The 72,089-nt window shown below is 34.0% G+C and overlaps 2 protein-coding genes and 2 long non-coding RNA genes across 5 annotated transcripts; 1 reads left to right on the top strand and 3 right to left on the bottom strand.

The window, feature by feature from the left end:
- Positions 1-17,797: 17,797 nt before the first annotated feature.
- Positions 17,798-21,624, bottom strand: LOC134279323 (RNA-binding protein RO60-like). The gene is made up of 2 exons (XM_062761693.1): positions 21,357-21,624; positions 17,798-19,424 (listed from the first exon to the last, which is right to left on the bottom strand). The coding sequence occupies exons 1-2, from the start codon at positions 21,602-21,604 to the stop codon at positions 17,864-17,866; spliced, it is 1,809 nt and encodes a 602-aa protein (XP_062617677.1). The 5' UTR covers positions 21,605-21,624; the 3' UTR covers positions 17,798-17,863.
- A 15,257-nt stretch (positions 21,625-36,881) lies between these two features.
- On the top strand, positions 36,882-38,287 carry LOC134279313 (uncharacterized). The gene is made up of 3 exons (XR_009994607.1): positions 36,882-36,928; positions 37,900-38,075; positions 38,194-38,287. It is a non-coding gene; the product is annotated as an uncharacterized LOC134279313 (long non-coding RNA).
- Positions 38,288-38,319: 32 nt separating this feature from the next.
- LOC134279312 (uncharacterized) lies at positions 38,320-44,776 on the bottom strand. 2 transcript variants are annotated; one of them, XR_009994606.1, is made up of 6 exons: positions 44,627-44,776; positions 44,394-44,507; positions 43,125-43,250; positions 41,439-41,547; positions 39,689-39,789; positions 38,320-38,426 (listed from the first exon to the last, which is right to left on the bottom strand). It is a non-coding gene; the product is annotated as an uncharacterized LOC134279312 (long non-coding RNA). The 2 variants fall into 2 exon arrangements; XR_009994605.1 differs by lacking the exon at positions 43,125-43,250.
- A 4,737-nt stretch (positions 44,777-49,513) lies between these two features.
- Positions 49,514-61,868, bottom strand: LOC134279322 (serine/threonine-protein phosphatase 4 regulatory subunit 2-B-like). The gene is made up of 7 exons (XM_062761692.1): positions 61,567-61,868; positions 61,404-61,482; positions 60,220-60,390; positions 52,938-53,031; positions 52,246-52,283; positions 51,432-52,024; positions 49,514-51,194 (listed from the first exon to the last, which is right to left on the bottom strand). The coding sequence occupies exons 1-7, from the start codon at positions 61,625-61,627 to the stop codon at positions 50,515-50,517; spliced, it is 1,716 nt and encodes a 571-aa protein (XP_062617676.1). The 5' UTR covers positions 61,628-61,868; the 3' UTR covers positions 49,514-50,514.
- Positions 61,869-72,089: the final 10,221 nt, after the last annotated feature.

Genomic DNA, 72,089 nt, shown 5'->3' with positions numbered 1-72,089 from the left:
TAAGAAGGCGCTCTGCATCTAAGGGCAATAACATCATCCCAAAGGAGGAGGCAAAGCCATAGCAAACACTTGCAATCATCATTGAGGGACACATCAGAATGACTAGCTGATTAGTCAGACACGTCTTACTCTTAATTGGATAGACCAGAAGTAGGAACTTTACGACAGCAATGAGAAGGATGTTCAATATAGCGTTCATTTCTACAGAAATCATGATAGCTATATTAATAATAAATGTTGGTTTTAAACATTGTAGATACATGAATACTTCAAACTCATAAAAGAGGATAACACTGCTTTGGATCAGTGCAAACAAATCTGCAATCGCAAGGCTTAACAAAGCAAGGAAATAAGGCTTTCGGAGTTTTATATTCACAATAATTGTGATAACTGTTGCTATGTTTCCGATTATCCCTAGTACAGCAATAACAACTGCAATGACTTCGACATATAATGGCATTTTCTTACCCAATGTAAAGATTAAGTTTAAATGCTTAACAAGAGAGCAATCAAAAACACGTGGTCCTCCAAAAGTGTCATTGTTACCAACAGTCAACATATTTAGCTCATCAGTGTTCGAATCCTGCCAGCTCGTATTTATCATCAACTGGAGGCCTTCCTCTGCCACAGTGGTATTGGAGTGTTGATTTCTCTCCATAGATTCATTTGTTTCTTCATTTTCCTCTACAGTGGGATTTTCCTCGGTGGTAATATTGGTGTGATGATTTTCCTCAGTGGTAATATTGGTGTTATGATTTTCCTCAGTGGTAATATTGGTGTGATGATTTTCCTCAGTGGTAATTTTGGTGTCATGATTTTCCTCGACAGTGTTGTTGTTCTCTTGATTTTCCTTAACCGTGGTATCGGTGTCCTGGTTTTTATGTACAGTGTTATTGGTGTAGTTATTCTCCTCGATAGTTAAGAAAGGAGGTAAAAAATTATCTTCTGTTGCCATCATGTTTGATAGATTTATTTTATTGGTGACAATAATTGTAAACATTAAGATCATCCAAACAAAAAGGTCCATGTGTCTTATTCTTCTGATTCTAATTAAGGCCATTCCTAAAAAAAGACAAAACTATGAACGAGATTTATCTTTCATGATAAAATTTTTCGTAGTATTAATATAAAAATATGAAATGGTATCTTGGCAATCACTTGTAAATTGATTTTCGTTGCATTTTTTGGTTCGACTTGATATTGTAATGACACACCATTGTAAGATTGGCTACAAAGAAAAAAAAAACAGGATTATCGTCTTTTCCTCGGAAAGTTCATTTCAATGAAAGGATCATACCAGTGTTGAGACAAATTAAAGATCTTGAATAGCCGAAGATAAATAGTTTATAGTTTTAATAAAAGCATGAAAAAAGCTAGATAAAACTTTTTAAAAGACTTTATTCTTTGATATACCAGCGTCTGTAAACGGTGTTGTAAAGTTACAAGTAAGAATTGTCTCACTTCATACAAATTGTTAAGCAATTTAAATAATGAATCGTCTTCGGAATTTTCCTTAGTTCAATCATGACAAGAAGCTAACAGCGTGTATCACTGATCAGTAAGGGGTATTTATTGGTCAATGTAACCTGGACCCATCTTTGATGTATTTCTTCCAATCTGCATTATTCAAATTAACCTTTAAAATTGATTATTGCTAGTAATCCTCAATATTCAACAAGTTATTTAAATTATGCAATCCAATTCTTTTTAAAAATATTATACGAAAACAAGATATACGATTATCTTCCAGAAATAAGTTACAAAATAGAATTTTCGAAATAAGCACATTTTTGCATTTATGGCCATGCCATTCATAAAAATTAATGAAAAATGCTACAAGTAACAAGTTAATTTATGATGAAATTATTTTTGATGGATTAGTAACACTCAACGAATTATTATATTCGCATAAATGAATCCTTTTACTGGCCTGATGGATATACTTTGAAGATTACAGTGTAGATGTTATAGAAGGATTATAGTGTAAATGATATATTGATTTTTAAAAACGGTATAATTTACTATTTAATAGGTCTCTTACGGATAAATCTTTTGAAAAACTTTCCAGAATGGATCTGAAAAACAAGTCAACTGTGTAAATATATTTTTCTAACAACAATTACATGGTAATAAAATTATACTTTTTTCTTGGAATGAGGAAGAATCTTTAGCCAATGAAAAATACAATAACAAACAATGAAAGAGTGAAAAGGTAACACAATGGAAGAGACAGGAGGTGATTAGGCATTTAAAGATAAATTAAAATCTTATATTGAAATAAAATATTGCACTAATTTTTATGTACCAGATATACATTTAGAGAAATTATATCTCTTCAAAAGAAAATTACTTTAGGGGAGAAAGGGAACATGTCACATGACTAAAAAGACATATTACGTCATAATCGGTGATGATATACATGTTAAACGTTCTTAAAATCAACAGTTATTGTGTAATTTTTTTCTCAATTGTAAAATTGTTTTTAAAACATTTAATTTTAGAAATTATTATTAATAAAATTTTTAAAGATCATGCCATCATTTAGATATTGTGAAGTTGCCCAATCCACACATTTGTTTCTCTTTACCTGCAGTCTGACGTCAGTGACGTCACAGACGTAGTGTTTGAATTCTCAGTGCAGCGGGATCAAGTACACACACCCGTCATGATCAGTTTTATTTCATAATAAACAGGTCACAGTCAATGTATCGTGATAAATTCTGAAGCAGATTTTTTTAAATTATATTTTTTCGTGCTTAGTAGCAGATATTCTCTCTATTTAGATAATTTTGAATGTTTATGTTTTCGTGTGACGTCACAATTGATTTCCCGCACTCGGAAAATACAAACGTGAAGCGTTTTTATCATGCTCACGTCTAACTAAACGATGTCCTGTGCGATATTGAGGTAAGCTTCACCCTGTGAAATTTATGCAGTAAATAATTACGATGAAGGAATGACATTCAATCGTAAATTTAGAAATATTTATTGACAGAATATTTTCCAAATGAGGTTTTTAAATTGTCGTTGAAGCTGCCTTGGAAAATGCAGAAACTATCCCACCCAAATACTATATAAAGTTAAAACAATTGCTTTCAGATAATTTAAACACTATGAATATTATGAAATATTTGAGTATATAGTGTTATCTATCATATTTATCGTTTGGGCGTTAAAATTTGCATAATGGACTCCGTTATGGGCCCGTAAACATGAAGTATCTAAACTCCATACAAACTCTAAAGAGGGCGGTATTTGTGGGACGATATCTTTTAAATAAGTCAAGAAATCCCATGACAGGACCGTTTTAAATTGTTAAGTACATATCAAATTAGTTGTATAAAAAATACGAAAAAAAAATTCATTGACAGGAATTTTTTGGATGACCGCTTCACGTTAGATATTTTTACTTAATTCTTTAAATTTGTTTTAGAATAAGAAGGATTTAAAGAATTCAATTTCATTATGCATACAAGTATTTTAATACCTAATCACATTCTCCATTTTTATTGAAGTGGTTGTCTTTGATTTTACTTATCTTGAAGAGCGGTTAAAAAGTATTGAAAACGCATGCTTTGATGCTATCGATATTGGCATTCTTAATCAATTTGGTTATTAGAACTTGTTCGATTTGCTTTGACAAGTTCTTTGGAAGTTGGAGAAATTAATGATGGTATTATAAGCAGAACGGGTCCAGAGGAAACAAAAATATTTTTTTAAAACGTTTACAGAAATTTCAGTTTAGATAATAGACGTTGAATTTATAAATCTCAAGAGACAAGACAATTGTGATATTTCCATACTTCTGAAATAAATTTCATATCAAAATGCAAGATATTGATTATATCGATATCTCCTCGATAAGTTACTAAGTGTATATATCTATAGATTTTGTCATCTGTTATACTTAATAAATCGCCAAACAAATATCATTTTGAATACTGTTCGTTATCTCCATATCCTTCTTTGAACAATACAAAAAAAAGAACATACCTGTGGAATGAGCTGAAAAAGATGTCTTACGTACAAAGTCGTCGCTTCTCACTCAGTTTTGTTTTCTTTCTTGTTCTGTTTTTCTCTTTTATACAGGTGCGTGATTGTATCGGGGCGGTTTCTTTGAGTCTGTCTCAAACGTCAGTTCAAACCGTTTGCATTGAATTATTTCAAATAGTATTTTTTAATGAGAAATTCTTACATGTCCAAATTGAATCATTTATTGAAAACTATTTAGGGAACCCCAATCAAGACGCGCGCTTCATATAAATTAATTCTTATACTTGGTTTCATCATATCGATTTAATTTTTTTTATTTTCCAGTAAAAGATTTTTTTTTTACTTGTAAGATATTAGTATACACTCATGACTTTTGAAGACAACAAAAATATATGGCAACAAAACTTGTCTTTTCCATTACATTCTGTCAAACATCATTTTGTGGACTGCTCACTTGTATTACATACATGTATTATGTATTATATGCCTGATGCAATGAAAAAATACTAATATTTTGCCCATAAGTTGATTAATGAAAATAAAGTTAAATCATTCATTGATTTTTTTTCTTCAAGCCTTTCTAGATTTTTTTTTTACATGTTTTAATTAACATTGTTTTTTTTTATCGTACGAGTTTGATTTTTATTGGAAAAGCAACTGTCAATTATATCAAAAAGCCTGGACTTTGATTTATCGTAGGGATTAGTTGTGTATAAGAATCGTAAGTTTTTAAGCTGTTCATTTTGGTAAAATCTTGTGATTTCAAATATTTTCCAAAAATTCCTTGGAATTTTTAAGTATCCACATATATTGCTTCATATCCACATCTGATTTTCACCACTTCTTGAATATATATTGTTGCACAGTACTCTAGAAGTTTCTTTTTCATTACTTTTAATAAAGTAGTAAAGAAAAGTAATGAATGAGGTTTGGTTGAAAATTTACCGGGACCTGCTATGTATCCTTGATTGTAAGGATTTCTTTGAAGTTTCGGTTTCCAATATTAGTAATTTCAGTTTAGTGTGAAGTTTTGCATTACGTCACAACCTGTGATGTCAGCTGCACTCAATATAAATAGTATACGGCTCCTAACCGCAAGATCTACGACCGACTGGAAGTTTCTTTTAATCCCTGATTGGTTGCTCCTGCAACAGACTATCTCCATGTCAATGTTAATAATATGAGTTGAGAATCACACAGAGGGGGGATGAATTGTTTACGCTGGATGCCTCTGTCGAAAAAGATCTTGCGTGTCGTGATGAAAAACTTAACTGAAATTACTCAAATATATGGTAGTTCAAATTCATTTATGTTCTTTGGAATATCAAAACTCATCCACACTGACATATGATTTCGAAGAATTTCTTCCTTAGAAAGGGAAGTATGAGTATAAATAGGATTACCACTTGTAAAATTAGATTCAGGTTCTTCTAAAGTACAAATTATATAATGAGCCTTACAAACGAAGACAATTTCTTGTTACTTGCTTTGTCAACAAGGACCAGTACAAACTGATCATAAAATTTATCTCATTCTTTTTTTCACTTCTGGATTATTGAATACAGAAGGATAGATGGTTTTCATATTGCCCCTCAATCTTTTAACACGAGATTTTAACATGGATCTGATACATTTTATCACATTTTGACATAGTGTCAATCTCAAATCAAAGACCTTTAGAGATCGCCATTTTTTTCTTTTATTTTTATATATTTTATTAACTATACACAATAATAGCCGACTACTACAAAATAAATTGTGGGACAAACATTATTTCTCTTGTAATATTCCTTCTACGTTATCTAAATGCCGCATACTACATCAAGTGTTTAGTTGTCTTTTGCAAGCTCTAATTCCATTTAAACGGCACAAGTGGGATGCATAGCAAGCCTGGACTTCCATAAACATCAAATATAGGATCAGGTGCCTTTAACAATCCCCTGTCAACTGGTCACATCAGATGGGAGAGCTCATTGTCATGATCGTGAAAACGGAAAAAAATGAATACATTTCAGTGTACAACAATGGCCTAGCAATTAGCATGACTAGTATGAAAAACGTCAGACAGTATTTGACCTAATGATAAATTTTACATGAACTTGCTGACATATTTTAGTCATTTTCTTGCGTCGTTTTAGAAATTGTCCATTCATTGTGCATGCTCTTTTATATCAAACCGACGGGGAGTTTAAAACCTATATGCAGGTGATAAATGTCTATTAGTACATAGGTAAACATAAGTAAAGGAACATGACAATTAAAAATTAAGTTGAAGTCAATATGTTGATCTTAAATCTAAAATCTTTGTTGTTAAGGCACCATTAATGTTTTTTTCAATAGAATAATTAAATATGAAACGCATGTATCATACTCTGTTGTATCTTTTTAAAAATGATATGTATCTACTTCATAATAAATGTAATATCTTTTAAAATGAAAACCTTTGTCTGCCTTTGTCCGGCTTTTATAATTGCACCCAGCGGATCGTGCAACAATTGCCCAGTCAATGAATCAATAGCTAAGTAAACTGTTCAAATGTCCACAAGTCATTTCGAACACGAGTTTTATATTATAGTCCAATCTCCAATGTTATATTAAAAGGACATAAAAAATCAAAAAAAAATCAAAGGCGGGATTAAGTGCCTAGAAGGAGTAATCATCCCCTGCTGACCTGTCACGCAGGTTTTTATCATGAGCCCTGACCATTGATCGGGTATTGAAATCAACACACCCTTTTTCTATTTATTTTCATCAACTTAAGTATATATTAAAATCAATGCAAAAGTTAAAGTTTTATATGATAAGAAGTAAATGATTATCAGGTTCAAACAACCGAATAACTGCAATTGCAAAAACCTTATATTGCAGTTAAACGGATCATGATCTTCTTTGATAAGTTTCGTGATGTGTTAGTTTGATTGTTTGTTGTTAAATGTCCCTTTTGAGAATTTCTCCAATGGGGAAAACCTTCTCCAAAGGGAATATTTTCTCTCTTGTCAAATAGAAGTATACAAAAGCTTGAAGCATTATGCCTGCGGAATCAGCAGTAGGAATCCGTAACTTCTGGAATATCGAAAAATTTAACTTCAGTACTGCTTCTTCCGTTTAAAAACATCAAAACTAGCATTTATTATCATATAACGCATTCTAAAATTTTTTATACATCCTCCAAGCATGTCAGGCAGAAAATCAAGCATCCTTTATGATGCGAGCCTTGTACAATACGGTTCATTCACCTGCTGAATTTATATAAGTGATGCATGCTAGACCAGAAAAACAACATTTGAGAATGTGTTTATCTTCGTAGCGATATAAAATATTGACCGTATTTTACGGTATCTAGACGTTCCTTTTTCTTTTTTTTTTAATATTCTTTTAACTGTTTGTTTTGTTCTTCGTATCCTGAGTTGTTCATTTTTCAAACAGCGGCAAAGATCATTATCTCATCCAGTAACAGGCTTTGTATGTAATTCATGCACATAAAGCTCGACTGAATTTTAGATGTACATATACGTATAAGTAGCGGTAGGGTGAATAATTTGTTTTATAACTTCATAAGTAATACGAGCACAAAAAGCCTTAACTTTTAGATGTACAAACGTTTAATTATAAGAAGTGGCAGGGCGAATGATTTGTTTATAACAAAATCATTGATTATACATGTATATTTTTTAACGTCCCTCGCATCAAAGCGGGGGATTACTAATGACCATTAATTTGGCACAAGGATTTCTTGCTAGACCATAAGCTTTATTTACACTTTTTATTTTTTCAAAAAGTAACGGTAAATGACATCTGTTCATTGTGTTAAAAGTCACCCGCATGGCGCAGTGGTTATGCTCTTAGTATAGAATCACGAAATAAGGAGTTGATCCTTAAGTGGCGGGTTCGAATTCCATAGTGGGACTTGGAGACGGTCCTTCAGATGAGAAAGGCCGTATATAAAACGAGGTCCCATGTCGCAGTAGGCGCTGGCACGAAGATTCCTCCCTGCACAATGGCCCTAAATGCCAAGTCGAAAATTTGCAGCTCTCCCCCGGCAAGTGGTGACGTCTCCATAAAAGTAAAAATTTCCGAGGGAGACAAAAAACAATAAAACCAACCACCTTAGGCGATTTTGAAGGTTTGTATTAATTTTGCCATTTTACAGATATAAGTGTCTCCATCTTCTTTGACTAATATTTTTACGATTTGACCGTCGGGGCGAGCGCAATTGTACAATCAAAAACACTTGAAAAATTGTTCAGCCACTTTAAACATCAAGCCGCACGAGACATCTCGACTAGATGTGACGTCACACGACGTCATGGAGCTCGTCGGAACTTACAGAGACAGCCGAGCGTCTGGTTGAAACTATAGACCTAGTGCAATTTTGGTCGACAACAACTTTTCGTTTTTTTTTTTTTTTTGTTAATTTTCCTTTTATGCTTAACATTTATTCGCGCAAAGGACATTGGGTAGTAAAGGCATTCTGGGAATGTTTTACAGAAAAAATTGTCTGATGTATGTACAGATTTTATTCCGAATTTCCTCTGTTCTTACACGTAAGTCCATTGAGCTCGCTTTGCGATGCTCGCTATTATTATTGTAGTAAATGCTAAATTGCGTGTCTTTATCAGGGTAAATAAACATGATTAACGTCGGCATCGAAATTCTAGTATCTGACGTATACTTGGCATAACAATTGTCAAAGAAAATGGAGACACTCAGACAGAATATCAGACAGGCCGACCTTGAGAACAGCGACTGGGTATTTATAATATGAACCTACAAAGTTCCCGAAGAAAGAAGTATTTAGGGGATATACACAAGGAGTAATCAAAATAATTTTTTTTCCACATTCATGAACCAAGAAGTAAACTAGGCACACTCTTAAAAGCACTGATCATGGACTCTTATTTTACCTATGTACTGTACATACCTCAGATCAAACATTGTCATTGTTATTGATCGAGATTGATGATATATTACGTATCAATAGTGAAAGAATGAGCTTTTTTCGGATACAGCATATTAATTGTGTAGCGTGAAACCTAATAATATATATTTACAAATAGCAGAGGCGACTGAATCCCCTCAGTTAACTTTCTGAGGACCTGGCAGGTTCAATATATACCAATATGTGATTAAGCAATATATACAAATAAATGTTAGACTACTTGTCTGTATAATCAATTATGTACAAAAAAATCAAAATGTTGCTGGCTCATAAGTGATCAGCTCTAACAGCTTGGCTCTTGCAGCTCCTACAGCTATTTTCTTTTATACTGGCTCTTACAGCGCAGTTCATACAGTTCGGCTCTTTCTGGCTCCCACTGTCACTTTTACATGTTTTAATAGCAAACAATATCTAAAGCCAGGAAGGACTTGTTCAGTCACTTTTGAAAGCTTTAAATATTTACTTATTTTCATTAACTAAAAATTACCTATAGTTACAGATGGTCTGCTGGTCTTGCCGCTTCAGCATCAACTTCGCAATTGAATTAATTTGCCGCTTCACCTATATTTATAGTCTCTGTGCTCAAATAACGTCACCTAGCGGAACACGACTATAAAACAAGACTTGCACCGGAATATCTTTTCCCGAATTGTCTCATTACCCACGCCTCAAAATACATGCGACCTCGCATGCTTGTTATTGTTTTTGTGTTTTTTTTTTCTATTATTATTTTTTTTTTCTATTTTTTATATTATAAAACAATTTAGCTATCTGCTTCATTGATCGTTTCAAAGTAATGATTAATCACATGTACATACATTCAACACCAAAAAAAAAATATATAAGCATAAACTACAGTAAATTAACAATGCAAACGTCAGCTCTTCTTTCACAGAGTCTTAAGTCTCTTAACCTCCTCAATCTTCTTCAACCATTACGATGTACTCTATGTCTTTTTCATGTTCCTTCCACTTGGCAATGGTCCACTCTACTCTGCGAACTTTCCTTTCGGTCTGGGTAACAGCCTCAGTCACCTGGGGTCTGCTTATGTAAGGACGTGCTTGGAGTCCAGAAGATGCGACAAGAGGATCCTTGCGCTTAGGAGCAAATATCGGCATGGGAGTGGTAGGTTTTCGAAAGATTCTCCCAATGTTTAAATCCTCATTATCGTTTTTTGTATTTGGCTCCTCTTCCTTCTCGTTGTCTGTCTCGGAAACATCGCCTAAAATGCTCCGTAAATACCCTGGATATGCTGCTTTCCACTCTTCATCAGACTTTCCTTCATCAGTGTCCTGTGAGGTACTATTCTTGTCTACTGAAGGTGGCTTCTTACTTGCTGTTTCCTTGTCACTTTCTTGATTCTTGTAACGTGAAGATGTGATCTGTTGATCATCTTTATTCTGGACTTCCAGCTAAATGTGCCTCTTCTTGTGTCTGGTAAGATTTCCCATCTTATTAGTGGTAAAGCTGTAATCTTCCCTATCACAAGAAAATTTTCTCTCAAGATGTTTCAACCCACATTCCGTGATGTGCTTAGTCATCTCTGTCATATCATAGGTCTTAAATGGACACATTGGGCATTTTGCTTATTTTCGAGGCGTAAGCTTGGTTTGAGGCATTGTCTAAAATGAAACAGAAATATTTTATTATTTTTTTTTATTTTATGAATGGTGCTATAAGATAATAATGAGTACGTCAAAAGGTAATAGTCTAAGAGTAACAGACTAAAATATACACAACAATTCTTTCTAACAAATACATATATCAACAACGTAATCGGAGAGATATCTAGGTCTTCGCCTCTCTCTGCAGTTTTCGGGTTCAATGCTACTATTGCTCTCTAGCGTCATAGTTTACTCCTCCTGAATATCATCATTACATATCTCTTGAGTTTTAGAAGTAGTTACTCGTTCTCCCCTCAACACTTGGGTATTCTTTGGCCTCATACGATTGACATGTATGCCATGAGATTTTCCCTTTGCACCACAGTTAACTTTGTATGTGACATCAGAAAATCTTTCCTGTATTATGAATGGACCTCGCTAAAACTGTGTAAGTTTAGGAGATTTCTCAACAGTGTATTGTGGAAAATACACGTAAACTTCATATTCTTTTTCAAATGTCTGCCAACTTAACTTCGTATCATGTAGACTTTTTTGTCTGAGCATGGAGCCTATTTAATTGTTTCTCACGAAAGAATGTGCTAACTCCATTTTCTCTTTGAGTTCCCAAACCCACATCTGAACAGGAATCTCCTTCAGACTGTATGGCATTTCAAAAAGAATATCCAGAGGTATACCAACCTCTCTTCCCAACATTAAATAACTGGGGCTATACCCAGTGGTCTCATTTTCCACTGATCTGTAAGCCATCAAGGCATAAGATAACAGATCATCCCAGTTTGACTGATTCTCATCCACGAGAGTTCTCAACATCGTGAGTAATGTTTTATTAAACCCTTCAGCAAGTCCATCACATTCTGGGTAAGAAGGACTCGTACGCGTTTTCTTTATATTCAATGTTTCACATATTTCAGTGAAAATGTTTCCTTCAAACTGCTTCCCTTGGTCTGAATTCACAGACCCTGGCACTCCAAATCGTGATATCACCTGCTCAACCAACAGTTTGGCAATAGTGACCGTTTCCATATTTGGCATTGCAAATGCCTCAACCCAATTTTTGTGAAATAGTCAATTTTTGTGAAATAGTCACAGATTACAACTGTGTATCTGTTGCCTTCCTCCGTTCGAGGCAATTCACCCACGATATCAATACCAATCCTTTCCATTGGCATACCAGCTCCCAATATTTTCATTGGAGCTCTTTTCGTTTTCGTAGGACCTTTAGATCTGGTTCATATTTTACATCCTTTCAAGTAATGTCTCACGTCTCTTTGCATACCAGGCCAATAAAATCGATGTCTAACTTTACTTAGTGTCTTCCTCACTCCTAAGTGTCCTGCCGTTTTGTGTTTATGGCAGTATTCCAGAACTTTTCGTCTTTCCTGAAATGAAATGATCGGCTGCAATTTGGTTCCTTTGTCATCTGTCCATTTCATATAAAGCAAGTCTCCTTTCATCTCCAGCATATTTCTTTGTGCCCAAAGAGACTTTGACATGACTCCGCTATAACTTAGATCAGTTTGTGATGGTTTGTCGTTGCTCATAAGCCAATGTTTCACTAGACCGATCTCCTTGTCCTTACTCTACAGATCAGCAAGAGAAAATTCTTCATCTTCATTGTCACTAGTTGCACCATCTTTGCTTCCACTGCAGATACCAAGGACTTATCAGGCCCCGTTTTTATTTTAGCCTTAAGATGAGCCTTCCAGTCTGGATCGTATTTGCATTTCCTGCAGGGACGTCGACTGAGGGCATCAGCATTCTTGTGTTGAGCTCCTGAGCGATGTTCGACAGTCATCTCATACATGCCCAAAATTTCGATCCAACGCGCTAGTTGGCCTTCTGATTGTTTGAAATGGAGGAGCCAATATAGTGAGCCATGGTTCAGTACGAACCACAAATTTCCGCCCATACAGATAATGTCTAAAATATTTTACAAAAGAGAGGTCAGCTAATAGCTCTTTCTTGGTGACACAGTATTTTCACTCTGCCTTGCTGAGTGTTCGACTAGCATACCCTATGACTCTCTCTGACCCTAAACCAACAAAAGGAAAATGGAGAGAAGAGCCAGCAACAGAAGAGGTGAAAGTGGGTGACGATATCGAGAGAATTAGGTTAATCCGAAACAGTTTGACTGCACATGTGAGCTCAGCTTTCACCCCTCAGACAGAGTTCGATGACACCTGGTCTATATATGCCAAAGACTAGAAACCTACACTGGAAAAGAAGTACTTGGATTACCTTAATAACATTCACAAACTCACCTTAAAAGATGAAGATGCTATCTCTGATATTATAGCAAAGGTTAACAAGGAACAACATGAAATGTTAAAGAAATTAGTGTCAGATCTGCAAGAAGTTAAGTCAGATGTGACGAAATTAAAGCAAAATTGAAACCGACAAGCAATGACGCCCGAAATTCGTCTTATTACTTAAAAAAAGCACGTGGGACCTTAATGATTATACGAGAGTCCTTTGAAACCAATTGCTAAATATCGGAAACTTTCACTGAACTGTGCTAAGATAACCTTCAGGTTCATAAAACTTCATCCATAATAACAGGGTATGAAAACACTGACCTTGAGAAGGTAAGCTTAGGATGACTTTATAAAAAATTTTAAAATGGAAGAACTTTTGGAGAACCTCAAATCAAATATGCTAGAATTCGAAACAGTGTTCAAACCTAACGAAGGTGCTACAAAGTAGGAGTTTTGCTTGTAAAATGCTGCACGGTATACTATGAAGCACATGCTTAAATGTAACTTAAAATAGAATCCATAATCAAATTTTAATGATTATTTAAAGAAATTTGATCTTCTGAAGTTAGATTTGTTAACGTATTTCAAGGTTTAGAACAATGGGTGTCTTGATAGGAATATAAGAAACCATGAATGAAAATCATTTTCAAAAACTTTTTTGACTGCTGTCAATTTTATTTTTAAATTGACAATTTCTACAACTTTTTAGCAATGATAACGTATAAGAATGAAGGTAGCAGCAATAGTAGTCCTGTTTGGTGTTTTAAATCTCTCACCATCTCTTATTGGTTATCTTAAATTCCGTAGGTTTTCTGTGCAATGTTACTTTTGTACACTACAATAACATAATCTTTGTTCATGTTTAATATTTTGTACAGTTGATGTTGTTTTTAGGATAATAAACAAAATATAGCTTGGTATAAGACTTATAAGATCATGTTAAAGTTACAAGAACAACAGGTCTGAATCATTTAAGAAAGCCTGATTTTGTAACATGAGAAGTGCAGGAAAGTTTCGTGTGTGATTTAAATGATTGTATATCAATTTTCTGTGTTATGTATTGATGTATTTGCCACTTCGTTGCCAACTGTTTGCAAGTGTCGGCCGTATAGCTAATAATCTAATACATAATTATTGAATTAATTAATAAATTTTTCAGACACTTATTTCAGACTTTACTTTTCAGATTGTGGCAATGCATTTTGTTTATTATTTTCGTGTTAAATGTAACACTGCATATAAATTAAATGTATTAAGTAAGCAACGTTTAGCTTAAGATTGATAAAGTTCTCATTGTAAAATATAAATGTATATTAACAATCTTGCATAAGAGAAATGCGAGGTCACATTTGTGAACTTTCTTTCTGGAAATCTTCATTCAAAGTAATTGTACATTTATTTCAACATTAAGTAAGTCATACATGTAGTGTGTATAACATAATCAATCTAAAATCAACAACAACCAATAAGAATCTATAAAGAAGGCATAAAACACGTAATTCAAGTGGTGGATTAAGGTAGAACCTATGTCGGAGAAGTCTTTGTCACAAGATTTTCAAACTTTTCATAATGATAAATTAGCACCCGCTTATCAATCAGTCAAAAGCTTGTGACATGTTTCCTTGTTATTAAATGTAGTCCAGGCAGTTAAACATGGAATGATAATTACATATTACGACTTCACAATTTCAGTCATTTTCAGGGGTACTTGTCATGCAAAGAAGACAAAAAATCAAAAAATTACTTCTTTAAACATCGTTGTTTTTATTGTTTATTAATTGAACAGTATCAAACAATATTTCCCGAGAATAAATTCTTTTTTTATTAAATTGACATAAAAGATAAGTCCATTTTTAAAAACTATAGGCAAATGAACTCTATTTATTTTCAGTCAATTTTCCACCCTACATTTGTAAATATTTTTCAGAAGTCTTTGTCACAATGTTTTCAATTTTTAATATGATAAAGAACATACCCAAATGATTACAAAAAGTGATTAAAATATATACCTTTCCCCTCTTACAAAAGAGAGATAGGTAATTTATATTCTTTACCTTTTTGCACTTACACGGGATTTAATTATTAAATGACTGTTTGGGGTTACTTTCAGATTAAAATGTTTATCAAAAATTGTACTTTTAATTTGAAACGATCATATGTAATAGAAAAATTGTAAATTTGTAATCAATTGTAACCAAACTCCAAGAATATGAATAAGTAACAAACAGTTATGAAAAGGAATGCACATCATTTCATGATAAATATCACAAAATGTTCACACGATCACAGGATCTACAACATGTACATATTTGACTTAGACACATTTCATCAACATATTACAACTATTTAGTTAGCAACTGAAGAATGTTTTAGGATTTTTGCATGCCTTCAAAATAGTTACATGTACATACCATTTACATTATTACAGTAACTTGTATACATTGTTATTATATTACACAAGATGGTCTTGAATTTGTTGACTTAATTAAGGTCAAGATCTATTAATTGAAAGGTGCCTACAGGTTTCTCTAATTCAAAAAAACATATTTCATTAAGCATTATAACAAAAGAAAATTGAATTAAGATTATTTCGGCATAATTTTAAATTGAATTCTGTGAATATATTTTCCACCATTTCTATTGAAGCTGTAAAGTACGGGAAAAAGTGACATTGAATCAATTATGACGTCATAATGGATCTAGCACTGGCTAAACACTTCACTAGTTATGATGTCATACGACGTAGGTTCTACGTTAAGGGTTTTAGGGGATCTAAGCATCTCCTAACTAGCGGTTACACCTGCCATAAGCGCTATATAGTTATCGGTAGACTAAAAACATCTGTCGTCAAAAATACAAAACTTAAAAAATTAAGTAGACCAAAATGTGTCCAAAATATAGGTTATTGATTTGATTACAAAGTCATACAATTAACAACTTGGAATTTATAAAATACTGACCCAATGTTGCATAAACTTATCTGTCAGAAACTTCCTTTGTTTAAAAAATGATCTTATTCTGAGCATGCACTTTAAGTTGGAAGACATTAACATTATATGTAGGTGCCTGATGGTAGAGTATCACTTCATTATTCCAAATAATCTGCAGACGGATAAGCTGAAGTCTTGTCGTACATCATAAAGTTTATTAGTTACTGTAATAAATTAAATTTAACTCTAGTTAACATTTGTTAGTACTTTGATTTGAAAGGAAACTTTATTCAAAAACTTTGATAGAGAATTTATATTCATCGCTCTACTGGTAAAAGCTATAGAAGAGCATATGCGATAATAAGGTTTCAGATTGCCTGTCTTTCTACAAATGCACACAAATAGACAAGTAAAAGTGCAGAACTCTATCAATTTATTTTTTCATTACGATGAAAAATTTTGCAATGCTTGCTAAAAAAAAGAAATTTCTGTAAAATACATTTGGAACGCTTCTTCTTATACAATTTTGGTCTAATTTTAATATGAAATGAAAAACAAATAAATTACTCTATTTATAATTCTTTTAAACAGTTTTTTTTATATCGAAGAACAATGTTGCCATGGTTACTTACAATAGAGTTTTCTGTGAAACACCTGTCCTTGTACAGTTATGGTCTGATTCCAATTTAACTCGGCTTACAAGTATAATAAAGGTGCGCAGTTAATCCCCATAAAACTTCCAACACGTTGTTTTGAGAACCCGTCTCCGCTACTACGGTAAAACACGGTTACAGCAAAAAATCTTATAATAACTTGTACACTAATATCTTGTGGTTATTTTTTTTAGGAAATCATGAAAAAAAATGTTTATAAACGTAATATTGTATAATTGTTTAAAAGTCGACAGGTAGACAAATATGAATATTTAAAATATGAATATGTTTTTCGATACCATGGCTAGTCATAAAACAATATTTGCTGCCAAATGTAGTATCACGATAGTATCTGACAGGATGCCAATACTATCATCGTGTATTTTGAAGTTATATAGTACTTTTGTAGACAATCATGCTACCTGTATTATGTCTGGTTGACAGGTCGACAAGTCGATAGGTTGATATCACCTTTTTGGCGTATTTCGATGTCATGAAGGTACATTTTTTCTAAAAATAGATTTATTTCCGATAACATCAAAAAATATTTAGGTAAAATTCCACTGAAGCCCTCAGTTCATACCTTATCTGGGGTGCCAGGAGCTTCCTTGATCGGTTTTATTTTTCAATTTTTAATTTACAGGATTGTATACAATACATACAGTAGATTAAAATAAAGAACATTTGTTGATAAACGTATTATTATATGTGAATAGCAGGTCGACAGGTTGAGATTACTATCTCTAGATCTGGGTACCGGTATTTTGAAATCATAAACGTACACGTATATTTGTTGATAAATGTGCTTATATCTGCAGTCTATAGGTCGACAGATTTACACATGCTTTTTTCTCATTGGGAATATAAAATTGTATGATTTTATTTCGTAGAACATATCAAGTACGTTGTGCCTTTTAACTCGTGTATAATATCAGACGCCTCTTCTGATATCTGCAAATACTACAAAAAGGTACTCTATATATTACATGTGAAAGAAATCAACGTAGTACGATTTAACATAATTATTGTACAATTATCTAAGAGCAATATTCAATTCGGCCCTTTACTTGATTTATGTTAATCACAAATCGCCACAGTATACTAGCCTGGTCCCCTGTCTGATCCTTGCCAAGGCAAGTGACGCGGGGTATACGAAGCAAAACAGGGACATGGAACCAAGCTACACAGTATACCAGACTGATCGGAAGTACCTCACGGGGGTCCGCCGAATTCATTTTAAATTTACTTTTTTCAGCATTAAAATGTGAAAGATTTTTTTTTCAAAATAGTACTTAGTAATGCTAACTTTTTTGGCTTTCATATTTATTCATTGGCCATATTTGCAGACCTAACAGTTTTTAGATTTAAGCGTACTTCATTTTATAGCTTAATAACACACAAACTAAAATGAAATTGGTCTGAAGACTTGTAAATGGACACGATCCAGATAGTTTATAGACTTTCGGTGTCACTCATCTGCTCCAATAAAATCATTTATAACTCGTGGCACATGCAAGTCGAAACCATTGATGGTCAAGGTTCTGCAATCTTTGGGGTCTCCAATAGTGACTTTAGAGGACACCATATTACAGACTACAAGTTTAGGTTTGTTTTGTCTAGATGTTCCCACTGCGTCGCAATAAATTTTAAACGCATCTGATGGATGGACATTTTCTGATGAGGACCATTCAGAATTTGTTAGAACGATAAAAGCGTCGTAATGATATTTCCTGTTTTCCAGGGCGTACTTGAATGCTAGAGATCCATCAGTCGCTGAAGATTCTTGTAATATTTCGTAAATATCATCATGACATTGGGAAGAATCGACGGGCAAAGCCAAGCCACTCTTTGTAAATACAATAACCTCACAGCTTGGTTCGATTTGTTTCATTATTTTTATCATGGTCATCGCAGCATCTAAAGTCTGAAGTGATTGCATTCCTCTAACATAAATTGGTAACGTATCCTCCAGAGATCTTCCTACTTCCACTGACAACAAGATATTCTTCTTTGTGGGGGTATATCTACGACAAGCGACGATAAAGCCTTTCTCCAGAGCCTCGACAACTCCTTGTGAAACTGTCCAGGTGAGAGCTGTCCTGCTCTTTCTATTTATTGAAAGTGTTCTTTCTCTGCTTTTTCCAGTTTTGTATTGGTTGAGTGCAATCTGAAATGTGATTGGGTGTACATTCGCCTTGCTTATCAACTCCGTATCTTTAAGTTTGTCCAGGACCAAATTTTCCTCAAACGAGTCGTGTTCTTCAAAGCATCCTAACTTTGACATTTTCCCTAAATTACGGATCATAGCGGTCATTGGCATATGGCGGATAAGGGCCTTCCAAACTTCTTTATCATTCAAAAAGCGATTGGAAATGTGTTCTCTGGTTAATTTGTGCTTCAAAATTAGTTGACGAACTTGTCCTGCATTTTGTGATTTCCTTGCTTCTTCAACCCGATCGATAAAAGATTTCACCTTCGCCAACGCTGATGATCCATAATCTTCTTTCTTTTGTTCAGCAATGGTAAAAGCATCATCGTCAGCAAATTTTTTACCCTTTGTACCAAGCATAATAAGATACTTCAAAGCAGGGTTGTTTTTTTTAACATTCAAGCGAGGGTAATTTTTATTTACTTTGATATGGGCACGACGAAGGACACTTCTATGAGTCCAGCCGCTTCGTTTTCCATATTTGGTCAAATGAGAAGCCAGACGACACAGAGTGCGTTCTTCTGCTCCATGTCGTATGTACCAGTCGTTTATGGCTTGTCGATGTGCTCTCCCCCACCCAGAAGTTTTATCTATCTGGTTATTGATTTCCTGGCAATTCTTGATAAATCTAAATAAATGTGTTGGGATTCTGCAAACAGATGGAAGAGAATCGTAAGCTTCACGTTTCGTGTCTAGATCGGAAGACCTGCAGCATATGGCCAGAGCAAATATTGGGTATTCTTGCTTGTAAGCGAGATTTCTTTCACAAAATTGTTTGATTATTTTTACTGCCTGCTTGCCTGATCCCTTTTTGATTAATCTGTAAATAACAATAATAACAGAATCAATCATAGCAATTGTAACAAGAGGCCCACTGGCTTTATAGGTCACCTGAGTATCCAGTAACAACTTTCCAACAATTGAATTTGATTCGTGTTTTAAACCAGAGGCCATGAAATTCACAATTTTGAAAGAGGCACCATTGCTTATCATTATTATACACTAAGCATGCTTACTTTTGGTTACTTAATACCCAGTAGAAGACAAGAAGTAGATCAGAGTAAAGAAAATGCACTTTCACTTTATTAACAGTTGTGCGCAATATTAAATGTCTTACTTGGCCATCACAATCTCCACATATCAATGTACTTGAAAAGCGTGAAGAACCATAAAAATACGTCTTCAGAGACAGGCACACAATATTCATAATCGTGAAGACCTCATCTTGAAAGTAAAGGAATTATGGCGGTCCTTGCCTCAGCACTACATTCAGAACCTGTACGCTTCAATTCCAAGGCGAATTCGACAAGTTATTAAATCTAAGAGTCATGCAACTAAATACTAGAGATGAAAGGGTAAGTGATTAATATTTATATAGATTTTTTTTTTATTTTTGAATTTTGTGTTCACGTTACGTTACGTCAGCCATTTTATGACATACTTATGGCCAGGTACTGTAGATCAGAGAAACGAAGAGGAAATGCATTCCCACTTTGTTACCAGTTGTGTACCCCATCGCACAGGAACCACTGACCCTGGGGCCACATATTTCAAAATTCTGGAAATTTTATCATGAATTTTATTTCATCATACATAGTTCATGTTGTTGATTATTACCAAAGTGCAGATTTCAAATCATTATTTTCAGACTATGCACCCCCTCCAAATATCCCTGACCCAGGGGTCCAGAAATTAACCATTTTGGAAGAGGCAGCTTTCTTCCTCTTAAATATGTACTAAGATCATTGGCATGATTCCCAGGAGCAAAAGAAAATATTTTCAAAAAATTCATGCATCTTTATTATATACACATTAGATCCTCGCCCTAACATAAAAAGCACTCACCCAGGGGTCCTGAAATTCACAAATCTCAAAGAGGCATCTTTCTCGCCCTTTTGGAAGAGGCAGCTTTCTCCGTTATAAATATGTACTTAGATAATTGACATGAAACCCAGGAGCAAAACAAAATATTTTCAAAGAATTCATGTATCTTTATTATAATAGTATACACATTAGAGCCCTGTCTTAACACATAAAGCCTGAGCCTGAGTAAACTCGGTGACCTAAAAACTAATATTTTAAAAAAAACCAGAATCTCTCTCTCTCTCTCTCTCTCTCTCTCTCTCTCTGTCTTGATTTATAATTTTCAGAAAAGTACATCGTTGTACATTTGCTACCTTTTTATTGCTATTTATATCAACACTTCCACCTTCCTTACAATAGAAGATCACAAAAGACTCGTGTAGATCTGGCTTTTTAAAAATAGACTAAACATTGTAATACGTTTATCTCTTAGGCAATGAAAAATATGTCCAGCCAAACAGTTTAATAGAAACCACTAGAAGCAAAAAATCTGAGATGTACTTTGAAAAAAATTCTATGATGAAATGTAGTGAAATAAATTTATTGGTTATTCAAAGGATTAACATTATTTGCCTATATATAAATAAATTTAGTTTTCTACTACTGCTGACACCCCCCCCCCCCTCACCTTTTTTTTTAATATAAAATAAGTTTCACGGTTACAAGTAAACTTTTTACTGTTGTAAAAGAATGGAATTATTAAGAAATTCACCGTGTACATGTTAATATGTTTGTATGTTTGGCTTATATATATAGTTTGCCTTGTATGCTTGTGAAAGCCGATAAAAAACTACTACCCGTTATAAGATAATAAAAAAATCAAAAACTAGTACTACTTCATTTATATTAATAGTATTAAATATAAACACTTATGTTCAGCAACACTTACTCTGTGACACACTCTGCGTCTTGTAACTTTATCCTGTGATATTCAGCTGTATACAGTTTCCCTCTATGTCCAAATTGGAGAAAATGGACCAAGTCTGTTTCCAGTCCTGTTTGAAATACGAATTTCCCTGCTTTGTTAAGGACCTGCTCCTGGTGTGGGATGGCAGTGCCATGGTCGTGATATTCTCGCTGCTGTATTGGCATAACTTCACTCTCTTCAACCTCCATTTCTTCTTCCTTGTTCGCCATTTTGATAATAATAGATTGACCCGGCTTAGCTACTTTCGTTTTATGTGACTATAGCTTATTGAAGTCCTTAAGAGATATATATTAAATATATTTAGTCTGAGGGCCTTTGATGTTACGTTGCTGAGTTTAATTTGTAATAACGATCAAATGAATTCTCAGGTACAGACTGCATTGATGCACTTTAATTATGCATTTAGTTTCTGGACAGATGATCGAGCCGTATTTTGTGGTATACATATATCTTGAAAATAACAATGCAAGTTGAGTACTCATTTTTTATTTATATTCAGTGTAATTTTCCTTATGAAATCCATTAGAAATCCATGACGTTCAAATTTCTATAACACACGCGAAACCTTAATGTCACCGCGCGTTAGAATAGAATACACCGTACGTAGGCACTATATGCATTTTCAATACCAAAATGTGAAATGTTTTATTTCAATTTAATGGAAAACTATAACCCTAAAAAATTAACTTAAAAATCAACGTAATGTTCGTTACGAATTAATTTGTCACTTTTTTCCTCGCAATGTTTGTTAACGTTATTTAACTTTGCAACGTCATTGGACGTCAAAAACGGCTCTTACATCTATTGATCACAGCAGTTTTGAAGGGCGCTAAATTCACATTTAAGATTAACGAAATAAGCAATTATGAAGAAGGAAAATTAGAGAATGTAAATCTAAGTATTGAATTCATATTTATGGATGGTTATGGTCCTATATCAACACACCTGGCCGTGCCGACAAATTATCATACCGCACTAACGCGCGGTATCCAATTTGTCGGCAAGGCCAGGTTTGTTATAGGACCGAAGACAGTCAAAAATATGAATGGAATGCTTATATAAGTAAAATGAATAAACTTTTATAACCAAATAGATTTTCATTTTTTTTTAAAGGGTCAAAATAACTGGATTTAATGAAACAAACCACTGTATTTTACACAGTAATTTAATAGAGATGGTTGCAGAAAGGTGGAATTTTGAGCATTAGAAACGTATGAAAATAACGAACAGTATTCAAGATCAAGAATCCATAAAACAAAAAAAAATTGAAACAGAGCAAACACGGACCTCCGAAACATCTGCATGAGGTGGGATCAGGTACCGTGGAGGAGTGAGCATCCCCTGTCGACCGATCGCAATCCTGTGTACTCCTTGCAGGCGCGTAGCCAGCATTGAAATGAAGTGTACGCAGGAAATGGTCGGGGGTCTGGGGGCCGCCCTGAGGCCCCCAGTGGGTCCAGGGCGAAGCCCTGGTGGGGGGGCCAGGGGGCGAAGCCCCCGGAAGCTCCTGGATTTTACGAAATTTTTCAGTCATTTTCCTTTTAAAGAAATCACGCTACATCTCTTTTCTCAAGCAAACACTTAGCTAAGTTATACTTCCATGGATACTTCAGGAAGAGAAGGATAATTTGATCAAATTAATTTACGAATATATTGGTATTGGAAAAAAAGTTTCCAAGTGTGACAAGATAAAACAGAGAAGTAATTTAATATGTTATCATTGGAGTAAAAGTATTTCAAAAAATTAACGAGGGTGTGGGTCTTTTGAAAACCTTTATATTCTGATAGCTTAAACAATGTGAGAGTACTTAAATTCTATAAATTGGTAACATCAGTAAAAGAAGATATTCAAATGATCTATATTTTTTACTTTGTTCAGTAATTTGAATTTTGCCATCTTTTTTTTTAAATTTTTTTTTTTTGTTTATCGATATTAATTCATTACTTCAACGGAAATTCTTGTATAGTCGTCCGAGACCCTTGTAACTTTTTCTTTAGATCAATGTCACTTAGATCGCTTTCCTTCATCAAATACATGTATTTGTCCGAATAATCAGGATTACGCAGATTAACAGTTGAAAATGTTGGTTCAACAATATTTTCTTACTCAAGAAGTGTGGAATTCATTCCATAAAAGACTGGATTTTAACGATATTCTGAACAAAAAAAAATTGAATAGAAACAGTAAGACGTAAAATAATTTGCAAGACAAATACTGCCCCTTTTTCTCCGAATAAATATCTCTCTTTTTTAAAATCTTTTTTCTGTCTTTTCTTTTCTTTTTCTTTCTTTCTTTCTTTCTTTTTTTTTTTTTTTTTTGAAAATGATGTGTACGCACTTGCGTACTTGCGTATAGGCAGCTACGCGCCTGCCTTGTCTAGGTGGAATGTTATATCGTTAAAATAATAAATGTCCTACAGACCCGGTAAGGGCTTGTCCTGAGACATAGATTATACTAACTACTTGTCATGGTCGGGAACTGAAGAAAAAATCCTTCGTCAATTCGGTGTATAAAGAACGGATCAACAAATAGTATGAGAAACGTCGGTCAGCATTTGACTCAATGATAACTAAAACTATTTACAACCAAAAAAGGTAAAAATATATGTATTTACTAATCAATGCATCCAAATCTTTTTTGTATCATATGTCTTTAATCACATATGATTAATAATAATCAAAAAATTTAATTAATTAATTGGATTACATTAACAAATTCGGAATCCTTTGGCAAAAGTGAGACGGAGATCAAAAGTGAGCTCATCTAAGTTTTATGACCCCCATGACAGGTCTCCAAAAAAACATATAGCATAAATTAGAAACTTGAACATCTTTTTTTAGGCGGAAGCCGCCTTTTACTTTTGCATGCTTTGTTGACCTTTCGACCTCTCAAGATGTTTGCCCCGCTTCATGGTACTCCAAACGGATGTATCTTAAACTAAGGGCATACGAAGCCGCCTTTTACTTTTGCATGCTTTGTTGACCTTTCGACCTCTCAAGATGTTTGCCCCGCTTCATGGTACTCCAAACGGATGTATCTTAAACTAAGGGCATACAACCCGCTTAATCATATTCGACCCCTTCCCAATCTTTATCGTTATTATCATATCAAAAAGCGTGTGTTATGGCAAATTTATTTTAACTATTCATTTTGATTTATGTAAAAAAGTCCAATAAAAATAATAGCCTAATAATAGAACGAATAGTTACTTTGTTACTGCTGATACGTTTCACGTTTGAGAGAAGAACGAACGACAACTCTGTATGTCTAAAACAAAAACAAATCGGGTTCCACATTTGATTAGCACGGGGTACTGAAGCGATCTTTAGAAATACTACGAGGGACAAAATAGTTCAAGTAGGTAATTATGTTTAGAATTAATGACAGGAACATAGCTACTGAGGAACTTATCTTTTCCATAATCTTGTATAAAATAGAAGAAAAGAGGTATGCAACTCTTTTTATCAATTGTGTACTACATTCGCGTACAATAATCTAACATATAGACGATTCAGCGTGAAATTATTGTCAACAAACCCACGTGGAGCACAAATGATTTACAATGATTGACTGGAAGTGACAGGCCTTCTCTTCAAAATAAACAAGGTAACTCACGCTGTGTGATTAGCCTATCCTTTATTGTCACCCTTATCTTTGATTGTTTTAACCTGAAAATGTCGTCTCCCTATGCAGGCATGCTTTAGACATGTTAGATATCGTAATATGATAGCTGTTATGGTCGGGTCTTATCGAACGAACTGGTACTCTAATTACCATGATTACATGCCAGGGAGAAATTATTTGAGGAATTATCATGCCGAGTTTGTGTATACATTTATATATCCTTTCTATTTAATGTTAATACATGTATGTTGAAGGATGGGCCAAAACTGTAAAATCTGGACAGAAATTAAAACGCAAGCATAAGAACTACACTGTATTGTGTTTTGTATAGATGTGTCCTTGCTGCGGAGGCAGCTAACAGAAAGGGGATATAATTAAGATTGCATTGTGGAATTGCCCTGTGCCACCTCTAAATGGCAGAAGAAAACTCAACTCAGCACAACCAGAAACACTTTTCTGAAGGTGAGTACATCAATTTTATTATATTTCTAGATAAGTGGAAAAAAATTTCATAACTAATGATACATATTTTTATAGCATAACAAATCTTCTTGTCTTGATGGCAAAACTGAACCGAATACTATTTTTGAAAGTATATTTTGACTTTTCTAATTTTTTGTTGACTTATTTTCTTTTCATTTTTTCTAAATACATGCAAATACATGATTACTTATAATATAGGCTTTTGAAAGAGAAAACAAATACAAAAAAAATATTAGAGAAGTCAAATCGGTCAATATTTATCATGTTTAATAATCGCTTACTCGATATCTGACTTTTTCATTACATGTACAGATAATTATGAATTCCATTGGAAATAATTTTTGGTACTAAAATTAGTTATCAAATAAAACACAAATGCACAATACACCCAAAATTACAAAAGGTTGTTTTAATTGGATCTATTTGAAAAACTGCTGTGTACACATGTAGGTTATACATGTGTATAACTAGCGAAAGAGAGGGGACAGATGTTGTCGGTCAGGATCATATTTCATTTGTTGGTTGTTTCCAGTATATTTACACTAAACTTACTACACAAGTTCACTTTCCGCAGTTTTGAATCTTTTGTTATATCTATATACCCACTTCACTCTGGAAGTGGGTATATAAGTGGCATTAATTTCTTTGCATGTCAGATTTCACTGAATGAATGAATGTAGATCAAGGCGATAACGGGTGTTTTACAGCTAGGTGTAGATGAAGACATAATTACCATTTGCATGTTTTAGTTATAATTGATAAGTTTCTGATAAAAATGTGTACCTTGAAAAAAGAAATAATATACATCCGAGTAAACGAGTAACTTTTTTTAGTATTCGATACTTTGACCTTGGATCGAGTACCCGGTAAAGTTCACTTCCCTAGAAAATATATTAAAATAACCGGTATATCATAAAAGGTTATTTGAAGTCCTTGATTTCATTTATTGAAAGTCAGATACATAATGTGAAATAATTTTTGTTAAATAAACATTGTGAGATATTCTTAATTTTTTTCAATTATACACTTTGTAGAAAATTCTGCCAAGAGACAGTTGTGAAGGGAATCATGTAGATAATCTCCAGAAAAAGAAATTACCACTGATATTGGGATGTTTGTACCAATATTTTAATACAATCATCAAAGACAAATTTACCACAGGAATAAAAGTAAAACTGTCTGGCATTCAAGGGCCTGCCATGGTAGAAGCTTTCCTGAAAAAATATTCCATTTATTGTGGACATCATGACACAGGGTTCACCTGTCACCAGCATTAAAGACTTGTGTGATTTGTTCTACCTGGGCCATACATGTATTGAATGAAAACAATTCATAGAACCACAAGCACATTGTAAATCTTTGTAAGGTCTTCTGTGTATGTTGTATTCCTTATATAATTTGCTGTTTTATAACAAGACTTTTATTCATTGGTACTAAAACTTAATATATGTACACATACAAAACGCAAAAGCAGTTGTGATATTTATTGTTTTTTATTACTCATTAGTTCTCATTTTTGTGTGAAATTTTATAATTTTCCATTTCTTGTTCCCCAAAACCATATCTTACAAATTTCATGTATTGCAACTTGCATTTCAATTTTAACTTGTTATACTTGACAAAAACAAGAGGTACTGTGAGCAATGAACTGACTAAATGATACCCCCGCCTCCCATATGATTATAATGGAAAAGTCCATGTTTTGCTGTGGCCGGGAAACCCAAAATATGTGACATATAAAAAAATAAAAGAGGAGGTGCACAATGGCAATATGTAATAAAGATTCTGTGAAGGTTTCATTAAATTTCACTCAGTGGTATAACACCCATTCTCAATATAAGGGCACAAATGCCTCTCTTGATTTTTTAAAAAAATGAAGTTCAAGAAAACAATTTTTCTCTCAATTACCTTTGAAAGAAAGTATCTGAAGATTTTGTTTCCAGATTTTTTTTCATCAAATTATAATACATGGAATAATGACAAGACGATAAAGCAGAGGGTGATTTTATTCAGAAATGTAGCTTGAAATGTACGTTACTCTTTCTTCAATGTCCAAAAAGTAGGGATGTCAAAATAAATATTTTCCTTAGTCGAACATTCGATTGCATTATTCGAACGATAGTCGACTATTCGGAACATTTTTATACGCCCGTCTTAAGACGGGACGTATTATGTTATAGGCTTCGTGTCCGTCCGTCTGTCCGTCTGTCTGTTAGCTTTTTCGTTTCCGGCTCATAACTTTAATACTACTAGGCCTAGGATTATCAAACTTTGTCATCTGATGCATCTTGGGTAGAAGGTGTGTCGCGCACAAAAAGTAGGTCGTTCTGACCTTTAATTAAGAAGTTATAGCCAAATATGGAAAATTCCTTTCCGGCCCATAACTAGAAAACCATAATACCTACAATCATCAAACTTGGCCAGTTTATGCATCTTAGGTAGAAGGTGTGTCGCGACCTATTTCAAGGTCACTGTGACCTTTAATTTAAGTGAATTTTTTAAAAAAAAATGTGTCTTTTTACTATTCATTTACACATCCCAAATTATGTAAAAGTATTGCACTGTTCTTATTAAAAAAGTGTTAAATCAAGAAAATACTTATTTTTTTTTAAGCATATACTTGACAGCAATCTAAAACAAATATAATGCATGTAAGAGAAATCCCATGTCTCCCATGAGTGTAATTATCAGGCACTGGTCAAGAAGAATTTTGATAACAGAAAATTGCATGTCAAATTAGAGAGAAATTAATGGGTTTTGAGTGCAGCAGTTAACTGACAGAGCATTGGCGTTATCTATATCCCTTGAGAATTGGGCAAATGGGTAAGCCTGTTTGATTAAAAATAGCTCTTGTTGACTAGCTTAAGTTTTGAAATGAATTTGATGAAAAGTAATTAAAACTAATTTGATATTGCATAGTAGACTAATCTGATATTTTGTAATATTACATGTATTAATTTAAAAGCTAATTTTATGGCGTGGGGTTGAATCAGCATGTCCATATGAATTACATACTAAAACCTGTCGGACATTAAATCTCAACCCAAAAAAATCTGATAGTATTTTATATGTTTTTGAAAAAAAATTATAGTAGATAGTGCAGACCCATGCATCTCTTGGTAGTAATGAGAAGACAAGCATCCAGTTAAAGATTAATTAATGAGTTCATTGTAGGAAGGCTTGCTGTCTCAGTCGCTCTGATTAGTGATTAAGCAGCCCTTTGGGGATTATACAGAAGAACTGCTGGTCAGTTTATAACATATGTCATTTGATGGCCAGCCTTTTTTTCAAAATTAATTTGGTATAGATTAAGTTGTTAAGACTAATTTGATGATGGGCATTTGACATGGTCTAACACAACTAGCACAGAAATATATCAGTGATGTAATATTTATTATAATTGATGCCTAGATCACAGGGGATGGATAAATATTTTAAGAAATGGAAAAATCTTAGAATCAAGGTTGATATGATTTTCTTGCATCTAAACTGTTCAAGAAAATTGTGATTTTTTGACGGGCGTATCATGCTGTGGCGCGGCACTTTATTTTCCTAATAAAATCTTGATTTCCGTTTTACTTTCGTTTGCATAAACTATGCAAGAGTTATCCTTCTTTGGTGTATGCATTACGTATGCTTTTGACAGATATTAACAGGCACTTGACTTGTAGCTATTATGTTTACATGAAATTATATTTATTTAGTTTTAATATGCATCAAAAACTACCAGCAAGTATTTTTTAAACTCATATAAATAAAATAAGATAAACACAGCATCAGGTGCCCGTGTGACATTGTTAATACCGCGATTACCGTAACTTTAAAACAGTTAAATGCCCTAGCTTACAACACTACAATGCATGCGTGTTTTTATAAAAGTAATTATCAAATTATCAAAACGTGTCTCGGCTGTCGTGTGAGAACCTTTGAACATTACTAAAATAACAATATTATGCCGGGATACATGGTATGTAATGACTAAATTACTGTGTTTTCATAATCATTATAATTTTAGAAACAAAACCCAGCACAGTGATTCATAATTTATCAGAAAAAAAATTGTTATTGACAATTATCAGATTATAGAAGAGCATTTAATATGCATTTATACATTGATAATGGAAAGTCAACAGTTTTTGTTCAGGAAAATAATTTTGTCGACAACTTTTTCATAAATTTGTAATCAAGAGTTATCGCTCTTTTTTATCGTATTTTATTTAATCGATAGTCGGTCGCATTATTCGATAGTCGGTCCTTTCGACTGACAGTCGAATAGTCGACTATTCGTTGGCAAAAAGATATGTAAAAAAAATGTAGTCATTAAAATCACAATTGGGATAGCTCATCTTAACACCAGCACATCCTACCAACTCTGTCAGCAACATATTTTCTCGGCATACGAACGTGCGTTTGATTTTTCCTTTCAAAAGACAATGGTTACTTTTTAATCCAGATGTATAAAAACATTTTTTTAATATATGCTTTAAATTCTTCTCTCTGTTTTGTTTAGAGCGATCAGTTTGGAATCTTGTCATTTTTTATAGATACTGGAACCTAACATGTACATGTAGAAAAATTCTATTTTGTAGTTACTATCTTTTTTAACATATATCCATGCCGATTTAGACAACTACGTAAATGTAACGTACATTTCAAGATATATTTCTGTTTAATAAAAAGCTTAAAATTCATCTAAAAATTCATTGTTTCGATTCAGTTTATTAAAAAAAAGATTCTCTATGTAATCACATTGTGTTATATGTCGCAAACACCACTATAAAGATACGATTGCCTCAGAATATGAGTAGGTAACGTACATTTCAAGCTTGTAATAATATGTAAATTAGTAATAAGAAAATTTTGAAAAAAAAGCAATTATTGACATAAAATTCATTTCAATGAAGCGTTTTAAGGCAGTAATATAAGAAATCATAATGTAACAAACGAGGTTATTTGTCATTAACTACATGAATGTCACGTCACTTCGGTAACGTTCATTTCACATATTATTGGAGAGTCCCCTCCACCTCAGTTCATTACCATTCTTTTGTGCTGTTTCGCTGAAATTGACACCGGTCGTAGCCTAGTTACTTCCACCTGTGTGCAAGGGTACAGACAAAAAAATTTAAGAGTCAGACGTATTTTGCTATGATCTAACATATGCTCGTGTTTGGCCATTGAAACTGAACATAAATCTATTCCGAATATATCCATCGACAGTATGTTAACAATTTCATTTAGTATGTTGCAACATCGTTTTTCAAAACACAAACATGCGTGCTTTTCAGCAGATCTGGAAAAATATAACCCAAAATGCAATGATTCAAACAAAACTGAGTATTGTGTGCCTTTCAGTATTTGAAATGTACGTGACCGTCTTGTGTTCTGGGTTTAGGCCTATTTGTTTCTGTTTTTCAATTTTTTGTTTCTTTTTTTTTACCAATTATAAGCCTATGCATACCTTGTTTAAATTATCAACAACAATTAAATTATAATATTGACGAAAAGTCGCATATTAAAAGTAAACAAACAGCAATAAGGTTGCCAAAGATGAATTTAAGACATTTAGAAATAAATTTTCTAGCATGTGGTAACAGTCTAAAACATTTACGAGGATTGGGGTGCATTTAGATGGATTTATGTGGCCAGTTGTCAAATGGATTGTAACGATAATTTTGTTTCGCTCGTGTAAACGCAATTCATTGACTAAATTAAAAAAAAATGACAGTTAGAAATACGTGAAATGTACGTTACCATACGTAACGCACATTTCAAATATAAAAATCAATTCTCTTCCACAAGCATACGTTAGACACGCAATATATTGATACTATTTGAACTTGCATATCATAAGAAATGCATCATACAGGTTTCGTATTCAGAAATATATACCAGGTATCAAAATTATTTTACATATAATTGACTTAAATATATTTTTTTCCTCAGCAGAAACGTTTCTTTTCATTAATTTTGGGATTTAGTCGACCTCCAACCTTTGAAACTTTCCTTTGTGTACACATTCGACTGTGTGAAAGTATGAGAATACATGAAAATTCGTGCAAGATTCACTTATTCGAATTTCATGGTAACGTACATTTCAGTAACGTACATTTCAAATGATCACATTTCATGTAAAAAATAATTTTCAATTGTGTTAATCAAATCGTCTTTGCCAGTTTACAGGGTACAAGGGGTTGCTTATTCAGAGTCGTCTCATATTTTCTTCTTAATATATATTCTTAATGGAAAAAATATAGGTAACGTACATTTCTTTCTTATCTCTACGATTGAAAATGTCTTTCATTCCGTAAACATATTTAAAAAAGTTGCTCAAATTGTTCAATTTCATATTACATTATCTAAGTAGGAGTAATTAATCTATTGAAATCTCAAATTAAGCCCATCAATAAGTAAAGGAGAACAAAACTATCAGGTGTATAATCTTTGTGTTTGCTTTTAATGTGGTTGAAATAAAATTAAGCGACAGGGACATTGCACAATAAAAATTATTTATTATCACAAAGAAAATGTATTTATTGTTATGAAAAGAAATATATATGATACAAGGTTTAACTTACCAGAAAATTTTTAATTAAGATTCAAAACTATATATTACACAGAGGGGATTCAGAATAGTATTTGCCTCGGCGACAGTAACGTACATTTCAAATAGGCTACTATATTTGAATTTGGAACTCCTTAAATACCCTTTCAGATCGATAATTATTTGAATTCTTATTCATTGTTATATGACTATTTATAATGTTGATTTAGAAATTTCATCAGTGGTATTTCTTTTAAATGAAAATGAGGCGACATTATTTGAGCCCTTATATTGAGAATGGGTGATAAGAGGAATTGCGGATAAGATATGAGTACCCCAAAGGGTAACAGATGGACGAACGGACAGCTAGACGTACGTACGGACAGACATACCGATTACAATATACCCTCCCACTTTTCAAGCGGGGGTATAATAAATGTTAAAATGTTCATATTGCTATCGACATGACTTTTTCTCATGTATCCACATCAAAACCGAGACATATTGTTTATTCTTGTTCCTTGGTTTCAATACTACAATCCATCAAAATATTTATCACCCCCCCCCCCCCCCTTTAGAAAAGATTATGCTTCAAATATGTGTCATTAAAGTTTTGCACATGAGAACTTGCAAACATGCTTCCGCCTATCAGTACTCTCAGTACTTTGATTAATATATCAACTTAGTACTTCTTTGTAAGATTAGAATGTTTAAACAAAATACCTATGCTAAAGTAAGTAAATTTAAGATTGAATTCTCCTCGTACTACTTGTGTTAAAAAAATAAATGAAATTCTCACAGAATCATGAAGACAATATCAGGAAGTTGTGGTATCGTTTTATATTAGAGGCAAAGTCAGGTCAATCAAAGCCATTATCTTTTTATCTGGACATTAAAAATAAAAATTTACTATTGCCAATCATGCTATGCCTACTTCTATTTCAAAAGATTATATGTTTTTCTTTTTGCATTAGTCGCCCACGTGACACAGTGGTTAGAGCCTCTGCTCTAGAGTGGCGAAGTAAGGAGTCAATCCTTACGTCGCGGGTTCGAATCCTACCTTGGGACGTGGAGACCGCTCCTTCGGATGAGACCGTATAAACCGAGAGTCCCGTGTCGTTGTCACTCACTCCAAATGAGTGAACAATTGTAGAGAGGGACGCCAAACAACATACAATCAATCAAACTTTTTGCATTAAAAGCTGTTACCATATAGGGTTTATAACATGATATTACCAAATTTACATAAATTATTTAACTCTTCACAACTTACTGATCTGTGACGCAACATGCACTTAATGTCCACCTCAAAGAACTATGATGTTACCATTTCCCCGCAAGCACTTTATAGTTTGGTACAAGTTTCTCTAAAGTTTAGCGTAACTAATATTATGACGTAATATTTTAACTAGAAAATAATTTTTCTGTTGAATTAGATTTCAGCAAGTATAAAATAGAAGGAATTTGGCAATTAAAGATTAAATGAACTTTTTAAAGTGCGTGAAAATGCGTGATTGCGGGGAAACGGTATATGCATGATTTTGCGATAGAAATAGGAAATGGTATATGTGTTTAAATGCGTGACTGCGGGGAAGGGGGTTATAGTCTTGATATTTGCTAATCGGAATTTTTTCTCCCTTTTTTAAGATTTTTTTTTAGGATACAAAGTATACATGAATGACATGTCCATGTATTACTTAATTTTATATGCTTCCTATATTTACCTTTTTCTTATTTTCGCATATAATAAAGTAGTTATAAAGAAGAAGGATATGGAGGTAACGAACAGTATTCAATCCCAAAGTCCAAAGAATAATACAAAACAAGAGCAGAGAAAACACGGACCCCCGAAACATCAGAGGTGGGATAAGGTGCCATGGAGGAGTGAAATTCCCCTGCTGACCGGTAACACCCGCCGTTTGCTCCCTGTCATGATCGCAAAATAACGGAAAAATCCGTCGTCAATTCAGTGTATAAATAATGGACTAACAATTAGTATGAAAAACGTCAGTCAGCATTTGTCTCAATGATAAATTGTATTTGCTGACAAGATCATTGTATCGACCATAGAATTTACGAAATTATGACTTTAAACGAGACAGTTGATATTCTTGTTTCATCAACTTGCTTGTCAATAATTTACCTTGTTTAAGAAATTGTTCATACGTAGAGAATGATCTTGCGTATCGAATCAACTGAGATATATACACTCCGTATGCAGGTGATGAAGGTATATTGCTGCATAACTAAGGGAAGCTGACGATGGCAAAGTTAAAGTCATTACGTTTATCATAAAGCTTGATTGTTAGATTACCATTAACGTCTTTTTCAAGTAAAATATCCAAGTATGAAACAGATGTGTCCAACTCTGTGTTATCATTTATCTAAAGCTCACCAGGATATATCGTATCGACGTAAGGATGGAATTGGTCATTTATATTGACAAAACGTCGTCGATACATCTAAATGTGGAGTTCTTTTCACGCATATGATTTTGAACAAATTCTGCTTCATATGTATTTAAAAATAGGTCTGCTAGTAACGGTACCCATGTGAATTCCAATAGAATGTTGGAATACCTGGTCTCCAAAAACCAGATATTGTCAATCAGAAACTCAAGCATCTCTTTGATGTCAACTTCAGTGTACGTGTGTGTGCAATCAGAATGTGTTTTAACAAAATAATTCTGCAAATGACCAATGACAGATAAGTAAAAATTTTCGAGTTCCATTTTTTATTGAAAAGCAGCTGTTAATGATATCAAAAAGCCTGGGCTTTAATTTATCGTGGGGAATGGTTGTGTATAAAGTTGAAAAGTCGTAGGTTTTGAAGCTGTTGATTTTTGTAAATTCTTGTGATTTCAAATTGTCCAAAAGTTCTTTAGAATTTTTGAGTATCCACATCTGATTCTTACTACTGCTTGAATATACTGTTGCACAGTACTCTTGAAATTTTTCCTTCACCACTGTCAATATCTTAGTGCAAAGTAACTAAAGAGGCTTTGTTGATCATTTACTTGAACCCGCAATGTATCTTTGTTTGTAAGGATTTCTATGAAGTTTCGGAATCCAATAATATTTAAGGTAGTTCAAATTCATTTTGGCTCTGTGGAATATTCAAAATATTTAAAACTGACATGTGATTTTAAAGAATTTTTTCCTTAGAAAGGGAAGTATGAGTATGAGTAGGATTAAATCCAAGTTGTTCTAAAATACTACTTTAAATAATGAGCCTTACAATCCAAAACAATGCTGTTACCTGCTTTGTCGGCAGGGATCAGTACGTATTGAAAAAATAATCTATCTAATTCTTTTTTCACTTCTGAATTATTGAACACAGAAGGATAGATGGTTTTCATATTGCCTCTCAATCTTTTTATACGCTATTTTAACATGGATCTGATACATTTAATCCATTTTGACAAGTTATAACGTCTTCTTTTTCATATCTGGCCCATTCTCTTGCGTGATTTTCAACAGAATCCATAATATATACGGAATTCCGACGCCAGTTGAAGGATCAGTGTTCCCTATATTTAGGACCTTTTTAAAATAAGTGATCTAAGGTCCTCATTATTAACTATATTTACGTCACATTTAATAACGTTTCCAGCAGGACTATAGTTATAGGGCGAAGAAGAACATGAACACGATATTTCTGATACTCGGTATCCTGGCCATGTAAAGTTTTTTTGTAATTGAAAAGTTTGGAAGCAATGGTCAACGTATATTTGTAAGAATACAAGATGTAGTCTTTAACTTGAAATATAGTGGAATACATGATTAAGAATATTATTTATATTAACCGCCTCAAGTCCTTTATTGGCGTATTGAATTTAAGGAAAAGACAGATTATTTTAGCCGCATTTTCTTCCGTAAAACGTGCGGGTTTAAAGAGCCTATGATTTGCAATGTACAATATCCATAATCACAGATCCGAGCCTACATTCTGGTGTCGAGGAATAAAAAATTGGACATTCCTTGGCCTTTTCAAGAAGACTATTTAAAAGTTTCAAAAGAACCGAGTAAAGTTTGGTTCGAATATGATGTATACCTAACTGTTGATTTTCATAAGGTAGGAGACATCATGTATTGCAGGTTTATTGTACGACCGATGCCCATGACAACGCTTACGTCTCTGTGTATGGTTAAAAAATCCCATCATATTTTCATTGATACACTGTGGACTGGAAAGATTTCCAACACTCGACATTGTCATTACATCCATAGGGAAAGGATGTCCCTAGTTTTCTAATCCAAAATTCTTCTCGTTGTCTACGGAAAGGTATACTCAGCGACGGACTATTTATGTGTTGATAAATCTTCTCGAGAATTCTAACTTTCATAGACCAAATAGAATTATCAGGTAAATTAAAATGTTTGTATAAAATCTGCTGCCCACTATGGCAAGCCCTTTTACTATTTATTCGTAAAATATTTTTTTCTTTCAATTTGAGAGATATCTCTCTAGCATAGAGAGATATCTCTTTAGCCTAGAGAGATATCTCTTTGACTAATAGAGATATCTCTTTAAACAAAAGAGATATCTCTTTTTAAAAGAGAGATATCTCTTTTTGTAAGAGAGATATCTTTATAAGCTAGAGAGATATCTCTTAAAGTTAGAGAGATATCTCTTTAACAAGTTTAAAAGAGATATCTCTCTTAGTTAGAGAGATATCTCTATAGATTTTCAAAAAGAGATATCTTTCTAAGCTAAAGAGATATCTCTTTTAATAAAAGAGATATCTCTTTTCAAATCACCCTTAAAATAACATAATTAATTCTCCCGTTGAAAACGAAAGCGAAACAGGAAGTAATGTTTGTTAAGTTGTTCGTTTTTGATTATTGAAAAGAAGAGGAGAAAATGGATTGATTGATACAGGTAAACAACGTTTAATCGCTGTATTGTTTTAGTAAATGACGTACATACAGTACATACAAGCTATTCCAAATGGGAGACGAGCATTTTAAAGCATAAAAGAAGTTGAAATAGTGTTTTGAATTTTCAAACTAAAACGTTCCCCAAAGATTGGTTCCATATATTGATTTCAGGCACATAGCATCGTTTTTGAAAGTGGGGGGAGGGGGGGGGGCAACCAGAGAGATTCGTTTTTTATACTTACCAGTAAAAGTTGACCAAACTCTATTATCCTATTTCGGGAGTGGAGGGGAAGGGGGGGGGGGGGTAGTGGCCAACTTTTTTCAAGACCAAATATTCCTTTCACTTCCACTTTTTATTGCATAAAATACTACATTTCCATGATATCACTATACTGTTATTCTGTACTGTGGTAAGAAGTGGGGGGGGGGGGCAAAAAACTATTAAATGCACATTCTCCATAGTAGAGGTATTGCTGGGAAAAAGGGGGCAAGTAGTTGATGCTGGGACTCATTTTAAATCAGGTACAGGATAAATTTTTGGGCTGCACTTTTCTTTACTTCAATATTTCAAACTTACTAATTCAGTATCAAGTTCACAAAAGCTCATATGCCATAGTGTTAAAATCAATGGACCATAATGCTAGTTCAATTTGTCATATTGCTTTCTTATTGAATTATCAATTTGAAATTTGATTGGTAAAAAACATTTGTTAATGAGTACAATTGCTAACTGTGCAGAATGTAACTTGTTTGCACATTTGTTTCAACGAACGACATTTTCTTAACAAGACAAGTATTGGATGCTTATTTTAATACACTATCAATAAACATCAAGAACAGATTTAAGGAAGTTTAATTTTTGTATATTTGGTAGTTACATGTGTAGTTAGTTGTATATATATATATAGGATGTACACAAGCATTTTATAACATTGTTAACATTCAAGAAAGCATTCACTTAATTTCTTGTAGATGCTCACTTCTAAGATGTTTCCAGGTTCTTGTTAAAAGTGTTTTATATGGCACCATTCAGCTACAATTACTTTGCTGGTGGAACTGTGACATCAATCAACTGCTCATGCCACTGCTAATTGGCAGAGAATTTCCTTTGGGACAAGCAAACTGTTTCAAACATTTTACACCTGCAAGTTAGTACTTATGCAATTTTGTTTGAAAGAAGCTATAGGCTAATGATTACTGAAAATACAAGCCAGATGAAGTACAAAAGTGTTAATACAAGTCACTTGAATTTTTATTTCTTTGCAGGTAGAGTGTACTGGAAGGTTTTTCAGGATCTCTTCAAACATCATAGGTACAACAGGTCACTGTGCTTGCTTGATTATATAAGCTGGCATATTGTTAAGGTGGTGACATATGTAGCTCCTACTGATGCTTGACTGTTTTTCTTCAAATTATAAGTAAACCTGGATTGATCTCTGATGCAGTAATATAGAGCCATATCCATTTTTTAAATTTTATCTTCCCACTGTCACAAAGTACTGAAATAAAAATGATTTGATTTTAAATATATTTTTTGGTTTTTATATGTAACATAAAATTCTACAGAAATTCAAATATTAAAACTACTTCAAAACAAGACTTGTTTGTGAAACTCTTTGCACCCAGCGACAACAAATTCGAAAAAGTTATTTTCAGCATATAGGTCACAGTCAAGGTCAAAAGGTCATTGAAATTGCTGTCATTTGAAAGAGCTAAATTTGTGGAGCATGCATATCAAATATGAAGTCTTTATCTTTAATGGTTCAAAATGTATGGCGAAAGTTCAAAATGGTATTTATAGCAAGAAAGTCACAGTAAAGGTCACAAGGTCATTGACCTTGGTGTCATTTGAAAGAGCTTAATTAGTAGAGAAGGCATCCAAAATATGATGTCTCTATCTTTAATGATTCAAAAGTTATAGCGAAAGTTCAAATAAGCTATTTTAGCATACAGGTCACAGTCAAGGTCACAAGTTATTGACCTTGGTGTCTTTTGAAAGAAGTTAATTAGTGAAGTATGCATACTAAATATGAAGTCTCTCTCATGGTTCAAAAGTTATGGCAGAGCTTAACGTTGCCAGCAGAAAGGACAAAAGCAATATACACCTCGGATTCGGGCACATAAAAAGAAAAGTGGGAAACATTACTAGATGAGTCAATCTCAGAAAAAGAATGGAAATTCTTTTTCGTAAATGCATCATTATTCACAAAAAAGACAACTAGGAATATGTCCATAGGACATGAATGCCCACCAAGGGTATATCAGTAATGCAACATGAAAATGTGAATTTGTGTAACCGTTTGTAACCGTTTGAAATTTCAGAATATCTTGAAAAGTGATGCAGTTGAATTGGTTACATCAGTATGCATCAGCATAATCAGTTTTAACACTAATTGAAGAAAAGCGAGGTCTAGGTCAAAGGAAGGACCAATGTCAAAAATGTTAATACAGTTGAAAAGCTCTCATCATTATGTATCAGCATATGAAATTTGAAAAATAATATAATGAATGGTTTCTAACTCAATCACAATTTGTTAAATGTGAGACCAAGGTCAAATGAAAGGTCAAGGTCAAAATATTGATGCAAATGAATAGCTCTCATCAGTATGTATTAGCATATAAAGTCTGACACTAATTTAGGAAGAGTGAGGTCAAAGGAAAGGTCAAAAATACTGATTAATTTACATCTACATATTTTGGTACATCTGTTTTGTTTTTGGATAAATCATATGTTAACTGTCATATGTTTACATATACGTACATTTATTATGCCACCCTTCGAAGAAGGGGGGGCATATTGCTTTGGTGCTGTCTGTCGGTCCATTTAGTTTCCGTTTATTTTCTTCACAATCATTGCACATACTGAAATGAAATTTAGTATACAGGTATATCAGAGGTCAAGTTCTGTTTTGGGTACGATCAAGCTTTTTGACAAAGTTATGCCCCTTGGACTTAAAATTCCAATTATTTGCAGTTTCCATTCATTTTCTAAGGAGAGGTTGCACATACTGTAATGAAATTTAGTACAGTGGACCCTCATTTATCCGGACACTTGGTTCTCAGTCAATTTGTCCGGATATGTGAAGCATCCGGATATCTGAATCCCATTTCAACAAGACAAAATAACATTTAAAAATTTCGTTCCGATGATAAATTGTCCGGATACTGAAGCATCCGGATATCTGGCGTCCGGATATCTGAAGGTCCACTGTAAACAGATTTGTCAGATAAATATCTAGGACAAGTTCTGTTTTGGGTGCGATCAGGCCATTTTTGACAGAGTTATGCCATAGAAAAATTCCAGTGTTGGGGGAGGGGGGCATAAGTGTTTTACAAACATCTAACATCTCTTGTCATTTTTAAGTTTACAAAGTGCACAGTGTGAGTGTGTGTAATTGTGGTGGTAAGTAGGTGAAAATTGTTTGGTATGCGTTTGTATATATGGATGTAGGAAAAGCTTCAAAATAAAGCATTTAAAAAAAAAGTTTTGGAAAGTATGGCAATCATATACCAGTACTCAGAAATGCTAAATAAAAGGCTTCCTAAGAGAAAAACAAGATGTGTTTGTGAAACACTATGCGCCCGGCGGTAACAAAGTTCAAAAAATCTATTTTTAGCATATTGATCACAGTCAAGGTCACAAGGTCATTGATCATAGTGTCATTCGAAAGAACTTAATCAGTGGAGTATGCATACTAAATATGAAGTCCCTATCTCCTATGGTTCAAAAGTTATGGCAAAAAGGGTAAAGAGCTATTTTTAGCATATAGGTCACAGTCAAGGTCACAAGATCATTGACCTTGCCGTCGTTTGAAAGGACTTTATCGATGGATTATGCATACCAAATATGAAGTCCCTATCTCCTATGGTTCAAAAGTTATGACAAACAGTGGAAAAAGCTATTTTTAGCATATAGGTCACAGTCAAGGTCACAAGGTCATTGACCATGGTGTCATTTGAAAGAACTTAATCGGTGGAGTATGCATACCAAATATGAAGTCCCTATCTCCTATGGTTCAAAAGTTATGGCAAAAAGTGTAAAAAGCTATATTTAGCATATAGGTCACAGTCAAGGTCACAAGATCATTGACCTTGATGTCATTTGAAAGTACTCTATTAGTGGAGTATGCATACCAAATATGAAGTCCCTATCTCCTATGGTTCAAAAGTTATGACAAACAGTGGAAAAAGCTATTTTTAGCATATAGGTCACAGTCAAGGTCACAAGGTCATTGACCTTGATGTCATTTGAAAGGACTTTATTAGTGGAGTATGCATACCAAATATGAAAACTCTATCTTTTATTGTTCAAAAGTTATGGCCAAGGTTAAAGTTGACAACAGACAAACAGATAAACAGACAAACAGACAGGACAAAAACAATATACGCCCGGGATCTATCGATCCGGGCGCATAAAAAATTAAAAACTACCAATAAAATAAGTATTAAATGTAAATCTTTTAAGATGAAGGGTTTGCTTTGTCAGATTCTTTGCTTATAAGGACACTTACCTTTAATAATGTCATGACAGGTGAGGAACATGGCTGGTCTTCATGCTGGATCACTTCTTAATCAAAACCATCCAGTATATTGTCTTAAGATTGCATGATGTGCAGACACCTGTAATTTAGGAAGCTTCTGTAACATATGTGACATGTCTTTTGAATTATTGCATACTTGTATGTGCAACTGATAATACAGTAAAACTCGGTTTTAACGAAGTCACTGGGACCTATGAAATTACTTTGCTATATCCATAATTCGTTATATCCATATAGGATTTTTTAAAAATTTAGATAACTGGGGATCCAAGATAACTTACCTATATCCGTGAATTCCCAATATCCGTGTTCGTACAAACCAAGTTTTACTGTAATTTAGGACTAAGGTGCCTGACAAATAATGAGTTATAAATCTTGCAAATATCCATTCATTTGATACAAATCTTAACTTTCTTCATTAAATTTTATCAATGATTTTACAAGAAAATCAGAATAAAAAAATTGTCGTTTACAAACACAGAAAAAAATTTTCATTTAAATTTTTTATTTAACAAGAGATGTTTGTAAAACACTTATGCCCCCCCCCCAAATAATTGTAATCCAAGGGAGTCCAAGGGAAATGTCGTGCATAACTCTGTCAATTATGATCCGATTGTACCCAAAACAGAACTTGACTTCGATATTCATCTGACTAATCTGTGTACTAAATTCCATTTCAATATGTGCAACCTCTATAAAGAAAATGAAAAGAAGCAAGCAAATAATTGGGAATTTTTCTAAGTCCAAGGGGCATAACTCTGTCAAAAATGGTACGATCATACCCAAAACAAAACTTGACCTAGATATTCATCTGATATACCTGTATACAAAAACAAAACTTGACCTAGATATTCATCTGATATACCTGTATACAAAATTTCATTTCAGTATGTGCAATGTACAAACCGACAGACAGCAGCAAAGCAATATGCCCTCCCTTTTTTGAAGGGGGCATAAAAATATTTGTTGCATTTTCATATCTAGGGTGCCCCTCCGAGGCCAACAATAAAAAAACAGATTTGTTTGATGTACTCTGACCGACCTGTTAAAATGGCCCCTACCCCTTAGCAATTATTTTTTGGGCACTTCAAAATTTTTGATTTTTTCCCCTTAATTTCCATAGATGTTTTAAAGATAAGGTATCATTTTTTTAGGATGCTTTTCAATTTATAAATATAAAGTCTTTCTAGCTAGTAATGAAAACATCAACCGATTTCTGAGTATGGGCATGGTTTTAAATATGACAGTTATCAATTTGTTCAATACTGTAAGGCAAAAGAAAAAAAAACCCACCGATACCTACCTACCAATCTTGATAAAAGTGGGTAGGAGTACATCAAACAAACATTTTTAAAGATGGCCATGCAATGTTGACTAGTATATTAGTCATCTTGTAAAAAAAAAAATTCCATACATGTATATATAATTATTAGACATTTAATCTGTAAATGAGGGTATTTTACCCCATTTTAACAGTGAGGTGAGATGACAGTAAAGTTGAATAACGGGGTCTATGTCTAAAACCTTAAGGTGGGGTGGGAGTAAAGCATCCCTGGACATCGCAGACTTTTTTGTCATTTTTTGATATGCTATGTCTTACAAAAAATAAATTTTATATTTGTCCTAGAACTTGTTTTGTTGTTATCAATTTTATACCTGTATTTGATTTGCATTGTGTTGGATGCTGATAATTCAAAGTTAGTATAGCCTTAGGTGCTGTTGACTTTGGATCTCTTAGCAACTGCATCTTTTATCTGTGTTACTGGTTCTCTTGTACCTCTGCTATAAAATAAGTTTTAATGTATACAATTGTGTAATATCAATGACTAAATTAAACAGACAGATTTGTTTAACATCCCTCTCAAGAATTTTTCACTCATATGGAAACACCAGTGGAGAGCTGCAAATTTTGTCCTATGCTGGGCACTCAGGGCCATTGAGCAGGGAGGGATCTTTTTTGTGCCAATACCTACTGTGAGATTGGGCCACGGTTTATACTGTATCATCCCAAGGACAAGTCTCCACATCCCACAGTAGGATTCAAACCCACGACGTAAGGATCAACTCCTTACTTTGCGACTCTAGAGCAGATGCTCTAACCACTGCGCCATGCGGGTGAATTTGAACAGAGAGAAAATTTAACCAAAATCCCTAAACCATGTTCTATAAATAGGGAACATACTCTCAGTCTCTAAAGTGAGAAATATGGTCATGTTAATGTAGTGATCTGAAGTTTGTTCAATGCAGCTTCTGTAATAAATTTTTGACCTGAAGTACTGTATACAGGGTTATTTTCGTCCTTTCACACTTGCAAACAATTTTGCCCCGTTTTAAATTCACCCAATCATAGTTTTATTAAAGAAATTATACTGTATTATTTCATTTCGCCCCGTTTTAAATTCGCCCAAATGAGGGAAGGGTGAAAGGGGCGAAAATAAAACTGGGGCAAAAATTTCCCTGTATACAGTATAATAATAACACAAGGTATCTAACTCCGAATTACACAGAGTACCCCCTCCCTTAAAATCCACTCAGCAAGCAGAGTTTTGTACGGAGATAAACAAAAAGAAAGACATGGATGCTATGTATGGTTGTGTAGATAATTTATCGTAGAAGACAATAGTATTAAAGAGTTTGACAGCTAGTGCATTTCGTCTGAAAGTGTATATAAATGAATGTGTTTCTGAGGGAGGGGGCACAAAGTGTAATTTGGAGTAAGATACCTTGTGTTATTACATGTATACTGTGGGTTAAAAATTTAGTACTGAAACAAGTCCTTTTGGGCAAAAAATATGAACAGAACATCTTGTGAAATACTCAAATAGATCTTAATTGCTACAAACATTTAACACACAAAAAGTTAATCCACAGACTTACGAAAGGTAAAACTTTACTGAAAAATACGTATATTAAAAAAATATTTACCCAAACAAAAGTGATGCAGCCACAATATGACGTTAGTACCCATCGAACACTGACAAAACTCCTCCTCTACAATCAGCTGATAAAAACATTATCGTCCCCGGATTCAAGAAAATTCTGTTAACAAATTCAGGCAAAAGATGATTACAAAACTATTTCATTCGGTTGAGAATAAAACACTTCATTTTACCTCAAAATAAACAAGAAACGGATGACACTGACTCTGATTTATTTACCTGTACTTCGATCGAAATTTTCCTGGTGGACGCTCGCACCCAAGTTTTTATGACATCGTAAGTCTATAAACCATTCCGCTTTGTTAAAGTATTTAACTTTCCCCCGAAAGCTTTGCATAAATCAGAAACATGCTGAACCCAATACACGTTCTCCATGTGAGGTACCCCGGAAGTGAGGTACCCCGCGAGTCACGTGACGAGCACTTTCAGACCCTGGACCGAATTTTCTCAGCTTTTAAAATACTTCCGGTAAAGGGAGAAGTAATTTCAAATGGAATTTAAATAAAAATAATAAGGAGAGATATCTCTTTGCAATAAAGAGATATCTATTTTTGCTTGAGAGATATCTCTTGTAGACACTTTTGAGAGATATCTCTTTTACTTTGAGAGATATCTCTTAAGATAAACTTAGAGAGATATCTCTTTTACTTTAAGAGATATCTCTCAAAGTGAAAGAGATATCTCTCTAGGTGAAAGAGATATCTCTTTTCACGAAAGAGATATCTATCAATGAGAAAGAGATATCTCTTAAAGTAAAAGAGATATCTCTCTAAGTATAAGAGATATCTCTCTAACTTTAAGAGATATCTCTTTCTTATAGAGATATCTCTTAGAAATAAGAGATATCTCTTTAAGTTGGGAGATATCTCTATTTTTTAAGAGATATCTTTCTAAAATGAGAGATATCTCTGTAATTTCAAGATAAAATTTATTTTCCGAATAAATAGTAAAAGGGCTTGCCATAGCCCACAATGATTTATTTAAAATCGATGACCTGATATTCTTTTATTAAGGGATCCCTTGATTTCACCAACATAAACAAGTCCACACAGATTAGACGATTTGCAGCTCAGATTTTCACGAGTTTTGGTATAGAAGCTCTGTCCAGTAAGATTACTGGTGAAAAAAAGTGTTAGTTTTCAAAATGTCACAGGTTTTACAGTTTTGCACAGAACATTTTCAAACAGAAGACATGGGATCGGAAAAGGAATCATCAAATATATCTGTAATAGAAACCTTATATTCTTTCAATTTTTGGTATGATGTACATGTGTATTAGTTTTATACCAAAACTGGGAATCTGAAGACTGTACATATGACATATGTTTAATATCCCTGAGGATAATCCGAGGGGCACCGAATGAACTCCTTGAGTCTGTGTCCCTTGTAGACTCAAAGGAGTGACACCTTAATTTTATAAGTGGGCGACGCGCCTGCTAGTATCATTTCGTTATTCTGTGTACTCATGAATGAATGAGTATCCTCCTGGACAATAATCAAAAGAACTGCGAACGGTAGTATTGTTCTCCCGCCTACCTCCAAGTCAATTTTCAAAAGTTAACATATTCGATTTCCTCTTAATATTTTTTTAAGATAATTATATGGATTTTCATAAAACTTTTATTTATTTGGAAAAACGAAGAGAGTAAAACGTGTGTTTTTAACTATAGAAATCAACGGAAAACGGAAACTATATTCAAAACATATTCCCATCCCCCGTGACACAAAAAATCCTTTTTACAGGTAATATAGACTGTTATTTCACAAATTCATACTAAAACTTTACGTATGTCACGGGAGAGCATTTTATTGACAAAAAAAGACAAAACTCCTTTTTTCCACCAATTTCAGAGCAATTTAAAAAAACAACTGAAACATTATATTTTATTAATATATTAGTTTTATTTATTTGACTAAAACATAAGAAAAGATATAAGGAACATTTAATCGTATCCAAGACTATTTAAAATATGGTGATGCATAAAGTCCGATTTCAATGGAAAATATCGTCTACCCCCCCCCCCCCCCCCCTCTTTTTTTTCAAAAGCTGGAGTTATTGATAATTTACTATTTAGCATTGGTACTAAGATAATCCATCAATTTCCATTGAACTGTTCATTGTATTAACCAAAGATTTAATGGCCAAATTGCAATTTCTATTGAATTAAAAGGTTGCGAAATGTAGGCTGGAATCGAGAGTTAGCGTGCGTATTCTTTTGTAAATTCCTTTGGTGGAGCATCTTCATGTGATTACATCTTCAAAATTACATCTTCGTTATCAAAGCCATTTTAAAAAGTATATTTGATTTGCAATTCTGACTGAAGATTAATTGTTCTCAGTTTATGGTCTTTGGTCCTATTTCTATTTAAGGAGCAGTTGGTTAAGATGTATAAATCTGTCCTCCTTTATAATTAAGTTGTATAATGTTTAGAAAGGTTCTACGTTTTGATGTTATTGCTTTTAAAAGTTTCCTGCATGTTTGGGGATTCTACATTTGACTTATGCTAAAATTACTACTTCCACTTATACCGTAATATTTCCATTTCAAATATTTTTCTCTGTGATAACTCTTTGAAAGTAAGCGGGGTTGATTTCTTGATAATTCTGCCGGAATGTAAACTTGTTAGGTCGATAGGTCAGGAGCTAATGAGGCCTAACATGCATGCAAATCTTGTGCGCATCTGCCTCTGTGTCTGACGCTAAGGAGGCCAAATATGCATGTAAATCGATTGACGTCAGTGGGCGAGGGCTTTTGAAATTGGCATGGGAGTCCGTGTAATTTAAATCTCTGTCTACATTTTTAAGTCTAAATCTACAATTTTATTTCACAATGAAATGGAAATATAAAGAATCACTGTCTAGTTTGTATAGTATGCCAGGGACATTAACGATAGTGGTAAACATGGCATAATTTATGCATAACGGGCAAAGCAAATTATCCTATGTTTCCCAATATTGTTGATGCCCTGGCATACTATACTAACTAGACAGTTATTCCTTAAAATGGCCAAATGACTGCATGCAATCTGCTTCTGCACTAATCGTTCCTTTACTTTCTAATAGGTATGCAGTCTAAAAGCTAACAGATACTTGTAAAACCCTCACATATGTATTGATAATTATTCATTTATATGGTAAACTACAACTGTAACTTCTTTTAAGCACGAAACCTACGAGAAACGTACAGTAGCCTTCAACCAATTTCAAGCTCTGTAGTAACTATGTCTATAGGTTGAAAGTTACTCAGATTATCTCACATAGAATTAAGCTATACAATCCCGACCACAGTGCTGACTTTTGCAGTCGATGGCTGACTTTTACAGTCGATGGCTGACTTTTACAGTCGATGGCTTACTTCTACAGTCGATCCCTTACTTTTACAGTCGATAGCTTACTTTTACAGTCGATGGCTTACTTTTACAGTCGATGGCTTACTTTTACAGTCGATCGCTGACATTTACAGTCGATGGCTGACTTTTACAGTCGATGGCTGATGGCTAACTTTTACAGTCGATGGCTTACTTTTACACTTCCAATTTTAAAGCTCTTTTTCAATAAAAATATTTAGCTCAACATTTAACTGAACAAAAATAATGTGCTAATATAAAGCAAATATAAGAATCAACAACTATCCTATTCAACTCGCGACTTTCACAGGTTAGTGCCCCTAGCCACTAGAGTTTTTTTTTTTTTTTATCTATTATCAATTCTGCACCTCCATACAGGTTCAAATTTCAAAGTAATCTGACAACTGTAAAAGTCAGTGCTTCTCTCAAAAGTCCATTACAAGGAATCTATGTCTTAAATCTGTTCCCTAAGAATAATAATAAATTTTGGGTTTTTTTTCCATCACTTTATTCTTTGACTACTGTCATGTATAATAAAATATTTCCCTTTCACACACATCACTTTCTCCCTCAATAAAGCTTTCCTATACAATCATGTCTGACAAAGATGGCCACACTGGATGATTTACATGTGTATAATGAACTGGATGTAACATGAGGCTTGCAATGCTGATTAATACAATTGTTGATGAGAAATGACAAACTAAAGTAAAATGCCAGATAGAAAATGTAGCCATGAACGTATGCAAGTCTTGCAGAATCTACGAAAATTACTACAGTTAAACATGCTTAATCATGCCAGGGATAAACAATTTTGCTTTGTAAAGTAATTTTATATCTGATTGTTTCACAATACATCTAAAATCCTTGGGGAATAAAAATCATTTCCCTATACTTCATAATCAAGGTTCTCGCTATAAGCAGGTTTTAATGTATAACTAAACATTTTTAAAACAATGCTGATTCCAGAGTCACTTGATCATTTTTTATGCATTGACAATTTTATGAATGATTTCAGGTTTTCTTGCCATAAATGAATGAATCCAATTTTAAACTCCAGAAAACAACCATAAGGTCAATATTGACAAGTTACAACTACTACTGCACTTAATTATACATTTTTTTCTGAAAATAATTTTGACTTGTATTAAAAACGAGAATCAGAATAAAAAATATTTTTCTTTGTTATAGAGTCTAATTTTGAAGTTGATAAATGTTCGAAAACAATGTTTTAAATTGCTCGAATGGAAAATTAATGGTGTGAATGAACACTCACTGTAAACATTTTAAATAAAGTCCACTCTGATCGTGAAAGACTGAAATATGAAGGGACCTCTTCCTTATTGATCATAGTACACAATAAGAGACTTGTACAGAACATATGTACTACTAGCATGTTTACAGAAACCCTGAATTTTATAGCACTTAGAATCTTATAGCAAGGATTCTTTTTCAAACAAGAATATACTGACAATTCATTGCAAATTATCACCAAAAAGCATAATATCACTAATATGAATGGCATATGAAAATAGCACACATCAGATATTAATTAGGGTTAGTTGTAATCTGATCTCTCTGGTGAGGTATGAAGACAGAAATTATATCCCCAACTTGTACATGTTTAAAGAAAATAAGTTACAAATGTACATCATCGTACAAATTAAATGAAATATCCATTTTGATTGCTTCTAAGAAATTTATTTGCTATTTTCCAATTTCAAGTTTGGAATTCTTTTTTATAGGACATTAATTTCTAGTAATTTAGGAAAATTCTTAATGTAAAAGAGTGTGCAGAATAATTTTTTATTTAGGTTTTTTTTTTTTTTAATCACAACCTTTCATTGCAGTAAGAGTGATCTGTATTTGAATATTTTACTGGGAAAAAAGCCTGGTAGGTACATTTACCTTACTTTGAAAATGAACCCATGTGCACCTGACATTAATTATTTTAATAAAAAATACGTACCCCTACCTAATAGGCTAATACACATTTTCTAGTAGGTGTTATATCTTTTCTTTTTAAGAAAAATAAGTAATGTCAGGTAGGATATTTACTCCTTCATATGAAAATATGTTCTTCACGTCCAAAAAGTATTTCCCAATGGTGTTGCTCAGCCTCCCGAATACATTGATGTACAGTTTTTTTGAGTTCTGAGCAAGGAAATAGACACAAGTTGCTACATTTTGTCATTAAATATAATTTCCATTTTCATGATTACTCCATGACCAACATCATAAAAGAGGTGATTTCGGTGTAACCTAAAGCTACCTTAGAATTGGGTGAATGAAAAGTGTTTAATGAACGATAATTTCTTTTTAAGTTGGAATTTTGAGATCACTTATAACTGTATTCACAGCAAATGCACCAACATATATCAAAAATTAAAAAAAAAAATGTTTAAAATAGCTTAAATCTGGCTTATATAATGATGGCATCATCCTGTTTATAATTAGAAAATAGAAATAATTCAAAAGTGGGAACATTGATTTCTCATTTGAATGATAAAAAAAATCTCTTTTAAGTGTGCATAAATCACAGATACTTGTACCCTTTACTACAATGACCATGGGATCTGTGTGGATTCTAGAATGAATTTTCTCCAAACAAAGCAAAATAAACTACTATGCAACACTGATGATGTAAACACATATTTTACAAATGGCTTCAGATGATGAGGACTGTCTTCGTTTGACGTCAGCGGTGAATCATGTGGAGGGGTGACAAAATCCTGTAATAATGAACCATTTACAACCATTCAGTCCTCTTCCATGGGGGTTTCCCCTTCTGTTGATGTCTGCTCCTGTGTGGGGGTGGTGACTGGGTCGTCATTATCAGTACTGGGGGTCGTGGTATCCACATTTTCTGTCTCACTGTCACAGCTCATGCCTTCTTCCTGGGAACTAGACACACTTTCCTCAGCGGGCAACTCATTTGATTGCGTAGACGTTTCCTCAGAACTTTCAGGCTCCACACTGTCCTCTGAACTGTTTTGTGAACTCTCTGAGCTTTTTTCTGGAGATTGACTTTGGTCCTGTCCATTTTCTGATGTGTCTTTTATAGAAGTAGAGGCTGTCTGAGGTAACTGATTATCACTGTTGATGGACTCACCATGCTGAGACGACTCGGAGGAGTCCTTACTGTCATCTCTCTCAGGTGAACTTTTACCGAGATCTCTCTGCTCTTGAGATGACTCAGGTGAACCTTTATCGAGATCTGCCTGTTCCTGGTCTGAAATCAGTTTCTCCTCAGGTAAACTCTTAGAGGTCTCTTCCTCACTGTTCACCTCTGACCTTTGTGTGACCTTTGACTCTTCTGAGGTCACGACCTCTGATGACGGGACCTCTGACTGCTCTCTGGATTGGTCTGTATTAAGTGTGGTGTCTGTTTGTTTGTTAGTATCTTCCGATGTTGATGGTTCTACTGACGAGTCCTCACCTTCAATGAAAACACTTCATAATTCTCAACATGAAATTGGCAGAGCTCTCAAAATAACACAGATTTAATAGCTGAGAAATTTAGACTTGTTGCAATTAAAGTAAATCAACATTGATTAACATGTTGTTTAAAGATAATTTTCAGTATAAAAGATTATTTTGCAGTTTTATAATATATTACACAATGTCTCGCTTAATTAACCCACACTTCCAATACATAAAGCTATGCTGTATTTACCTGAGACTTTTGGCTTCTTGGCAGGTGAGGAATCTTCAGATTCACATGACACTTCATCTCTCTCACACACAGTTTTCTCTCGGTCAGACATGGCCTGGCCTGACCACGACTCGGGGACAGAGCCGTCTGACGGATTGTCAGTCTGGTCTGAGGTTAGATGCGGGGTACCAGAGAGGGGTGCAGAGTCAGAGGATGATGCCGTCTGATCGGGGGTACCAGAGAGGGGCCCAGTGTCAGAGGAGGAGGTCGTCTGATCAGGGGTACCAGAGAGGGGTCCAGTGTCAGAGGAGGAGGTCGTCTGATCAGGGGTACCAGAGAGGGGTCCAGTGTCAGAGGAGGAGGTCGTCTGATCAGGGGTACCAGAGAGGGGCCCAGTGTCAGAGGAGGAGGTCGTCTGATCGGGTCCCCCCTGACTGGGTCCCACCCCCGCCCAGCTGTCTGTTGTCCAGTTTGTCTGTTGCTGGGAGGGGAAGCTGGAATACTGTACGGGGGTGAGGTCGGTGGTGGTTGTGGGGGAATCTGCTTCGTTTCCGTTCACAGGGGACTCTTCTAGTCCATTCACGAGGTTAGCTCGGGACTCACACACTATCTTACTGCAAATCAATGGAAATTTTATAAATTCTTTCATAAAATGCCAAAATGTTACATGTAGAAAAATCTTCCGAATTTCAAGAAATATATGTCTTGAGAATGCATCCACTACATTTGTTTTTACCTCTTCATTCTTATTAAACATTTACAAAACTACAACTCACAATTTAAATCTTTAATGATCATTTGATCAGAATTATGACTAAGAATGTGAGGTACTTACTTTCCAAATGGATCAACTGTACTTATCACTAAAACATTCTGTAATGTAAACATCTTAAATATATCAATAAATTATCTAAACATTGTAAGTTTATTTATAAATTATGTAAACATCGTAAGTTTATTTATAAATTATGTAAACATCATAAATTATGTAAACATCGTAAGTTTATTTATAAATTATGTAAACATCGTAAGTTGATCTATAATTTTTTTTTAAGGATAAAATATAGGTAATCAGAGATTACAGAGCTCATCTCAAAGAACGTTTTTCTTTAAGTAAGGCAAAGTTCCACATTAAACTAATAATCTAAAAGTGTACATCTCAAAACCACTCATCTGGAAAATCTAGATGCAAGCCTGATAGTGTGCATCCTTTAATGTATCAATCATAAGCCTGATGGTGTGTATCCTTTCATGTATCAATCATAAGCCTGATATTGTGTATCCTTTGATGTATCAATCATGCAAGTTTGGCCAATATAGGCTTTATAGTTACTCAGAAATAAGATCTGCACAAAAACTTTAACCTGTTCACTCACCCAGAAAATGTAGGTCAGATCCAGCATCTGAAGCAAGTCTGGTACTGGTAGTGTGCATTCTTAAATGTTTCACCCATGTAAGTTTGGTCAACAAAGGGCTTATAGTTACTCAGAAATAAGAAAAACAAATGAAAAAGAACGCTTTAAATACCTTTTCAATACCACGAAGAAATTTATCTGTGCGTTTATAGTGCTTCTTGGGATCTGTCAGAAGTTCACATAATCGCTGTATGGTAAAGGGTGCCCTGAAAATATAGAAAAAATTCTATAAACCTTCAATTCCACTATAGAATGCCTTCTAAATAGTTCAGTTTTTTTAAATATTATTTTAAAAATGTCGAAGTCTCTTATGATTGTTTCGGTAAATCAAACAGTAATGGAATGGGCTATGGCTGTGAGTGAAATATCAAATTTATGGTTCCCCTCATCAAAAACATAGGTAATCAAAGATTACGAAGCTCACCTTGACAAATGTTATCAGTTTAAGTAATGCAAATCTCATATCATATTTTTTTTAACTGTTAGTATTTATTCTGACAACAATATTCATGCAAGTTCTGTTTAAATAGGTCCTAAACTTCATTGGGATTGATCTGTTCCAAAAACTTAAACCTGGTCACTCATTTGGAAAATGTAGGTCAGATCCAGCATCCGAAGCAAATTTCGATTATTCATCCTTAGATGCATCATCAATGCAAGTTTGATCTACGTAGGGCTTATAATTACTTACAGGGTTCTCCACATTTGAAAATTTAACCATGGAGGAAGTTGCGCGATGGCGAAATGTGGCCGAAAAACACAAATGCGTATTAGACTTCCTAATCTTCATTAATCAATGATTGGTTTTACAATTTTTAAATTTAACCACTGCAACACAAAACAATGGAATAACTAGCACTTTTTAAAGTTAAAAAAATAATAATTAAATTGAAAAGGATTTATCCTGTATCTTACTTCACAAATGTACTAAAATTTGCCCAAAACTGTAGTAACCTTCTGAAGTAACTCTAAAACTACTACTATACCAGAGATTAAAACGAAGCATGCTAGGACGGCAATTGAGAAGTAGGTCCTCTGCACATTTTATCAAAGAGATAATAAAGTTAAAGCTTAAAAAACAGGATCGTGGGGAATTGATTAACTATAGAGAAATATGAAAAATTTACATCTAGTATTTTTTTTTCTGACACAGCATGCATGACAATTGTCATGCTCGTAATTGTCATCTTTTATTAACCCGTTATTTATCTTATCATGTAGCGAACATGTCGAAGTTCCCCAAAATTATTTACATGTGCACAGGATAATAAACTCTCAAAATTTTTATCAGCTGATTGACACTCCTTTGATTGTCACACTTCACAGCAGAGTCGCCGATTAACGACGTGTTTGTTTAGGACAGCCCGCTTTCCTTCGAGGCATGCCAGGTACATGGAAATCGTAGTATAAACACAATTAACTACTCAAGTCATTAAAACAGTAGGTGTTAGGACTGAAATGCTATAAAATTTAATCATGGCGGCTTACGTTTTTAACCATGGCGCAGTTCGTTTAACCATGGCGCACATAAATTTAACCATGGCGGGCCTCCATGGTAAAACCCCTTGTGGAGAACCCTGACTTATGAATAACCTAGTCACTAATGTGGAAAATGTAGGTCAGATCCTGCATCGGAAGCAAGTCTGGTATTGTCCATCCCTAGATGCATCAGCCATGCAAGTTTGGTCTGGGTATTGCTTATAGTTACTTAGGAGTGGACCTTCTCCAAAAACATAAACAAAAACTTAAACCTGGTCACTCATCTGGAAAATGTAGGTCAGATCCTGCATCGGAAGCAAGTCTGGTATTGTCCATCCCTAGATGCATCAGCCATGCAAGTTTGGTCTGGGTATTGCTTATAGTTACTTAGGAGTGGACCTTCTCCAAAAACATAAACAAAAACTTAAACCTGGTCACTCATCTGGAAAATGTAGGTCAGATCCTGCATCGGAAGCAAGTCTGGTATTGTCCATCCCTAGATGCATCAGCCATGCAAGTTTGGTCTGGGTATGGCTTATAGTTACTTAGGAGTGGACCTTCTCCAAAAACTTAAACAAAAACTTAAACCTGGTCACTCATCTGGAAAATGTAGGTCAGATCCAGCATCCGAAGCAAGTCTGGTATTGTCCATCCCTAGATGCATCATCCATGCAAGTTTGGTCTGGGTATGGCTTATAGTTACTTAGGAATGGACTTGCTCCAAAAACTTTAACCTGATCACTCATCTGGAAAATGTAGGTCAGATCTAGCATCTGAAGCAAGTCTGAGAGTGTCCGGGGGTATAGCATTATACATTTAATCACTCTTTATGAGGTCAACATGGTGAAATGATGACCCGAGACCTGACCCATGAGGTGAAATGACCTGACCGAGGCCAACGGCTGAGGTCAGGTCAGGTCATCAAGTGGGTCAGGTCAAGGGGCATCATTTCACCATGCTGACCTCATAAAGGGTGATCAATTGTTTTATTATACCGACAATAATAATAATGAAAAATTGAACACATGTAACATTTTATTTCAACAGAGTATTGCATATTCTGAAATATCAATTTTAGCAACAATAACTTCAAATTTGAATGTTCAGTTGAAAAGTGAAAAACACATCTTACAACCATTAACGATTTACAAAAGTCCAATAAAGAACTTTACATTATCTTTACTTTTGTTGTTCCTTTCCTACATAATAGTGAATATGCACTTGTTCGACGTTTCTAAATACTGGTCCACAAGAGTTTTGAGGCATTTTGTTAACTTTAACATTCTCTTTTTCTTCTGGAACACACAAATCTGAACTATTTTCATCAACCAGGACTTCAGAAAGCAATTTTTCGGTACTGACAGTCTCAAATTCACAGTTATTTAAATCCAAGAGCTGAGTTTCTGAAGTATGGGTACTAGAATGTGTTGGAACTACTGGGTTTTCTAGCCCTAGCTTTTTGATGGGTAAACCACAGATGATAAAACATCAAACATTTCTTGCTTTTTGGATTCACTAACACACATCTTGAATAGCTTTTTATCGAAGTTTCCGACTTATGTCCACTTACAGACATGATATGTCTAGCTTCTATCCCACGCTGATCCAAACTAGTAATACAAGTGGCACGTATACAGTGGTTTGTATACAGAGTTGAGAGTTCAGCTTTCATAGATATTGTTTTCATAAAATTTCCCAGTGTTATGACCTACTGGAGAATTATCATACCAAACAGCATCCGAATCCTTGATATGGCGCTTCGATCTCTGCCAAAAACTTTCACAATTTGGATTCAGCTTTCCGAGGTATTTCTCCAGGCTAGACACAGGGCACTTCTCATCACCTACATGAACATATATGAAAAATTGTAAATCAGTTGAATTCATGAAAATTATGATCTAAAATTAGTTAATACTGAAGTTTACATAAATTTTATTTTACATGATTGTATTTCTGGAAGTATTAGTACCTGGTATTTTATATATTCTTGCTGAAGATGCATCATAGTCATTAACATCACTACCTCTGTGATTTTTGGTTTCATACTGGGCAACATTCAGATAATATCTCCTGCCTTGGCCATCTGTCCTCAAAACAAAATCAGTTTTCTTCATACTTCTCAAATTTCCCCTTCCTCTCCTACATGTGTAGAACATCACATCAATAAAAACTTTATACTGCAACCCCTGCGGACTGTTTCCGGTTAGGACGCCGCTACTATACAATGTTGCCATGTCAGCATCGCTGATAACTTCCTTGTGCTGAGTGGTTCCCTTTCCAGTTCGTTTGATGTTTGTCAAAACTGCCTTGAACATTTCGTTTGATAGACGAAAATCTGGATCATTAATAATGTCATACTTAATTTTTTGGAAAAATCTCTGCAAACCAAACCTGATGCTGATCATGGAGGATCTACTATACAATTCACCATCTTTTCGTCTGAGTTCAGCGTAAAAGTTGATCAGAATTTCAGCAATTTCACCTTTTGTTTTTTGCAGTATGTTGTCCACTATCAGTCCCTTTTCAGTGCAGTATGTAATGAAAACCCGTTTCGCTGAATCTATACATTGTTTTGTGTTAGAACTATCGCGGCTTTCTAGGATCGCTTGTAGTTCCTCACTTGTCAAAGTTGCAAATCTCGATTCGCCAGCCATCGTTTTCGTAAACAGACGACAAATCACACATGGGAAATGACGTAGTACACAATTTTATAGTCTATATCTTATTTCTAATGAATAACGTACAGTTAATAAGTTATAGTCTTTATCTAAAAACAGTACAGTAAACATGGTAAACGTGAAGAAATAACGAAGCGGTAATATGTTCCGCCATTTTTAAGCAGTTAGCTTCGCTAGCCGCTATATGGCATGTGTCGGCAACCGGAAACCTCCATAAGGCGCTACCTATCGGCATCGCTTTATCGCTCGTAACCTTATCCTTCTGCAACCAAAACCGGAAACTTCCACAAAAACCTAACTATCGACAACGGTAACTTCAGCAAATGATTTGTATACTGTTGGCGTAATACGCCCCCTGGTTAGAGATTGACAATATGCTGTGAAGTCTGACTAAAGCCAGCCCCTACTATATCACTTCGTACTAACGAAGTTTATGCTGTGTATGAAGAGTGGCTATTATAACGATTATATCGAATTCTTATTAGTATATTTACCAAAGCATTGACAATACTTACACCACTTACTTTTAAGAACTGAGAATTTGGTCCTTATTACATGTGTATTGCGCGATCGCGATTTCTGGCAACTGTTAGTTTATTTTTGAAAGTTTATTATACAGCAGGTTGGAGGTTATTACAGACTGCAAAAACATCAGCAAATCTCTCGATCGAGTTTGATTTTCCTTGCCAAAGTATTAAGAAACACCATTTATTAAGTTAATACCTGAAAAGCGCTTTTATAAAAACACCGAACGCATCTGTAAGTTTTACACTTTTTGTAACGTTTTATGGAAACAATAGGGTTACCTCCACTATGAAACGTTTGTTTTTCTTCTCTTTTCTTCTCTGTCTAATAAACAGATTATAAAAGCTCTGCTCCCAGGGATAAATTCTCTACTCCGTCTTTGATAATTTATAACAATCGATCATAAGGGATTACTTACTATTAGTTTTGTAAAAAATAATGGAGCACTTAAAGTAGTAAAATCAATTTTGAAAAAAAAATGGAGAAATATATATTAATTTTAATCAGCATTGTGATCCTCTTCTAAAAATCAACCGATATTATTTTCACAGAAGAATGAGGTATGAAAAATGTTGGCAATTAGCAAAAATTTAAAATATATACTTAATGCTTATTTATAAGTTTTGAAAATTTGATCAATTCCTAGGGAACGTATTATTAGCTGTGAAAATACTTTTAAAATTTGAATTTGTCCAATTTGTCAATAATTGTTTGAAACGTTTGAGAAGAATAAAATTAAAATACAGGTGTTTAGAGGCACATTGATAGAAAAGAAATCAGTGTATACTATTAAACCGACATATTGAAGAAAGTGACACTGATAACTTCTTAAGTTACACTGATTTTTAATGTACATTTGAATTTTTAAATACTAGTATTGATTGATTACACAACTTTCCTTTTCATGTTTTATTTGAGAACAATATTGCATGAAGAGTATATGATAAAAACACCTTATATGTCCTTATCTAGATATTGTGCCTGATATTGTGCAAGACTTCTTTCAAATGATTCTCATATACCATTTACTTTATTCGAACATTTACTTGTTTGAAAAGTCAATAAAATATATTTCATAAAGCTTGATAATCTTGTTTACTCGCCAGTCTTCCCGTAGAAGTAGTAGTTTATAATATTACTAAAGGAAGTATTCAGTATCTGTATCAAAATACAGAATGATCAATGATCGATTTTAGAAGAAAAGCTGACTCCTGAAAGTTCAAGAGATGGGATCCGTTGCCTAGAAAAAGTAAGCATCCCTCGTTGACAGGTTAATTATATTGCCGCGATGAGCCTACACAACTGAATCTCTCTGATATCAATTCATTTACAAAGTCTCTCCTCAGCCATCCTTTTTTCTCTGACTAGCCAGCTGTAGATCTACACTACTCCAAATCCATTAATCTAAAGAATTTAACTTGTCATTTTTTTAGTTGTTTGTTATAGTAGGCTTTACAATTACCTAATTTCAGATTGAATAGAGAATAAAAGACAATGAAATTTTCAACATTTTTTTTATCCAGAGAACAATTGGATGCCATCAAGAGAGAATTTTTAAAAATGCACTTCCTGTCTTTCAAACTGAAGAAATCTCATGTTTAAATTTTGAAACATGCATTTCAATCTTATTAAAATTTATTTAAATGTTCCAAATCCGCTACCGCTTCTGAAACATCTAACATCCCATTCGGGGTCACATCAGAGCGACCTTTCAATTATGAATACATGTACAAGTAAACACAAACACTTTGGCCATGTAGATTCAAGCCTCGGTAAACAGTTCTCAAATTAATTCCACGGCTACATATCATCATTATTGATACTGTCTTACGTTGAATTAAAGTAATTTTGGAATAAATTTCATGTATCTTCTGCAGTCTGGCATCTAAACGTGAATAATGCAAACGAAAGAGCACAAACTATACAAGATACCCCACACGTCATACATAACACAACTTTTGCAATGCAAATCTTTTTACTACAAAACTCCTCGGGTGTTTTGGTTGGGTGGTGAAAACAAGAAACCCATCTGAACTATTAGCCAGGATTTTGGAGGAACCATTTTCTTTGCCTAATTGAAGATTCACTCTTACATGACCCCAAATAGGATGTTGTTAGATGTTTGAGAAGCATTAGCGGATTCGGAACATCTAACTTTAATTCGATTGCATCCATCTGTGACATCAGTTTGGAATGTTATTGGTTTTACTATTGAGTAAAGTATTACAAAAACAGAATGTCTGGGTTTTTCTTTTTGATGACATTGGACAAAGATATGCATACTTAAATATCATCATTTTATGCACTTTTTCGGTACATATTAGATGAAAGCATGCTAACCGCTTTTCAGTACTTTCAGTACTTTGATTATTTTATGCGCAGGTCAGGTTCAGCGGTCAATAATATTAATGACCGGTCAATACCTCATACTCCTGCAACAATCAAGTCATAAATAGTCATGTGACACAAGAATGGGTCATAAGCTTATTTTAATGTTTTCTCATTAACCAATCAGATTCTTTCATTCTAATTGGAGGTATAATAAAAGCTTATCTCGACTTCATCGAGGTGAGCTAAAAACTATTCAGGAAATAGTTCCCTGCCTTGGGAAACCATAAATTTGCTAGTCCCCTCATACCCATTACATAACTGTATACTATTGTCAATGCTTAGATTTTTTTATGCATTATCTGCAGCTGGATGTTCACTTACCCAGAGAACCTGTTGACTGAGTCCATTATTCTTTTCTTCATCTCTTTGAACTTTGGGTTGTCGACATTTGGACAGGGTGGAAGGTGGTCCGCTGGAAGATCATGGTGAAACTTTGTCATCACATCCTCTAGCTTACTGATAAACAGCGACTTCACCCGGGGCCAGGGAAACCTACAATATACACCTCATACTGATAAACAGAGGAACCTACAATATACACCTCATACTGATAATAAAGATTTCACCCTTCAAATTGTTTTCGGAGTCGTAAGTCAACCATGGGCTGCTTGCCTGCCATTTCTAACACGTTTTTGTTCAAAACTTTTGACCCTTCGCATGCTGGTCATTTGATGGCAGATTTAGCTGAACTGAATTTCAGAAACTGGATCATGACTGCAGTCCACTGCACGTGGCATCAATGGACATATGTACATGGTAATTTAGCAAGAAAATTTGAGAAAACAAATAGGTTAAATTAAATACTTCAATGATTTCCATTGACAATCATTTCATTTGAGAGGTTGTATCTAAGAATGTAACATTAGACTGTAGAATCTGAATGTAGACTGGCAATCCATTTTAAGACATTACATAGCAAGTTTTGAGAATAACTGGGGTATGACAGAGGAAATGGCAAGTAAACATCGTACATCGAAGGAAAATTCATACATGCCCCCCTTTGGGCATGTAATTTGAGAATTTACATGCCCGCTGGCAATTTTACCAGACCTCGGGCATAGGGCTCCCAAGTTATTTCGAAGACTGGGGTCCTGGGTTTAATTCCCAGTCCAGTCAAACTTTTTTTCCCTTCCTGTTACAACTGCATCATGGAACGCTATGTAATTTGTTGATATTTTCAATCAAGCTCTATTTCTTTTACGAAGGTGGGGTGAGGGGGAGGGGTCATTTGTTTGAATAAAGTCCTCGTGGTCAAACTGAAAGTACTGCAAATGGATTGTCATCCAAATTTCTGACACACTAACATTCTGTGACTCTGTCGAATGTTTACAATATTACCAAAACAGCTGATAAGTTACAGTCACGCATGAGTAAGCACACATGCTATTTACATTCCTTTGTCAATACCAATTGTTTTGACTGCAATATTAAACCATCTCTGGTCATAAACAGTGTTTTGTTATTCACTTTTATTATTGATTATTAAGAGTTAAAGTCGAACTTACAGTGTTTCGCCGGTTTTTGCTATAGTTTTCAAATATTGCTCTAAAACAGGAGGAATGTCGCCTTTCTTCTTCTCAAAGTCTGAAAAACGAATAAAAGTTGTTTTGATAAGGATTAATTCAAAATATACAGATTCTCCGACAATAAAATACCAAAATTACTCACTGTTTAATGCGTCTAGAACTTCTTCTTGATTGTCCATGGCTAATTTCGAGTACACAACCATGGAGGTCAAACAATGGCGCTGGGGGAAATGACGTCAGGGATATTCCATTCAAAACAGAAGAGGGGTTGTTAAAACGACCCTGTTAAAATGTTTTAGAAGGATATAAAAAAAACATAGTCTTTTTCATGTTTATAAAGCATAATGATAAAACAAAAATGTATTAGTATCCTTCAATCTCAGTCTTAGTTTTAATAGGCCTACTATAATCCGAAATTCATTTTACTCCACGGCTGAAAATAAACTTATCACCCCCTGGAATTAGACAAAAGATAATCTTAGAAAATCCCATTGAAATCTCGTAGGCACCTTCAATTCCGGAAAAATGTAAATATGGCGCGGTAGCAAGTGAAAGTTCAAGTCCGCTAAACAGTTCTTGTGAGTCGAGAAGAACAAGTCCTTTATTTCAAGGTAAAATTTATTGCGTGAGAAAACAGACAGAGAGCGAAATCAATTTCATCTTGTAGGTGAAGTAAATATTTCTTGGCCACACGTTGTCACCTTGCCAAAAGTTTGTTGACATTCTGAAAGTTTCCCCACCTGCACTTCCCACTGTCACATGAGATCTTTGCTTAAAAGTGTGTCCAACGTATATATTAACATTGTCCAGGAATATACTCTAAGAATTGATTTGGGTACCCCATTGTTTGCACTCACCTGAGACACCTGTCTAACCAGGTGTGAAGTCAATGCATCACAGAATCCCTGAGAGTGAGTGGATGGGAATCATGAGGTTGACAGTAGAGCTAAAAAAAATGCTAAAATAAATTAAAAAACCAATGTATATGAACTAAGATCGCAGCAGGCACTTTATATTATGTTTCTGGGATCATCCCACAAGGAACAGGGACCTTAACAGGTCCAGTACAATCACTACATTTAGCTACGTAGGTAGAATTACCTACGTAGCTTTATTTACCTACCTCAGGTAGCTTTATTTAGCTATTTCAAGGTAAGTTTTCAAAAATTTTCTTTTTATTAAAAAGAGACAAAAAGTCGCAAATAAATGACTATTAATATTTATACTAGGGAGGCTTAAAAAACCAATCCAAAGCAGAGATAGTTTATACATTGCTGCGTTTGGACAATTTAGAGCAAAACGTGTAATTCCATTGTTTGGTTAGCTGTCCGTGTGGTGAGGCATGACTGAGTATGATTACTTCACATTGTACTGAATAATTACCGACCTATTATCGTGTTAACCGGAACTGGACTTCTTTGTCATTTCATCCAAGTGGTAACTGTTCTAACTGTCATACATAGCCCCAAAACTTTCAGAACTTTGATTGCAATTGCGCAGAAAAAGACATTTTTCCAAGAGGGATTTTTTCATGAGTTGTTTTCAGATGAGTTCAAAGTTGAAAATGATCACTGCATCAAAATGATATTTTCTGCAAACCCTGAGAAAAATGCTTTTAAATAGAAATAAACCCATTTGGTAGCTAAATAAAGCTACCTCAGGTAGGTACATAAAACTATGTAGGTATATCAAGCTATGTAGCTAAATCTAGTGATTGTACCAGACCTGCTTTAGAGAAGTGGACAGGCTTTTGCCAACATTGACTTTTCTTTACAGACCTTAATCATGTTTTGAGTCTGGAAAACATGTTAAATTTAGAACCGGTGAAGGCCTACACTTTAACTTAAATTTTATCTGAAATAATTGCCTGATTTTTCTTAACAGACGTCAGGGTTCAACATTAACGTTAATCCGTTAGTCTCAGACTAATACATTTTCCTTCGGACTAATAAAAATTGTAGCTAATTAGTCCGAACGGACTAATAAAGTTTTCTAGGGGGAAAAAAGAATTTACCGATGTTCAAATTTTCCACAATTTTCACTGGAAAACCCCGTATTTATTTTTAGCTTTCAAGCTTCATGGTGGAAAGTAAGGTAATTCTGAGTCAAATCCGCGCTTAATTTTAGGACTCATTGGTATGAAATTAAACATTTTTGTTATCATGATTTAGTATTACACATAAAGAAAGATGTCGGATGTTTAGATGATGTAATCATGAATAGAGAAAAACGAATGAGATCGGGAATACGATGTTAGTTCCTGATTGTGCGATTTCAATGAACTCTTGGTATAAACATTTCATGTAAATGCTTTGTTTATTTAAAAAAAGCAGGGGTTTAAAAATACGGTGGTCCGAGGTCCGGGACCTAATGTTTATGGGGGCGGACTAGCTAATTGTTACCCTTTGATAGTCCGTCGGACTAGTAGTTTTGAGAGAAAAAAAAATTAATCCCGTGATTTTTGGGCCGATTTCGGGCCGAAATTCGGCCCCAGTTCCAATGGAAAATATGCCTGTATTTTCCCATATTGTAGTGGAAGTCATCCCAAAGAAAAACTTACGAAATATGTGATCAAATTCGGTTTGTTTATTGCATTTATTGCATGTTTTAAAGTAGAGTTCAAGAAGGTTTTATGGTTGTTCAGCCATGTTGGATTTTTCTTCATTAGTTAATTCATACCACTATTGTTCTTGATGCAAGTAATTAAATAATTCATACCAAGAATAGTCTTGATTTGTGATAACAATTGTTTGTTTTAAAGTAATACAAAGATAAAAACAAAGCATTTTGACAATGTTGTTTTAATGACTGGGTTTTCTGGGAGATTCCCCAATTAATTTAGCCAAATTGAAGCTGAAATTCCAAATTCTAATGGCCCAAGCCCCCAGTCCCAAAGAACTAACAAAAAACACCACTGTAATCAAATTGATTAAAACTAAGCATGTTTTTTTTTTAAACTTTGGACTAGTAATTTTATGATACGGACTAGTGAAATTTACTAGCTCAATAGTCCTTGGACCAGTGAATTTTTAGGGAAAATTTAAACCCCTGAAAAAGTATAAAAAGTACATTGCAACATTAATTTTATATATTTATTTTTATTTTTGATGGACTCATAAAATTGACCACAGACTAGTAAAAGTAAAGAACTAGTCCAGCCTGACCAAAGCCTCAAAATGTTAGTGTCGAACCCTGGACGTGCTTTATTAACAATTTGAACATAAATAAACTCAACTGCCATCCAATCTTTACATTTGCAAGTTCTCATTCCAGGATTCAAACTTAAAATGTTTTTCTACCACAATATTGGCAATCCTCAGTTGACTCCTCTAGTCTCCAATCAGTGTGTGTGGGGGGGGGGGGGACACAAGTAACCCAAGGAACTCCAAATTTAAATGCTGACAAATTGAATGTATTAAATATTTCTTTCATCTAGCTTGGTACCTGAGGTTTTGCACTTAGGAAGGCCTCGGGTACCAGGTTATCCTTCCATCCCAATGAGAGTTTTGTCCCTTGTCAGAGATTCAGTGAGCCTTAACTTATAAGGACAGATTTTGTGGGGAGACTGCATTCTAAAATACAATAATGTAGGAAATCTATCCCAAAAAACAAGTCTCAGATTATGGATAATACATAAAAACTCATTTTTGGAACAAAGGGAGTTTATTTCAAGCAAAAATATGTATGTTAATTTACATTTTTAAATTCCTCCACATGTAGAAAATGATACCTTCCTTCACCTTCACCTATCCCTTGACTTCCATGGAAGTTGTTAGGGCACCTTCCAAGACCTATCAACCACTGTCATCCATAAGTCTCTGTTTTTTTGTTTGATTAAATCATATATTGTGTTCTGAAGTTGTAACTTACTAGAAGGCCATTGTGAATTTGTTACTTAACATCAAATATTGATGCTATTTCTCCCTGTATAGTGGCTAGGTTATAGCTTTCCGTTCAAGAACATAGCAACTAGCTTTGCATAGCAGCTATTTAGCTGCTGTTGAACCCACCCTAGGTTTGCATTTGATGTCATCAGGGCTCTCGATTCTCTAAAATTGGGGCCGTTCAACGGCCCCGTTCCCAATGCAAAAAAGGTACCTTTTTTCCCAAAAGAAAGGTGTAAATTTCCCAATTTCCATCCAGAGTAAAATATTGATTAAAAAATAAAAGTCCATCAAACCTAATCGCAAAAAAAAAAACCCAAACAAAACACATTTTGCAAATGAAAGTGAAACTATACTACTATTTTATTAGTTCGCGCCAAATACATTCGTAAACTGGTTCGGGGAACCAGGTTATTGTTTTTACAAAAATGTATACAACTATGAGTGCAGAGTATCTTGTTATGTAGTTTCGACAAAAACCAGCATTTTGGTTTCAAAAATAGACATTTCATTTAAACATTAGTAAGCTGCACCTTGAAACATACCCGCACTTCGGCATGTTCAGTCTCGCGCTGTATTGGTAAGCAAAGTTACCCATGTGATCGAGGAAATTCGGGACTATGTGACTAGCGACTTTCACGCAGTAAGACATATAACCGCAATATCAACACTCAAAGATAGTAATGACAAAGCTAATGTACTTTCATAAATAGCCTACGTACCCATGTTTGTTCTGTTTAACTGTTTATTCAAACCAGAGTTAGCATTGATGCTAAAATGCTAGAAAAGCAAAATTTGAGGATTTTTTTTTAATGAATTTATGTTATCCAACTTTTCCCAAAATGACGATAATTTTCCCAATTTGAACGGCCCCGGCCCCAGTCCCAAAAAGTGGTATGAGAGCCCTGGATGTAAAAAGCTTGACGTCAAGTTCATCTTTACGTCAATTACCTTGGCAATTCCAAAAGAAAAAGCATTAAAACATTTGTGACCAGATGTTGAGAAATGCAATACATGATCAATTTTTTTCTTTTGTTAGCTAGGTTACTATTAATAATAGTGTTTTGTATAAATTCTGCTTGGTATTCACAAAATGAAAATCATTAAAATCAGATATATTTTTTCAGGGAAAATCAATTGTGTTATAATAATTTTGAAAATTAATTGCTGCTTATTTATGACTAAATTTAAAGTAACATACCATTAAAAACTTTTAGAAAATGAGCCATATGACTTTTTAAAATTCTTTAAGCATGTTATGACAATAAACATTCTGAGTCTAAAATTAGACACAAGGTCAGAGGTCAGTCCCACTAATTGAATGTTAATGTCATCACTGAAGGTAGAGATAACAGAATGTAAACAAGATAGGCTGGCTGCTAACAGTGGTGTCCTGTGATCGCTGCAGCCTATTGTTACCTGTACACAGGTGATTTATTTACACCTGGCCGGCCAGGTGAAGGTCTGTGTTTGGACGGAGGAAGCTCTCGTCTTCATTAACAGCTTCTGTTTTATATGGAGCCTGGGGATGTGTTTTACACAGGGACATCTCATTCTTAGGGTTATGGTCTCATAAATAATTCAGAAATATAGAACAAGAACAGGGTTTTCCTTATTCATGTCATTGTTTTTGGTGGACGGCCCTATCAGCTTATTCTGTTAAAAAAGGTTAGTACTTTAACTGTACACCAAGAGTACAGTTTCTGTTGAGTTTTGTCATTTTCTTTTAATTTTGTTGTCTTTAATGTTTTTTCATTAACAACTAATTAGATGACCACTGTACAGTTATTACATGTAAGGACACTCTGTTATACCATTATTTGAGTAGGTATATCATAAATACCCATGCACTGGACACAAGCTTGAGGTTATAAATTGTAATTTTTTGATAACATTATTATGCACTGAGTGTGTTCACACAGCTATTAGCTAAGTATGGTGGCATTTTTATATGGAATATCTAAGACCGTGGGGTTTTTTGGTTTAATCCCCGGTATATATCCATGAGAAGTGTGCCCTATAGTTATATTTAGGTGTATTGTACAGTTTATTGAAGGCCATCAGCAAAGACATTGTTATTTTAAATGTCATCTGATGAAGGAAGAAGTTTTTGCATATCTTCATATAAATAGTACTTTCACAAAGTTTATGAAATGTTACCCAGAAGGGTAACTCGTGAATGAATCGTTTAGTTAACTCTCAATATGCATTATCAAATAATTCCATTAACCTAAAGAGAAAAGTATGTAGCTAGGGTGCAAGCACACATATATATTTCTCTCTGCATTAATTTACCATGATTACTTATCAATGTACAAAAATTAGTATACTAGTTTTACTACCACTACATATGAAATTTTTAATTACCAAATTCATTTGATAAACTAGAGGTACTGTGAGCAATGAGCTCACTAAATGATACCCCCCGCCTCCCATATAGTTATAACTGATGACAAAGTCCATGTTTTGCCGTGGCCGGGAAACCCAAAATATGTGTCAGATCAAAAAGTAAAATGGGAGGTGCACAATGGCAATATGTAATAAAGTTTCTGTGAAAGTTTCATCAAATTTCACTCAGTGGTATAAGAGGAGTTGCGGATAAGAGATGGGTACCCTAAAGCGTAACAGACGGACAGACAGACGGACGGATGTACAGACGGACGGACGGAATTAACGATTACTATATACCCTCCCGCTTTTCAAGCGGGGGGTATAATAATAAATTAAAAGCTTTATTCATATTCATGTCTATAAATTTACATGGCATATATTTGCTGCAGTTAATTACTACAACTGAAAACAGTGATATATATGTAATTCTAGCATCCCATTATGCATTTTCTGATCACAATGCTAGCTATTAAAAATTACTTGGTTGTATTTGTCAGTGTTTGTAGTCTTTAATAAGATACATACTTGTCTCAATAATGGATTTTGGAGTCTTCTTTTGATTATTGCATATTAATTCAATTAAGTATGATTTTGCAGTCCTTTTTAAGATGCACATACTTATTTATATAACCTAACTTTTTCAGATGTCGGTGACCATACTAAAACCCCCTGACCTGCTGAAGTGCAGCGATGGAGAATTTAACACTGGAATACAAAACCTAGGACTCAAGGTTAGATATAAGTAATACCAGTATACAAGTATAAAGGAAAAATTGTTCAAAGATAATACTAGAGTCATGTAGTAATCTCAAGCAATTCAGTTTTTCCCCGATGAATAAACTGAATACAGTGGTTTCATCAATATTCATTGAGCACCAATTTATGAGGATTTCGTTGTTGAGCAGATCCATGAAATTAAATGTTCATTGATGTAAGAAATACATTATTAATTTGTTAAGGCAATGTTTTTTTTCCAAGAAATTACATATTCTCGAAAATGTCTGTCTTACCAAATCCATGAAAATCGGTGCCAACAGAAATTGATGAAACCACAGTCAGGGCTCTCGATTCTCTATATCTGGGGCCGATATTCGGCCCCGTTCCCAATGCAAAAAAGGTACCTTTTTTCCCAAAAGAAAGGTGTAAATTTCCCAATTTCCATAGCAAAATATTAATTAAAAAATAAAAGTCCATGAAACTTCATCGCAAAAAAACCCAAACGAAACAAACTTGCAAATGAAAGTGAAACTGTACCACTATTTCATAAAGTGGTTTGGGGAACCAGGTTATTGTTTTTACAAAAATGTACTAACTACAGTACAGGAAACGCGGATCCCGTATTTTCCGCGTCCCCGCCGCGGTATAATCACAACGCGGTATTTGGCCAGGTAGACAGGTAAACCGCGTTCCCTCCGCGGGAAATTCATCGCTTACCTGTCCCCGCCGCGGTTAAATCATCGATCAATTACTGACAATTAGTATCGTAAACAAACGGGAGATATCTCCCCGAATTGTAATTTGCGAATTTTCCCTTTAACAAGAAAAACAAACAAACAAACAAAAAAAAATGTGTGTTTATTAATAAATAAATTTTGCAATGATAGAATTTAAACTAAAAAAAAAAGTTTATTTTTGTTTCTAAAATTACATATCAATCTTTGAAATTGAATAGAATTTTTTTTTAAATTGTTACGTCTTTGCAATTGGTTAATTATTTTGTGTTATTAAGAATCTATCAAGAAACAAAATTAAATACCAGAAATTTTAATTGTTTTTTTTTTTTTAAATCTTCATATTATATGCAAACTGTAATAAATGTTGAACTCGGACTGTTTAAGTTTCGATGAACGATTTTCAGCATTCATTTGAAAAAAAAGAAGTACATCTTTTAAAAAATGTACATCTTCATATTGTTTATTAATTAATTTCAATTTATTGTATATAAAATGTACAGGCTTTTTCTTAAAGTGTCAAATTACCGGAAAACATCCGATGACGAGCATTTGCAGTTACATGTAGTGGGCACGTGAACTTAAATTTTCTATATCCATGATATCAAGAAAAAGTTCTATTCTTCTTTATTTCTCATCGTTTATGTTCTGTTCCCAAATTAAGTTAATTTAATTAATTAATTTTCTTTAATGTATTTCCCTCTTTTATATAAATGTGCAGGCATTTTTCTCAAATTGTCAAATGACCGGAAAGCATTCGATGACGAGAGTTAACTTTGAGCATGTGAACTCTATACAAGAGATCAAGAAAAAATATCGTTTTTCACCTTCACATTAACATGTTTTACTTTCTAATACAATGTTTTTCTTTTTAATTTTAATATTTCTCGATTTTCGTGTTCAATAGATAAGATAGGATGTGCAGGTGTAATGATAAACTTCACAGACAAAATTATAGTTTATATTAATAAATATTCAATGCAAAAATTCATATATTTTTGTTTTCTTTGACAAATTCTGTTTCTTTGTGTATTAAGTATTAGCCGCGATCATTTCCTGTGTATAGGGATTAGCAGTGCCTAGCAGGAAACGACATGCCCTGGGGGTTTCACACCTGTCTTAAAGTATACCTTGGGTAACGCTCGCTGGATGTGCACATCGTTGTCTAGCCATTCAACAACACATTTGATTCATTGTTTCATTATTATTTCATCGATATCATTTTCAGATGCGATATTAGCCTTGGAATTTATGTCATATTATCGTTGCTTTTTTTTTTAAACGGAGTGTATAAAAAGAATTAAAGTAAAAAAAAAAAACTTTTAAAACAAATTAATGAAGTATTTGATATTAATTAAATCAAATAATGATCCATTACTATGTTATTTCGTGTCTGTTTATATATGTACCAGTTAGAAGATTGAGAGAGAGAGAGAGAGAAGAAAAATATCACAATATTAAGGCACGTGCATGATCGTTTTTCCTCCCTTTTGATCAGTATATCAATTTCTAAAGTCTAGCGAATAAAACTCCCGCTGATTTATCAGTTTATTGACCATTTGTCGAATTTGTCTAAGTTTTATTGTCATTTATCGAGAGACTTGTTTTTGATCCACTTTCTTCTTTCGTTTAGCATATATATGTACATGACATGTAATTTGAATTACTTCCCTTTTTGTCGCCAGATTACAACGACAGATTTTGGTGGTAATTTGTTATAAAATTTGATTACAAAAAATACAGTATATTAAAATTGTCGAATTATTGAAAATATTTTTTTGAAACAAAAAATTTAAAAAGGATTCTGTCTGCAACAAAAACATTCTTTATTTCATGCATTTCAATTCATGAGCTACACATAAAAAAAAAAAACGACTTCGTTTTACAATGTCGTAGGAAAACGCATACAGGTAATACACTCAGGTAACATCCTGTGTATATAGGTAGTACGTACACTAGACAGAGTCGTTCCCTCGGGGCTTCTCATCCGCTTCGAGTAAGCTCCACTCCACACCAAACTTACCTGAGGAAAACCGAACGGTTAAACAGACATATGAAAACTTGAAGCATGGCAACTTGCCGATTAGAATAAGTTAATTTTGTGTTGTGTGTTCAAATATTTTAAGGGCCGAAAAGAGCAGAAAATAGAAAAACATTCAAATACTAGCTATGATATTATTGATATTCTGAATAGAAATACCTGTGATTATTTTATTAACAAGACCCCCCCCCTACAAAAAAAATCGTCGATATTTAGTTCATAGTCTTACAGTGTAGCGCATATAATAATGGAGCAACGGTATTCCTACACTTAGGCGTGTTTTGTTAAAATTTAATTGTAATTATGTATCACTATCTATCATCGTTTTTCATTCTATTATTTATAACAGACATGTATACAGAAGTAACGGTACTTTTCTAAATGAAACCAAATGACTCATATAATCTCGCAGATAAATAAACACATAGCTACATGTAACTGCAACTGCACGGGCTAATTGTGAACACCGGATTACAGTGCATATAAAGAGAAGCGATAGCATGGCATTCTTTAAATTTTAATTATACCTTTTTAGCAATTTGAAGATCATTTGGGGTGGCATTATTGATTTTGAAAATAAACTTTAATTTAATATATTCGATAAATTATTCGACTTTATTTTATCCTATACTGTACATGTATAACTGTTAACTGACGTTTTTTGAGAATTAATTAATTTTGAGTGACCATTGGTAAAAAAAAAAAGAAAGATGTTTTTAGCTCACCTCAACGAAGTTGGGGGAGCTTATGTAATACCCTCGGCGTCGGCGTCCCAGGTTAAGGTTAAGTTTTTTGGAGCAGTTTTCTTTTTAAGTACTTCTATGTCCTATATTGATTAGACATGCATGGAAGATGGTTCTAGTGTGTTTCATTGTACCAGTCAAAGTTTCAGATGCTG

The sequence above is a fragment of the Saccostrea cucullata genome, unplaced genomic scaffold (assembly GCF_032062105.1).
Source record: "Saccostrea cucullata isolate Sc308-1 unplaced genomic scaffold, CSIRO_AGI_Scuc_v1 ctg439, whole genome shotgun sequence".
NCBI lineage: Eukaryota > Metazoa > Mollusca > Bivalvia > Ostreida > Ostreidae > Saccostrea > Saccostrea cuccullata.
The sequence above is the reverse complement of the archived record's forward strand: the minus strand, read 5'-3'. Positions and strand labels throughout refer to the sequence as shown.

Coding starts and splice junctions, on each gene's coding strand:
- LOC134279323 (XM_062761693.1), bottom strand. CDS start 21,604: ATGGCGAACAAGGAAGAAGAAATGGAGGTTGAAGAGAGTGAAGTTATG. Junction 19,425..21,356: donor GACGCAGAGTGTGTCACAGA/GTAAGTGTTGCT, acceptor TGTTATTTACAG/ATTAATCAAAAAGGGATCAG.
- LOC134279322 (XM_062761692.1), bottom strand. CDS start 61,627: ATGGTTGTGTACTCGAAATTAGCCATGGACAATCAAGAAGAAGTTCTA. Junction 61,483..61,566: donor AGTTCTAGACGCATTAAACA/GTGAGTAATTTT, acceptor TTCGTTTTTCAG/ACTTTGAGAAGAAGAAAGGC. Junction 60,391..61,403: donor GCAAAAACCGGCGAAACACT/GTAAGTTCGACT, acceptor TGTATATTGTAG/GTTTCCCTGGCCCCGGGTGA.